The sequence below is a fragment of the Myxine glutinosa genome, chromosome 1, assembly GCF_964187855.1.
Source record: "Myxine glutinosa chromosome 1, kmMyxGlut1.1, whole genome shotgun sequence".
Lineage (NCBI taxonomy): Eukaryota > Metazoa > Chordata > Myxini > Myxiniformes > Myxinidae > Myxine > Myxine glutinosa.
In genome coordinates this window covers 209,201,307-209,273,395 of record NC_136261.1, presented here as the reverse complement: position 1 = coordinate 209,273,395, position 72,089 = coordinate 209,201,307, and the positions used below count along the sequence as shown (strand labels likewise).

Genomic DNA, 72,089 nt, shown 5'->3' with positions numbered 1-72,089 from the left:
CGCAACCGACAGAGATGGTGCCAGCAGCATCAGCCGTGGACCTTGGCGCAGTGGAACGAGGTCGCTTTCAGCGATGAGTCAAGGTTCTGTGTGGACAGTCCTGATGGGCGTGAGCGTGTCTGGAGAAGAACTAGCGAGCGATATGCCGATTGTTGCGTGCTTCAAGCCAACAGGTGGGGTGGCCCAAGTGTGATGGTGTGGGCCGCCATATCAGGCCGGTACAGGACGCCACTGGTGGTTGTGGATGGGAATCTCAACACCCAGCGGTATGTGGATAACATCCTGCGACCTCATCTGCTGCCATTCCTGCTAGACCACCCAGAACTGAGAACCCTTCAGCATGACAACGCTCGTCCCCATGCTGCTCGCTTTACCACTGCATTTCTCCAAGGCGAGAACATCAACACCATGCAGTGGCCTGCGTTCTCCCCTGACCTGAATCCCATAGAGCACCTGTGGGATGAGCTTGGGAGACGCGTAGTTGGCAGGGCCAGGACATGGGCGGAGCTGCTTCAGACATTGAGGACTGAGTGGGACAGAATCCAGCAGCAATCCATCCAAAGACTGGTAGGCAGTATACGCCGACGATGCACTGCCTGTATCCAAAACAATGGTGGCCACACACGCTATTGAAAGGGGACTGACATTGCACCCTGTGCTGTTCTGTACTGTAGAACAAACTGATGAGATGGTGTATCTTGGTCAAAAACTTGACATGTCATCAATAAAATGCCAATGTTTCAATTATCAATTGTTGGTTTGTTTTATTTTGAACTGTTACAATTTTATTACATTTCAAACAAGTGATGTTTCTTTTGCGTTTTCGGTCTTTTTGAAGTTGGTCAAAATGGTCAAATTTTTTGGTCAAAATGCCCATTTTGCACTGGCCTTTTTAAAGCCAATATCAAGACATCACGTGCAGCTCATTAAAATCATCCCGTACCCCTTGGCTAATCACTGACAGTCAAAACGGCTGTTCAACAGCTGTGCTATGAAGTGACCATTGAAGGTTCAAGTGACCATCCATGACCGTTTTGTCTGACAGTGAGGACACTATTGTCCACAAATAAGTTCACACATTTACTACACGCAGTGTTATTGTTGATATTTAAAGGTTTCAAAGGTGGTAAGTTTCTTTTGCGTTTCAGTATATATATATATATATATATATATATATATATATATATATATATATATATATATATATATATATATATATATATATATATATATATATATATATACATATATATATATATATATATATATATATATATACATATATATATACATATATATATATATATATATTGTTGCGAATATGGAATTTGGCCTCCATATCCGCTTGTAAATATTCCCCTATTTTCTCCAATACTCCCCAACTTTCCCCAATCCCCCATTCCCTAGTCCCATTGCATGTAAATAACAATCAGTAGAGCCGACCTTCCCCTTATTCCCCCATTAAATGTCGTGCCCAGGTCCACCGCACCACACGTAGACAACTTTCGGACATCTTCCTAGTTATTCTTATTCTATGTCAGTTAAGGCCTCGTCTCCATTAATTATGACTCTTCGTTGCACCAGAATGTGATTATATGGCATCAGTAGTGAGTTTAGGACCTTTCCCATACCTCCTTCCATCTTCTTCCCCAACAATTACAACAACAACAGAGGAGATGGCGGCGGAGCGGGGGAGGATGCGTCCTCACACCGGCTCGATTAGCTCCAGACCATGCGCTCCACGGGGTTACCACGAAGGGGCTCCTTGTCAGCTCCTCGTCAAGGGCGGAGCCTGGTAAACCCCCCGCACGCACCCAATGAGAAGCAACGTGCCGATTCCACGAGGCGGAGCTAACGAGCCGAGGGCGTGTCACTCCCCGCCGGATATACGCGGCCACGCGCCGGATGTGACGAGAGATGCGCCCCCAGCTTGAGCAGACAAGACGCCATCCGAGCGCTGCGACCTCCCCGCATCTTTGGACCGGACCGGACCGTACTGGACCCTGCTTTGAGCCAAGAGTGCACCTTGAGCCATCGATACCCGCTGTCCTTTTCATCAACCCCCGTGTGAGTCAGCCTTGTCCCGTTTGTCTGTCGTCTGTCCGGGGTTAATATAAGAGTGTGTCTAAGTGCCTGTCTTTCTGTGATTATAACTCTAGCCCCTGTAATCTAACCTTCCGCCTTAATATAACCTCCTCCGGAGGTCTTGAGAACTGAACCCCTGGTGTCGTATTGTGTTATTGTAATCCAGCCGGGTGTCTTCTTTTTCTTATTGAGCCAGCATCGCGCGACTTCGTCAACGTCGAGTATAGTCGGGTAATTTGTGCGGACACGACGGCCATTCCGCTCGGCCCACTTTAACATCAAAGTCGTGTCTGTAACAATTGGTGTCGAGGAGTTGGATTCGAACCTGGGACTAAATTTGTTAGGCCCAAATTTTGGAACACCAATTGTACTATTAGAGTAACAATTGGTGTCGGGAGTGAGATTCGAGGCCCGACCAAATTTTGGAAAAAAAAAAACGTATAGAGGAAAAAAAAAATTTGGTCAAAATTTGGAGCGGCCGAAATTCGTTTTGTTTTACAAAACCCGAATTTTGAAAGTCGCGCTATGGCGGATCAAGACGGCTGGGGTCCGGTTAGGGAGAGTGAAGCAGGGTCGGTCCAGGACCAAATTGAGGGACATGAGGGACATGAGGAGAGCGAAACAGCGGGGGTAGCAGACGCGCGAAATGGCGCCTCGCACATAGCTACGGCGGCCGCACCCGCTGCACAAGTGGGAGGGATGGCCCAGATGCAGGTCCTCATGGAGCAATTTATGGCGCAAATGCAGGCGTCCCTCAAACTGCAGAGTAACCAATTGGGGAACCGGATGGATGCTCAGGGTGAGCGATTGGAGGGCCAAATGAGGGTTAATAGTGGGCGATTAGAGGGCCAAATGAGGGGTACCGGTGAGAAGTTAGACAATAATTTTGAGGAGTTAGACAAGAAAATTGGGAAGTTAGACAATAATTTTGAGGAGTTAGACAAGAAAATTGGGAAGTTAGACAATAATTTTGAGGGGTTAGACAACGGGATAAAAGAGGTGAAACATGGGTTAACGGGGGTAGAAAACAGAATGGCCACTCAAGAGAATCAAATAGAGGGAGTGAAAAATGGGTTAGAGGGGTTAGAAAACAGTATGGAAGGCAAATTGAGGGACATGAGGGACCAAGCGGAAAGGGAAGTTAAACAAATGGAGCAGCAGATAGAGGGGGTCAGAATGGGGGTAGAAACCAAACTGGATGCTCACAGGGAGGAAATGGAGCAGATGAGGGTGGCATCTGGGCAGGAGATGCAAGTGATGGGAGAGGAGATCAGAAGAGGAGTGAGTGAGGAGGTCGGAGGAGTGCGCGAGGAGGTGAGGCACTGTAAGGAGCACATGGAGAAGGAGGTGAGAAAGGGGACTGTAAAGTTACAAGGGGGCATAGAGGACCTGACGCAGGAGGTGGAGCAGCTGACGGTGGGACAAACGGAGTTAGTGGAGCAGGTTCAAAGGAACACTGCGGTATTAGGAGGTTTAAAAGCGACACAAAACGACATAAAAAACGACTTGATAGCGACGAAGAGGGAATGTCAGATGGTACGAGAGGGACTGACAGCGAGGTTGGACGAGGTGGTAGAGGTAATGGAGACGAAGGACCGGCAGGTGAGGACGCACCTGGAAACGGTCAAGGTAGCCTTAGAGGATGAGCTTGAGGATACGTACCGGGGAATAAAAGAGGTGAAGCAGAAATTAGAAGAAGTGGAAGAAGGGATGAGCGAAATTAAGAAGCGACGGAGAGGGGATAAGAAAGAGATAAAAGAGGAGATAAAAGAATTGGTCCAAAGTCTGTGTTTGGATCGTGATGATGTGCTCATTAACCGGATGAGGGATTCGCAGGTGATGGAGGAGAAGCGAAGAGGAAGAGGACCCGGTGTAAGTGGTGACCAATATGGTCGTGCGTATGATGCGCCAGGGGATTTAAGGAGCTTGGGGGTCGAGATGGACCCGGGTGTTCGTGAGAGGCCGTTGGTGAAGTGTGCGACAGGTCTGGTGTGCGAAAGAGGAGGTGTGCGAGAAAGTCCGACTCTGGGGTGTGTGAGGAAAAAGTGCGTGCCAAGGAGTAGTGAGGGTGCTGGCGAGAGTGAGTCGGTCGTAGCGCGTGTGCGAGGGAGCACATGGAAGCGCGGTGTGGTAAGTGTTACAGAGGGTGTGACGGGAGAGTGTGCGCAGGAGTGTGCGCGAGAAAGGTGTGTGACGGACAGGTGCATGAGGAAGGAGTGCGCTGTCAGAAGTAAGGAAGAGTGTCCACCTGTGGTGAGTGTTACAGAGGGTGTAACGGGAGAGTGTGCGCGAGAAAGGGGTGTGACCGACAGGTGCATGAGGAAAGAGTGCGCTGTCAGAAGTAAGGAAGAGTGTCCACCTGTGGTGAGTGTTACAGAGGGTGTAACGGGAGAGTGTGCGCGAGAAAGGGGTGTGACCGACAGGTGCATGAGGAAAGAGTGCGCTGTCAGAAGTAAGGAAGAGTGTCCACCTGTGGTGAGTGTTACAGAGGGTGTAACGGGAGAGTGTGCGCGAGAAAGGTGTGTGACGGACAGGTGCATGGGGAAAGAGTGCGCTGTCAAGAGTAAGGGTGAGTGCGCTGTCAGGAATGGAGGTGAAAGTAGTGAGAGTGACATGGAGCGTGAGTTAGTTGTGACAGGTGAGCGAGGATGTACACCTGGGATGGAAGGATGCACACCTGGAATGGTAGAGCGTGAGTGGGAATGCACGCTGGAGTTGGTGGTGAGGCACGTGGATGGGTGTGCGAATGAGGGCACACCTGTGATTGTCACAGAGGAGGTGACAGAGGAGGGGGCGCGAAGAGGTGTGTTGGTGTGGTGTGCTACCAACGGATGTGTGCCAAAGTGTTCGGTGGTCAGGTGTGTGACCAAGGCTGTGAGTGGAATGGGTGTGCCTGGGTGTGTAAGGAACGGTACAAGGAGCATGGAAACGGCTGGAGGTGTGAGCAAGGAACGGGCTGCGGGGTGTAAGCAAGCAGGTGAAGCATCGACGGTGACCGGGTTAAAGGTTAGGTCGACTTTTAGCCGAAGCGGGCCCTCGGTGCGTGCCGGGTTTCGCGTGCCGCGAGAACCAGCGGGGATCCGAGCCACGGCGGGTTCGAAAGGACCGCCGTGCGCGATCCGTGCCGGGCCTCGCTTTGAACGGCCGCGTCCAGGCTCCACTAGGCGGAGCTGGCAGCCCGATAGGAAGGGTCGTTATGGCGACCACGTTTTGTTGAGACGTGCCGGCAGGTCGAGATCGGGACATTGGATGGCTCCACGCCGAGGTGATGCGTGGGATCTCGGCCCGGGTAAGCCCCCGTCCCTGCCCCGAATGCCGGACGCATCCACCCGCTGGCACAAAACAACCAGCATCCATTGCTTGGCTTTACGAAGCCGGGCTTTGGACAGGGATTGGCGCACCGAGAGGTAGTAGTGAGTAGACTGGGTGATGAGGTTAGTGTTTTGGACCCAAAATTAGAGAAAAACAAAATTTGATGATTGGCAAGGGATTGGCAGTAGTGATTGGCAGATGATGGGTAGTGATTGGCAAATTTTTGATTTGTTGAAATTTGATGTGCAAAATTGGTAGTGAGAGACCCCCGATGTGGTGGGATGGCAAATCCACCATCCCTCACAAGGGGGGGCAAAGGAGCACTAGATTATGGGGTGTATGGCAGTGAAAACTAGCCCGGGTGGGTTAGGTTATTAGTAGGGATCTAGAAGAGATTGACATTAGGTAACGTTAAGTTTAGTTAGTGACTGATACCTGTAGTGGGGACGCAGGTAGATTAGTATGGATGATAATGACGAGGGAGCGCAATAGTTTAAAGGGACGACTGGGAAGCGCAAGTTTCAGAAGGGAGTAGTTAGCTGAGATGATGCCGTGTGTGTGAGGATTGAACAGGTGTCCAGGTGAACAGGTGAACAGGTCCACAGGTGTGTGGAGCAGTGTATGAGTAGTGAGTGTTGTGGATCAGCGCGAATGCGCTTGGGGAGAGAAGGGTGCAGGTGGCACCAGGTGTGAGAGCACAGGTGTGCAGGTACAGGTGTGTGGAGAGAGTTGGAGTAAGTGGTACGGAGTGGTGTGCATGGTGCGAAGGTGTGGATGGGGGAAGAGTGGACCCCCATCACGGATACCCGGGGCGGGTAGTGTAAGTGTTAGGTAGAGGGTGCAGGTAAATTGTGGTTGGATATTGGCATCTGTGGTGCGGTTGCAGAATGGTGTTGTGAATGGGTGCATTAGTGTTGTGGAAATGGCTGGGCGTGTAGCCTGTTAGTGTGTGTAGTTGGTTGAGCACTCCACCACTGTGAGGATGTCGGCCAGGTGAGGCCGCAGGTGGGCTCTGGGAGCCGGTAGAGTTGTGGATGGGGCCCGAGGATCCGGAGGACGGACCCGGGTAGCCCAGTGCCAGAGAGGGCACCGAGTGGGGAGAGTGCCAGAGGGCCTTCCCCAGGTAGTTAGGTTAGGGTAAGGAGCAGGTAAGCTCGGAGGCAACTGCAGTGGTGGAGGTGTGCAGGTGGGTAGACCCACTGGGAGAGGTACACGTCGCAGCCCAGAAATTGTACGAGGGCACCGGGAGATGAATCGGGGGAGTGAGACCCCAAATTGAAGAGCACCACAGTTTGGCCAATGGGAATTGGTTTTTAGAACCCATAGTGTAAGAGGGCCAATGGTTTGGCCGGAGAAAGCCCCCGGGTAGTGTAAAGTTGTTAAAGTCATTTAGGAGATAGTTAGGATTGATGAACCTGTCGCACCATACGCAGCCACTTACCTGTGGTGATGATGATGACTCCACACCTGTGTTTTCTTTGTTTGTTGCAGGAAATGAGATTGCTGTGGATTTGTGAGACGCATCACGACGTGGATGAGACATTGGGGTGATTCCATCTCTCCCTCCCTAGGAGGGACTGATGATGAATTGGTAATGGCAAATTTTGATGTGCAGTTGGAGATGGCAAATTTTGATGAGAGTTGAAAATGGCAAATTTGATTGGTTAGGAGGGAGAGAAGACGAATTTGGTTTATGGGAGGAACGGGGAAGACAGTAGGGATGTTTGTCGATTTGTAAAGTAGATGTTTATGGGTAGTGTTGTGTTTTGTGGATACAGTAAGGGGTAAGGGAGGGGCCATGTAGGTTACCTGGTGGGGGGGGGGGCGTACGATAGGAACGTACCTGTCTCACCTGGTTCCCATGTGCCCCCAGTGTGCATCATCTTGTATTGCGTGCACTTTTGCGCCCTTACCACCTTACTCACTTGTCTGCTTCTTTTGTCTCCCACCTCCGAGGATCTGGCTTTGGGGTAGAGAGAGAGGAGAGAGAGGTGCTGGCTGCGCAGTTGTGGGCCTGCACTTTCGCTGTTTGCTGCCGGGATCGATACACCATATGGACCGCAATGTTTGTGGCCACCCACAATGGACCGCAGTTCGTTTGCGGCCAAGCACCACCCGGGGATGGACCTATGGGTCAACGGGGCACCTATGCCATACAGGTGAACCACTAATAGTTAACACCACCAAGTGCACCACAAGAAGAGCAAGAGACACCTGCAGGGTTAGGGGTTGTCGAATTTATTTTTATTCCAATGAACAATGGTGACTGCACCGATTGGTGGTGGGGTGGTGCTGTTGATGCTCGGGAAGGGTGCTCTGCACGTTATTAAAGGCCGTCGGCCACAGAGCACTCGTGGGTTGGTGTATCGATGTTGGCAAGCGCGCTCTCTCTATGCATGACATCTGCATGTGTTCCTCCAAAGACAGGTCCTGGATCGTAGTGTAAATAGCAGCGTAGTCTTGTAAATAATGCTCCCTACCGGCTGTATGTTTAGTTTGCGAATTCTTTCCGGATTCGGTTATCCTGTGGGTGTGTTTCTGTGAGGAGAAGGGTGCAACGTCGCAGGGGGACATATTTACTCATTTGTGAATATCTGTAAAACTGTCGCACTCAGGGTAGAGTTAATAGTAGAGGGAACTACATTGCGTGCCACACTAAAGTAGGTAAAAATTTATCGGGTCGGGACGCCCCGAGGGTAGAGAAGGGTGCAATGTTGCGAATATGGAATTTGGCCTCCATATCCGCTTGTAAATATTCCCCTATTTTCTCCAATACTCCCCAACTTTCCCCAATCCCCCATTCCCTAGTCCCATTGCATGTAAATAACAATCAGTAGAGCCGACCTTCCCCTTATTCCCCCATTAAATGTCGTGCCCAGGTCCACCGCACCACACGTAGACAACTTTCGGACATCTTCCTAGTTATTCTTATTCTATGTCAGTTAAGGCCTCGTCTCCATTAATTATGACTCTTCGTTGCACCAGAATGTGATTATATGGCATCAGTAGTGAGTTTAGGACCTTTCCCATACCTCCTCCCATCTTCTTCCCCAAACAACAACAATAACAACAACTACAACAACAATTACAACTACAACTACGACTACAACAACAGAGGGGCGGGGAGTGTGCGTCCTCACACCGGCTCGGTTACCCGCCATGACCATACGCTCCACGGCGTTACCCCGAAGGGGCTGGCTGTCAGCTCCTCGTCAGGGGCGGAGCCAGTAACCCCCCCACGCACCCAATGAGAAGCAACGTGCCGATTCCACGAGGCGGAGCTAACGAGCCGAGGGCGTGTCACTCCCCGCCGGATATACGCGGCCCCGCGCCGGATGTGACGTCAGATGCGCCCCCAGCCTGGAGAGAGAAGTCGCCACCCCTCGAGCGCTGCAATACCTCCACCGCATCTCTTAAACTGGACCGTACGTGATCCTGCCCTGAGCCCAGGTGCACCTGGAGCGATCGCTACCCGCTTTCGTTGCAATCAAACCCCGTGTGAGTGAGCCTTGTCCCGTTTATTTGTCGTCTGTTGGGGTTAATATAAGTGTGTTTAAGTGCCCACCTTCCTATGTTTCCCTCTTGTCCCTGTAATCTAAACCTTCCGCATTATTGTAATAACAACCTTTGAGAACCGTATCCCTGGTGTCGTGTCGTATTAATTCCAGCCGTGTGTCTTCTTTTTCCTTCATTGGTCTAGCATAGCGCGATTCGTCAACGTTCGGGCACAATCGGGTAACTTGTGCAGACGTGGTCATACCATAAAACCGCTCGGTAAATAACATCCAAGCCACGTCTGTAACAATATGTTGGCGGACCAAAGTACTTATGAACGGTTAACCGCAGATCCAACGAAGAAGGAGGAACGAAGGTTAAACTCAATGCTTGCCAGATTAAAAGCGACTGGGAGATTATCAGCTGCGGCATACAAACGTCTGTACAGCAGTAAGGGCGTGGCTCCCAGGGCCTACGGGCTACCGAAAGTGCACAAAGAGGGATTTCCGCTGCGGTTAATCGTTTCCTGTATTAATGGTCCATCATATGCGCTATCCAAGTTTTTGGCAAACATTTTGAAGCATTTGGTGGGGACGACAGAGCGAACCGTACACAATAGCACACACAGCATTTGCTGAAAGAGTGAAGCAGCTCACCATCGAGGCACACGAGACCATGGTTTCGTTTGATGTTGTGTCTTTATTTACCAACGTGCCCATAGCCCTGGCGATTGAGGTGGCAGACCGGCGTTTGATGGAGGATGATCGATGGAAAGAGACTGCGGGAGCTTTAAGCCCGATGGACGTCTGTGACATGCTTTCTACCTGCCTCTCTTCCACCTACTTTGTATTTAATGAGGTATATTACAAGCAGGTTTATGGCACAGCCATGGGTTCCCCGGTATCGGCTGTGATTGCCAACATGGTGATGGAGGATTTGGAGGAACGCACCATTCCAGCCCTGTTAGTGCAACCACGTGTTTGGTTCCGGCACGTGGATGACACATTTGTCATCTGTCATTCTGATGAGGTGGGCATCATCCATGAGACCATAAATAAAACTTTTTCCTCCATTAATTTCACCAATGAAGACGAGAAAAATGGAGCCCTTCCTTTTCACTTTTCTTTGCTGGTGGAAGTCGATGAATTTTGAATGAACCTATGCAAGGTCACTAAATTTGATGCACATCAATACATCTGGACAAATTTACCACAGCTTTTACAACATTACTATCCTGCAGCAAACGACATGAATAATATGCCCATAAGCACATAGTGGAAATCGACTTGCTGACCATCAAGAGCCTGTATATCGCACTTATTATGACAATGTGCAGGAGTGTATCCATATGGTCGGCGTGCCGTCGCACCTGCTCCGTGCCAACATTAAGTGGGTCTGCGACATAATGTGGTTTACATATTGCTCGTTTCCAATTTTGTTGTTGTTGCTGCATAAAGATGTTTGTTTTGCCAGTCATGAATAAGAAAAATATCACACCGGCATCAACGCTTCCATCAAATTAAAGTTAGGCTATTTTTTTTTTTTTCACGATGGATGTTTTAGAAGGATTTCAAAGATTTTTCTGGCCAAAGAAGGTAAGAAATTAGTACATGTGGAGGAGGCCAAGAGAAAGATATTGTGGCAAGGGCAAAAAACAAAGATGGTGATGGGTAAGACATATTAGAAAGCAAGAGGGACATTTGACTAAAGAAGCCATGTTTTGGACACCAATGGGGGAAAGGAGGAGGAAGAGACCAAGAAAAACTTCGAGGGGGATTACTGAAAATGAACTTTGTTTAGAAAGGGGAATTGCCCTTAAGCTTAAAGGGACACGATCATGAACTTTTTTTGAAGATATATGCTTTAGAGCAGGGGCGGGCAACCTTTTCAGAGTGAGGGCCAGATGAGACTTTTGGAAGGAGATCGCGGGCCGGAGTGAAAAACGAAATCTCAGAATTACTATATTTTGTTTACATGAATAGATTGTACAAAAATTGCATTGAACACTACAAATCAATGAGACTGCTGGTGCTGTTTGCCATGAAGAAGTATTTCCATGTCTGGCTCGATGGTTGAGGTAGACAACAGAAGAATGTCATTGAGGTGGCGGTCCGAGAGTTGGGAGCGAAGGTGAGACTTCGTGTACTTCATTTTCGAGAAGAGCTGTTCAGAGCAGTAGGTGCTGCCGAACATGGCCACAATGCGTTGGACATGGGCAATGTATTTTTGAAAATTGTTAGAAGGGAGAACGGTGTCGCGGAAGAAGGACAATGGAGAAGAGGTGCGGAACTTCGCCTTCATTTCATCGTTGCACTGCAGCTGCAGCACTGCAGCACTGAAGAAAGTGAAAATTGAAATAGGTTTAGAGAACTCTGCGTCGCTTACCTCTTTGTTGCAAGTTATTTGTCCCAGACACCAACGTTTGTCGCAAGCTGACTGAATCGGAAGGACGTCCGTATCACATGCCGGCTGATTTGAAAAGACCGCCTATCAGCAAGCAGGCGGTGTCTAGGCAAGACAGTTCCCCGTGCGCATGTCTTCCGGAAGAGGACGGTGCTGAAGACAAAATGTCCCTTTCTTGAATTCAGACCGGCTAAATATAAACTCTTACATTTACAAATGATATGAGTTTTACTGGGAGGTCCGCGGGCCGGATTGCAATAATAAAGCCTAGCAGGGTGGCGGGCCGGACGCTAAGCCTTCGCGGGCCGGATGTGGCCCGCGGGCCGGGGGTTGCCCGCCCCTGCTTTAGAGGATGCTATTCCTGACCCATTAGCACAAAACAAAAAAATGTCAAAATTTTTTTCGGGTGACACCGTCACAATTTCGGTCTTCGAGGCCGGCCGATAGGCACGGTGTGACCGGAAGGGACGAGGTTCTCCTGACCACGTGGCCCTTGACTTGGTTTGTCCGCACAATGTGGGCGCTTTCAGGATGAACTTTAGCCGGGGAGCGTTTGGGCGCCCCGGTCTGATACTGCCGCCCACGCGCATAACAACTTGTGAGTGCACGTGGGTCCCGGCGGTCCCACTGGCCTAGCGCTACCATGTTTAGACAGCGACCTCCGTCCCCGGGCACCACGTCTGACTCTCTTATTCAGGGAGCATGGCGACGTGGGCACGGTAGGACACCCGCGGAGCCCCGGCGGACCGGGGACGCGCGAGCCTACGCGTTAGCGTGCTACGGCGGAATCAACGGCTTCGGCCACGGCCGAGCCGATACTCGGCCCGGTCGCCCGGAAATGAACTGGTTCGACGCCCGCGCTAGAGAGGTCGCGGGCGACTGAGATGTATTAACAAATTAGTTAATTAATTTGAGACGTCCGATTTCTAGTGTTTGGAAATTTGGAAGAGCTTGACCCTAGCCTTTCCCTTGCGAGGGCAAGGAGGAACTTAACACTTGACACTTAAGCTTAGTTTGAAGTACACCCTGCCAGCTCTCCCGGTGGGACGGCAGGGCAACCAGAAGGGACGAGGTTCTCCTGACCACGTGGCCCTCGATCTGGGAAGCGAGAGGCGTTCCATTAGTGGACGCGCCCCTCACGCCCGACTTTTGGGCGGCCCCGGCAGGCCGTTTGTTTTGACGTTCCGTGACAGGCCCCGCACCCCCACCTCCGGGCCGACCGGGTGACCGGAATGAATCCCGGTGTCCCGATCCGAACCTTCAGAGCGGGCCAGCTGGGGAGTGCCAAGCACCCCGTACCTGCACTTTCCGTCCCTGCGGTCCCAAATACCGGAACCACCCGAATACCACTTTATTTGACAAAATGAGGTGCGGCCTACAGCCTTAGAAAACCAACCCTAAATAAGTCAATACCTCCAACGATACAGGCGCGCATTCGTGCCGCGTGACGTGGTGACGTCATCGCGCTTTCACCTTAAAAGACTTATTTGATATAAGTTAATATCTTGATATAATCCTTAGAAAACCAACCCTATAGAAGTCAAATGGTCCAATAAAGGGTGATGGGAGGGTGATGGGAGGGTGATGGGAGGGTGATGGCAAGGTGATGGCAGGGTGATGGGGGAGGGTGATGGGGGAGGGTGATGGGGCCTCCCTATAGAAGTCAGTACCTCCAACGACACACCCAGGCTCCGCTGGCACCTTTCACCGTGCCCGAACGACGTTTCGACCACGTCAACGTGGATCTGGTGGGCCCCCTCCCCCCGTCACGGGGGTTCACACACCTGCTCACCATGGTGGACAGGACCACCAGGTGGCCGGAGGCCGTTCCCCTCGTCTCCATCACCACCGCCGACATGGCGCAGGCTTTCATCGCCACCTGGGTCGCCCGCTTCGGCGCACCGGCGGACATCTCGTCAGACCGCGGACCACAGTTCACCTCCGAGCTGTGGGGCGCAGTCGCCCGCAACCTGGGGGTCAAGCTCCACCGTACTACCACCCCCAAGCAAACGGGTTGTGCGAGCGATTCCTCCGCTCCATGAAGGCCGCGCTCATGGCCGGCCTTCAAGACAGCGGTTGGGCCGACCGGCTGCCGTGGGTCCTTTTGGGCCTCCGAACGGCCCTCAAGGAGGACCTCCAGGCATCCACCGCCGAGCTTGTCTACGGCCAGGCGCTACGCGTCCCGGGCGAATTCGTGCCCGACGCTACCAGTCCCTGGTCCGCAGCTCACCAGCGCTCGGACCTCCAGGAGGCCGCCCGACGGTTTGCCCCCGTGCCAACATCCCACCACGGTGACCCCCAGTCCTACATCCCCCCAGCACTTCGCACAGCGGAGTATGTTTTTGTGTGTCACGACGCACATCGGGGGCCACTCCGGCCGCCGTACGACGGGCCCTTCCGGGTCCTGCGACGGGACGACAAGTCGTTCGTCATCGACATCGGCGGCAGGTCGGACCGGATTGCGGTGGACCGCCTCAAGCCGACGCACGTGGACGTCGACCAACCACCACGGGTGGCCCTTCCGCCGCGGCGAGGCCGCCCCCCGTCCACGGTGCCCCCCACTCGACGGCCCACCACCACACTGGACCCCCCCCCCCCCACGACCCGCCAGGGGTCGCTTCGGCCGGGTCATCAGGACCCCCCTCAAATTGACCCTGCCGGTGCAAGTCGATTCTGGGGGGACGTGTGTAGCAGCTACCGCTGGGTTTTCACAATCGCCTTGCACCTATCAAGGACGTGGAGCGATCACCATGCCGGGCTCGTCCAGGACGCCCGGGCAGGCCCGCGCTCAACTTGCCAGGCCTCGGTCGGGACGCCCGAGCATGCCCGGGCAGGCTCGCCCTCAACTTGCCAGGCCGCAGCCAGGACGCTCGGCCACGCCCCCTCTCGCATTTCCTGGGCAAACGCTCCGGGATAATGTGTGTATATATATTGCTGCCCGATAAACGGGCTTTTCAGAGTACCTGAGTGTTTTGTTTGAATGAAGCAACTCGGACGAATTCCAGCTTTTGTCGCGTCCATTCTTCCGATCGACGTGGGAGCCCGAGCTCCTTCAATAGCCTATTTTACTCCAGGAGATCCCAGGATTACCCACCCAAAATATTGTTGCGATCGGTTCAGCCATTTATGCGGTACCTTCGAACGGACGGACAGATGGACGGACAGACAGACGGACGTCACTTCGTCCGTCTCATGCAGGAGCACGGGCTCCTTCAATATTAATATTATGCTGTGCGAGTCGTGTTTGTGCAAAAGTCAAACGCTGTATATGTCTTGGCTCCGGTCCTAATAGTAATACTATTGCATATGGTCCAATGAAGCACGAAAATAAAAATGGTACTTTTGTAAAGTCGTTCCCCCAGAAATTATTGCTAAGCTGCCTAACTAGATCAATCACATGGGGGTTAAATGCATGTTACAAGTGAGCTCCAATCGGTGGAGGCGTCGTGGTACACCGGGCTAAGGCGGGCCACGATGACGTATCAACGATGAGACTCGAGAGCTGCAAACTGCAAAGGTTCGAATCCTCGAGCCTGGGCCCCCGCAAGTGTTGCGCTGCGGAAAATGAGCCCCAAGCTAAAGACGTCTAGACAGACGCCCGGTCCACCCGGGCCTCCACCCCCCTGAATCTAAACCAATTAATCAATAACTAATCACTGAAAAGCTAATTAATGCATTTGAAATCGTCCACCGTTCGTTGTCGTGACGTCACATTCAACCGATCGTAAATCTAAATGTTGTCTTTTTTTTAAAGGATATTTATATAAAACTTTTCGGTTTATAATTATATATATAAAATCGATGGACATGACGCGGGGTAACATCATGAAAGAATAAAAGAAAATATAACTTCCCTTTCCAGGAACTTGACGCCAAGAAGAAGAAGAAGAAGAAGCAGACGAAGACGACGACGACGATTACGAGGAAGAAGAAGAATATAAAGCAACACCCTCCGGCTCCTCGGGCACACTGTAACTGTAAGTGGGTCGAAGCTCACAGTCACATAAATGTACAATTGCACAATAGAGTATCTGCTTTCTTACCACGATTCGTATAGTATACACTGAATTGCAAAAAAGATGTCGAACATGTCACGTTTGTGGGCAAACGAAAGTCGGTCATTTCGGGAAATGTGTTGCATCGCCTCGTCAATGTCATACTCATAGTCAGGCAGATAGGTGTAACAATTGTGGGTTTATACGTACAAGCATGAAATTTGGCACAGTCATAGATAATAGTCTAATGAATAATTCCAGATATGGATCCACCGCGAAAACGTCCTATGGTAGCCGTGGCGGCCATTTTACAAAATGGCCGCTTTTAGTCTAGTGGCTAGATACGGGTCTCGTGCACCCCCCAAAATATACTTCTCATTGGTGTCTATAGATAGGAAAAAATGTGTAGAAAATGATTTGCTATGTTAAATAGTTGAAAAAATGTCCCACGTATCATTTTTATGCAAATTAGTGCAAATTAGCAAATTAAATAAAGTGCAAATGAAATAAAGTTTTTATTTATTTATTGCAACTTGTTATCGTATCTTATCTTTTTTTTCAGTTGGTGTTTCGAACAGCGAAATGTCTAAGAGTTATCAGCTAGTGGATCCACTGCAACCTGGACAATCAAAGGCGCAGGTACAGACGGATTGGAACAAGTGCGTTTTGTGCCAAAAAATCACACGAGAAAGTTTGCAATGCCCAGCAGAATCAAAACGGCACGATGTTGGAGTTGGTTATTCTACCATTGCCTTCAACATCAGACGTTTCAATGAACTTCACGAATTACCGATGCCACTAGAATTAGGACGCCTTGATGACGGGAATGGCAGGCTGATACACGAATGATGATACATCTCGCGGATGCAGTCCGTGATGGATTTCAGAAAATTCTTCTGTGTACGGTGGATACAGATATAGTGGTATTGGCTGTGGCAGCAACAACCAAACTCAAATTCCAGGAGCTTTGGGTGGCCTTTGGGACAGGCCAGCACTTCAGGTATATTCCAGCACATGAAATTGCAGCATTCCTCGGACCAGATAAGTCACAGGCCCTCCCGATGTTCCATGCATACACAGGGTGTGACACAGTCTCGTCATTTAATACACGGGGCAAGAATACAGCCTGGGATAACTGGAAAGTATTTGACGAATTGACGCCAGCGTTAGTTCATCTCTCCACGGGGACAGCAGACATCTCTGATGACGTTGTGGCAGTGCTCGAGCGGTTCACCATTCTTCTCTACGATCGCACCAGCAATCTCGTCAACATAGACGAAGCTCGACAGGCACTCTTCACGAAGAAAGGACGAGCCATGCAAGCTATTCCCCCTACCAGAGGAGCCCTGGTACAACAAATCAAGAGGGCTGTGTACACGGGTGGCCACTGCTGGGGAAACATGCTCACGGTTGTTATGGATCTGCCCTCACCTGGGGATTGGGGATGGATCGATCCCCACAACTGGAAACCCCTGTGGTCCATGCTTCCTGAAGCCAGCATTTCATCAAGGGAGCTGATTTGTTGTAAATGCAAAAAGGGTTGCAAGGGACGATGCAAGTGCAAACAAGCTAGTTTGAAATGTACCGCTTTGTGCCAGTGTGGTGGAGAAAATTGTGACGTATAAACAAGATCAAACTGGAACTATCTAGTAATATAAGTTACCGTTACAGTGCTTGGTGGGTTAATTGACATTGCTGGCAACACAAATGCAAATTGTGGTCATTTGGAGAATACAATTATGGCATATATGTGTATCTAGAGTCATTTCATTAGAACATAAAGAAGCATTTGTGTCGTCCGGTAAAAAATAATCGCGGTAAAAACGGCCATTTTGTAAAATGGCCGCCATGGCTACCATAGGACGTTTTCGCGGTGGGTCCATATCTGGAATTATTCATTAGATTATTATCTATGACTGTGCCAAATTTCATGCTTGTACGTCTAAACCCACAATTCTTATGATGGATACACCTATCTGCCTGACTATCAATGACAATGACAATATTGACAATGTCAATGTCAGTTCGGCTGTGATTTGCCAAATACCAAATAGGACCTTTCTTTTGTTTATTTTTCCTTTTTCTTAAAGTCTACAGAACACCGACGCCCTTTTGCTGTTAATGTTATGAGGCCACGTGATGTTCATTGTTGGTGGTGTGCAGGTGTGGTGTTGCAAAAAAAAGGCAAATACCTGCACATCAAGGTCGAGGTAAGGCCTTGATGTGTACTGTCCCAGGCTTCAGGACTTGCTTATGTAAATTAGGACATGGAATTTGGTATAGGAGGCGGGTGAGAGTGATTGCATGGCCGGTGGGGTGGGGGTGGTGGGGGGGGGAGGGAGGGAGGGATCGAATGTGTGCCACAGAGTCTAGTGTGTGGCATTTGTTTATGTGCCGAGGTTTTGTGTTTTCATGTGGTCGTGAGGTTGGAAATTGAGAATGAGTGATTAATGTGTTTAGAAAAGTGGTTTTAAAATGTGAACGGGGATTTCACATAATGGCAGGCCATGGCAGCAACGTTTGGAAACATTTTTGTGACTTCTTCTCTGGAAATATGTGGTTGAGAATTCAATGGCAGTGGGGAGGAAATGTTTTTGTGGATTTTGTGGGTGGGGAGGGCGTGCGTGTCCGCAGGTATGGATCAAGCTCTGGAGGAGCGATGACCGCGGTCCCCTCTGCGGTAATTACCCCTGGCAGCCAGTGGTGTCTGGAAATTGGAGCTCGTCGGTGGTGGGGGTCTGTTTGGGCGCCCTGGGGTATGGGACTTCCGGCGACCAGTGAGGCTGTATGGAAGCCTGAAGCGACAGAACCTGGTGTGTGGAGACCCCCTCCGGCGGGACGACAGCATAAGGAGCTGTTTGGCTGTCACGAGGCCAAGAGGTGTACGGGGGGGGGGGGGGGGGGGAGGTGGGGGGGGGGAAGTCGTAAGTCGGGCGACTTGTTTGTAGGACTGCCGGCACCACAGCCTGAAGCGCCCCCACCATCTTGCTTGTATGGTACCTCCCCGCTACCTAGTAAAAACGCACACACATGTGTATGACATCTATGCCATGATCCTGCAGTGGGGTGAAATACGTTCTTCCTATCCTGCAGGGGGGTGGGGGGGCTGGGGGAGGGGAAGGGGAGCCTGTGTTATGTTTGTGGGGGTAGTGATATGTAGAGTCAGGTAGCTTTGTGTAGATATCATGCTCCGATTGTTGTGTAGAAGAACCATTTAGATCAGGGGCGGGCAACCTTTTCAGAGTGAGGGCCAGATGAGACTTTTGGAAGGAGATCGTGGGCCGGAGTGAAAAACGAAATCTCAGAATTACTATATTTTGTTTACATGAATAGATTGTACAAAAATTGCATTGAACACTCTACAAATCAATGAGACTGCTGGTGCTGTTTGCCATGAAGAAGTATTTCCATGTCTGGCTCGATGGTTGAGGTAGACAACAGAAGAATGACATTGAGGTGGCGGTCCGAGAGTTGGGAGCGAAGGTGAGACTTCGTGTACTTCATTTTCGAGAAGAGCTGTTCACAGCAGTAGGTGCTGCCGAACATGGCCACAATGCGTTGGACATGGGCAATGTATTTTTGAAAATTGTTAGAAGGGAGAACGGTGTCGCGGAAGAAGGACAATGGAGAAGAGGTGCGGAACTTCGCCTTCATTTCATCGTTGCACTGCAGCTCCACCAACTCCATCTGTAAGGAGGCAGGGGCGTCTTCCACGGGGAAGTCAAAGGGAGCAGTGAAAAGCTTGAAATCCGCAGCCAGCACCCTGACTCCTGCAAAACGGGAAGCAAATTCCTCACGTAGAGAGTTGACGACACTAACGCAAGTGCCCAGGTCCACATCGTCAGGGGCACATGCAGCAAGGCGAGGAAAATGCACAAACTGACCAGAAGCCAATTGAGCCTCCCACAAGCGCAGTTTAACCTCGAAGGCAGTGATGTGCGCGTACATGTCTGTCACGAGAATGTCTTTGCCTTGCAGCTTTATGTTGAGGGTGTTCAGGTGCGCCGTGATGTCCGTGAGCAGGGCCAGGCGAGCTAGCCACCGCGGATCAGAGAATTGATCAGCGTGGGGAAGGTTCTTCTGACGTAGAAAGGTGGCAATCTCCTGCTGTAGGTCGCACACCCGAGACAGCATGGCCCCACGACTCAGCCAGCGTACCTCACAGAAGTAGAGCAGGTCGTTGTAGTGCACGTTCACCTCGTCCATCAGTGCCTGGAACTGACGATGGTTAAGGCTGCGGGAGAGGATGGAGTTGACGACCTTCACCACGACAGACATGACACCAACGAGGTTGGCAGACTTAGCGCACAGGGACTCTTGGTGGATGATGCAGTGCATCTTGTTAATGGGCTGAGTGTATCCGGCGGCTGCACAGTGACGCACTAGCAGCGAAGCGGCGCCCTTCTTCTCACCAACCATCGCCGGGGCACCGTCGGTCGTCACACACACAAGACGGGAGAGGTCCAGGGAGTGCTGATCAACACACAGAAGCACGGCGTCGCAGATGTCTTTCCCAGTGGTGGTGTCGCGCAGCGGGACAAGCTGGAGGAATTCCTCACACACTTGAAAGTCAGCGGTGACGCCACGGATGAAAACGGACAGCTGGGCCGTGTCCTTTGTGTCGGTGCTCTCATCCAGAGCGAGGGAAAAGGCGACGAAATTTGAGCTGCGTGTTTTGAGTGAGTCGTGCACGTTTTCCGACATATCCTCGATGCGGCGACGAACGGTGCGGGACGAAAGGCTCACGTTCTCAAAGGCGGAACGCTGCTCTGGACAGACGGAGTCCACTACAGCGAGGAGGCATTCCTTGATGAAGTCCCCATCCGCGAATGGCTTCATTCGGCGAGCAAGGATGCGGGAGACTTCATAACTGGCGCGCGTCACCTTTTCGGCCTCAGTATTCTGCTTGCGGAAGAGTGAAGTTTGTTTCTCCAAGTTGCCTGATAGTCTAACCATGGCGTCCTTCCTTTCGGTGGCAGACACCGACGCGAAGTTTGACGAGCGGTGCTCTGTCTCCCAGTGGCGGCGCACGTTGTACTCTTTTAGGACAGCCAAAGTCTTCAAGCATATGAGGCACTGGGCCTGTCCAAAGCGCTCGATGAAGAAGTACTTCTCCCACTCAGGGTTGAAGATCCGACGCTCGAGGTCCACTTTCCTCTTCTTAACACGCTGGGTCGCAGACATGATGAGCTGAAAAGGAAGAAAATTAGGTATATCAGCAATGAATAAATGATGTAACAGCAAGCAATCTGGGGCACAAAAAATCTCGGGAGACGAATTGTACAGATGAATGTATTTATTTTGCGCGCACGTGGCCAACGCTGAATATGACACAGTTTCACCGTAAAACTGAAATACAGGAAATGAATCAGTCTGCATACTTTTTTTTTTAAAGAGTTCGTTTTCCTTTTAAACAAAAGTTCGTCAATTTCGTTTTCCTTTTAAACAAAAGTTCGTCAATTTCTTTTTTCTTTTACAAACAGAAAGTTCGTTATATATTTTTTTTCTTTACAAATAGAAAGTTCGTTATATTTTTATTTTTACAAATAAAAAGGGAGAATAAAATTATTTAAACGCAGCAAATGAAAGATAATAACATGTTCTAACAAACAAAACAAAGCAAATTGAAAGAAAGTGAAAATTGAAATAGGTTTAGAGAACTCTGTGTCGCTTACCTCTTTGTTGCAAGTTATTTGTCCCAGACACCAACGTTTGTCGCAAGCTGACTGAATCGGAAGGACGTCCGTATCACATGCCGGCTGATTTGAAAAGACCGCCTATCAGCAAGCAGGCGGTGTCTAGGCAAGACAGTTCCCCGTGCGCATGTCTTCCGGAAGAGGACGGTGCTGAAGACAAAATGTCCCTTTCTTGAATTCAGACCGGCTAAATATAAACTCTTACATTTACAAATGATATGAGTTTTACTGGGAGGTCCGCGGGCCGGATTGCAATAATAAAGCCTAGCAGGGTGGCGGGCCGGACGCTAAGCCTTCGCGGGCCGGATGTGGCCCGCGGGCCGGGGGTGGCCCGCCCCTGATTTAGATGTACAATAAGTAGAGGACCTGTGTAAACAGTGTTCGGATTAAGTTGTTATATTTGTCCCTGCCACGAGGAGGCGGGGCATGTTAACGAGCCTCAGGCATAAGGGTAGATTATCCCTGTTCGTCTTACCCTATGTGATTTATCCGTTGTCCCTTTTGGCACCACACCATAGACACTAGTTAGAATCCCACATTTAAATGCCCATTAATTAAACCAAATAAACAATAAAACCCAACCGGAAGTCAGGCATGGCAAGCACACACAGTTAAGCAGGCCGAAGACACGCCCCTGAGACTCGTGATTGGCTGGGGCGGAGCAAGAAGCGACTCGCTATTGGGTGGGAGTTGACCAATGGGAAGGATTGAGTAAGGAAGGACTCACGATTGGCCAAGGGCGGGGCAAGAAGCTTCCCGCGGATTGGTGGAAGGAAGGCCGAGAAGTAAGGAGTGCGCCGATTGGTGAAGACCACCGCTGATGTCAGAGGCAGACTGCATGCTGATAGGTGGATAACTGGACATGGTCGTGTTGGACTGCGCTGAGTGGAAGAGAAGCGCCGGTGACGTCCCTAGACGGCCGATAAAAGCACTCAAGCACTGACATTTTCTCTCTTCTTCTTGCCCTCCGCCCTTGCTCGCTTGCCCTCATCTATTGCCTTTGCTTTCGCCTTCCTCTCTCTTGTTCCTTTGTCCTTCCTTGCGCTCTCGTGCTTGGACCGACCATGTCGAGTACGCCACCGGGAAACCAGGAGAGGTAATGGGAACTGCAGTTCTCTGAGCGTACGACGTGTGGACGGGCGCGGCTTGCTGCAGCATGACGAGGCCTGATGCGAGCGCTGCGGCGCGAACGGGCGCAACAAGGCCTAGTTCCCGCCAACGCGCGCGTTTCGCGCGGTCACCCCGGCCGGACCCATTCACAGACCCTGTTGAGACACTGACGAAGCCCTCGAGCTATTCAGAGCTAAGTGCACACAAACACATGGTTATTTTTTTTATGTATCTTCCCTTCGTCTGTGTTATCAGTCTGGTATGGGAGCGCTCCATGTGGGAACAATATTTTTTTATCATCGCGCTCTTCTTGTCCTGACCTCCATTGTAATAAATCTTCTCATTATTTTCTCTGTATATTTCTAAATCTGTGTTTGTGTGAGTTATTTTCTTTGCAGGCTTTGGAACTGCCGGCGATCGTGAAGGTAAACTCTTCAACCTACTCCCCTCCTCTTTCTTTCTCCGTGCATATACATAAAATCTGCTATTTGAACTGAACGCCTTTGGAGTTAAAGCTGGCTTTCGCTGTGTGTGATTTCCCCGGGATTAACCGAGGGGAGTCACTCGACAATGTATATATATATTTAATTTTAATTTAGATTCAAAATAAAAGTTCATTTTTACTTCTGCTCCATGAACCAGCTTTGCTGATCGGTGCAAGACTTATACCATATTACATAGGGGGAAAGAGTTAGACATTAATCATGTGCAGACTGAAGGAATCACGAGACTTAAAACTAAAGAATAGATTATATCATGAAATAATCACTGACGGTTCCTGATCAAAAATGAATGATAAAATAATTATGTAAAAAATCAAGCAACCCCACTCCACACGTCATATCCCATCTATAATCTTTTTCCCTCTTCCTTTCCTCCCTGTGCGGAGAGTTTGCGATTGTCTCTGTGAACCAGTCTTTTTTCCTTAAACAGATAATACTGTTATGTCGGGGGGAGAAAAGGAATATCTCGAGCCAGGTAGATCTGTATGGGTAACATGCTTCGACTGTCGCGATAGGGAATCTACCCCGTAATAAGTTATATGTTAGTCCGGTTTGTCGGGATAAGCTGTATTGGTGTCCCAGCTACGAGGGAGCAGGGCGTGCTAAATTGTGCAGGGATTATGGATGACCATTGGATGAGATTCCTTTGTTCGTCGTCGTCCCCTGTCACCAAACCTTTGTCCCTTATGGCAATGCATACTCATATAAACACTTATATAGGCCCTTAGTGCAACAGTAATTAAATTCCCTTCCCTTACAAAGACTGTGGAAGACAAGCAGGCAAGGGCCACGTACAACACCGGCATGGGCGTCAGACATCGAGCAAGGCTGGGAGGCCACGCACAGGAGGACTGTTGATTGGCCAGGGGGAGGGGCGAGCAACACCACAGTGCGGGAGGCACTCGGCCAATGACAGGGCACCAGCGAAAGAGAACATTGGAGAAGATTTGAGAGGTCGGGAAGCTACGAAGCTCCGGTTGGTGGCGCACCAAGGCTGACGTCACATGCGAGGCTACAAAAGAACAGGCAAAGTTATAAAAGGACGCGCTGGCTGACATTGGCTCACTTGGCGCTGCACGGTCTCTCTTTGCTCTTTGTCTTTTTGTCTCTCTTCGCGCTGGACCTCGTGTTGGAGATCGGCCCCTTCGGGTTGGAGATTGGCTTTGTGTGGGGATCGCTGGCCCTGCGTTGGACGCGTGGTGCTTTTGATTCCGCGTGGTGCTTTTGGTTCCTGGTGGTGCATTGATACTGGAGCGAGGGACCTCGTGGCGTGCCGCAGAGCGAGTCGCATCGAGGCCTGGCGTAGCGCATGAGCGAGGCGGACTGAGGGGGCCGCGTTGGACGACGGACGCACCACTACTGACAGATAGGGCCGCACCCCACATTTCACAAATACATAACGAACGTTTTATTTTCCTTAATTCATTTTCCCTTGTCTCGTATCCGAAATCAGTGTGTGGGGACGTCCCGATTTGGACATTTATTACCGGCGCGTATTTTCCTGTCCCGCTATCTTTGTAAATAAATCCTTGTATTATTTTCTGTATATACCTGAATGCAGTTTTCCGTGTGGTTTATTTAATTTGCAGCGGCATTGGAGACGCCCCGAGAACAGGTAAGACTGCAGGGGTCTTGCGCCGCCACTCCACCCTGCGCAATTTTGTATAGCTTTCTGTCTTTGAGTCCACCATTGAGTTTTCGCCTCGAGAGCTAAGGCCTTCGCAATCGGCTTCCGTGACCGCCTGATTTTCATCAGAGGCGGCCGCATGACAATACTAATGATATTAATTTGAGATCCCTTCCCACAGGTGAAATGGGGTAATTAACCAAATACCAAGTATGTCCGTGGGTGCATGTATATATATATATAATTATATATATTATATTCAAAGTCAAGCCTCATGGAAGGACAAATAATGGGTGTGGGGAGGAATGAGGGGTTGCATGGAATTTGACACGATATAGAAGCAAGCTCTCAGAAAGGAAAAACTGGAACTTTGTAAGGAGTTTGGCTTCGGCTATTGATTATATTTTGGGATGAAATGATGTATTTGATGTACAATAGACCCACTCCCTATAGTGGGGTGGCTAAAGTCCAAATTTAAGTGATATCGTGACACACTGGCCCAAAGGACCAAATTTGGCACAGTTCTACTTTAGGACCATACAAAACTTTTGAGAGGGGGCTGCCCGATTTTCGAGCCCCAGGTCAAGGTCAGGTCAGGGTCAAATGTCAAATTATGTGTCTGTCATGTTTTTGCAATATCCAGCTTATAGATAACCTAAAAAACTTGGTCTTAGTCACATAACCAACATATTTAGTCAATGAATCCATTACTATTATGGGAAGTTCCACCAGGTGACGGCCATATAGGCTCAAAGCCACAACTCGAGAGAAACGAGGGAAAGGATTACGTAGAAAGGTATCCCGCAATACGAAGTTACCAAGTAACTTCGCTGGCTTTCTACAGGGTCCTACCAACAAGGAGGAGCTTTTCGCACTGCTGACGGAGGACGTAGTCAAACGCGACTATCCGCTTACCAAACAGGTTTACATTACATCTGGTCCACGAGTCCAATCGAATCAGGCTAACATCACAATGGGAGAGAGTGATCACGAAGAAACAGACAGTAGAATATGTCTTCATGTAAACGATGCCCTAAGGGAAGGGGCGACTACTGTTCTCATCAGAACCGTAGACACAGACGTGATTGTGATTCTGGTGGGAGTGTTTCATGATCTTGTGCAGCACCATCCAGGTATGCAACTATGGGTTGGCTTTGGTACTGGTCAACACTTCCGCTATTACCATGTCAACTCAATCTGCCAGGAACTTGGGGAAGACAAAGCTCGTGCTCTGACGTTTTTCCATGCATTCTCTGGCTCTGATGTAACATCCCAATTCAGTGGTAAAGGCAAAAAGTCAGCTTGGAAGGCATGGAAAGCTTACCCGACAGCCACAGAAGGATTCACCATTACGTCCCTGACTGCGTTTGTTCCACATGTGATTACATCTCCAGCATTCAATGTGATCGAGCGGTTTACCTGTATCATGTACGACAACACAACCCCACATGTCAATGTGAATGACCTTCGACAGGAGCTATTCCCAAGGAGAGTGAAGATGATGGAGAAGCTTCCTCCAACTCAGAACGCACTGCTCCAGCATGTAAATCGATGCCTGTACCAAGCCAGCATTTGGAGAGAGAGTCTGAAGCCCATCCTAGCTGCACCAAATCCAGATGGCTTTGGGTGGACCAAAGCAGATACCGGGTGGCGTCCAACCTGGACAACCCTGTCAGCTGCTGCTCTTAGTTGTAGAGAACTACTCAAGTGCGGATGTAAGGCGACACCCACTTGTTCAAAGAATTGCATGTGCAGGAACGCAGGACTGCCATGCACAGGACTGTGTCTCTGTCGCGGAAATTGTGAAGCATAAGTCATGCAGGCCGCGACCTCCTCTGTACTGGCCAATCCAGTATCCTCCCTCAGCGTATCGATGTACGTCAAAAACACCGATGCAAAAATGACCAACACATAATTTGACCTTTGACCTTCACCTGACCTTGAAATACAATATGGCAGCACCTGAGGATATTTTCCATAATACAAATGGATTCCTTGTCCTTAAAAATGATTATTTAGAGTTTAGACACTGAGATAATGTTTCTATGACAGCTATGAGCTGGATATGGCAAAAACATGACAAACACATAATTTGACCTTTGACCTTGACCTGACCTTGACCTGGGCCTCGAAAATCGGGCAGCCCCCTCTCAAAAGTTTTGTATGGTCCTAAAGTATAACTGTGCCAAATTTAGTGCTTTGGGCCAGCGTGTCACGATCATTTCCATAAGCCACTCCACTACTATGGGAGCGACAGGCAAGGTCATGTTATTATCCTCTCTGGGGTATATAGATTACAGTAGATCTATAGGCTCTGGTCCATTGGTCTGTGGTGGACGTGATAAGCATAGAATTCCTCAAGGATGTCGGGATTCCTCCAAATTTTTCAGTTTTGTGTTAAACAGCAGCAGCGACGGTTTAAAAAGGTTATCATACATGTGTGTGGTTTATAATATTTTTTACTTCTGCTAGGCTTTACCTACGATAGGCCAAGATAATCTCTTTATACACGTTAACATAACAGTTGGCCAAAGAAGAAAAACTCCTTATGGAGAGGGGATATTATGAGTCCCCTACCAGTTTCACCAGAAGGGGTTATAGGTTTGCTCTCCATCTGTCTGTCTGTCCATCCCAGCTGTGGTTTTGCAGACCTGCCACCCTTCCATATTGAACTGAAACATATTGAACATATTCAACTTTAACATATTCAACTGAAACTTGGTGCATGGCTTTATTTTGACAAGTTACAGAACAAGTTTGGTTTTGGCACGTTTCCCCAATTTTCCACAGTTATGTACTTTATGGACATAGAGAACATCACATATTATACATGGGTCAGTTTTCGTTTTCAGCTGCCCTGACTCCACCCCACTGCTTTACACCCATTGGCTGGACAGCTGGTCTGACTCCACCCCAATTAAAATCATGTGCCACCATTCCATGAAGCAGCACAGATTGGCAGGCCTTAGGCTTTAGGCCTGGGTGACAGTCCATGGCCCAGTGTAATTGGAATGATTCCAGGTATTTAACCACGATGTATTTATATATTCTCATAAGCTGTATGCATGTTTGTGCTTCAGGTATGCGTATGTCCATCAGGTTATTTTTTATTATTGCCAGCACAGAAAGCGGCATTATACACTGGCCAAATTAAGGCATGATTACTCGGTAGGGGACATGTATTGCAAAGCATTTCTCCCTTTTGTTAGTATTAATATTGGTTTGCAACAACATTAATATTGTGTTCTTATAATGAGTTCTTATCATTATACACACAGAAATTACCTTTGTTATGAGAAGCGGCCTTGGAAAAATGCCAAAATTTGGCAACTTAACACGGATTTCGCCGAAGGTGGGAAATCCTCTTTGAGAGGAGGGAGGGGAAATGAAGTCACTACAACCTCCATCGTGCGACCTTTAGTTCTCCTGTCAAGTTTGGTTGCGATTGGATAAGTAACGATCGAATGTATCGCAGTCTTAGACACCAAATTGAGTATTTTGGTATGATTCGTTGGCAATGTTCCACATCCACAGGCAGAACATCCCCATCCAGGGCACCCTTATCATGGAACATTCCGCACAGCATTCCTACCAGACAACCCTGAGGGAGGCCATGTCCTGGGGTTGCTTCAGAGGGCTTTTAAACAGCGGCTCGTTTTCACCATTGGTACTTCCCGTACAACCGGCATGGACGACGTCGTCACTTGGAATGACATCTATCTATAATTCCAGCAATCTCTGTGTGTGTGTGTGTGTGACTGTGTGTGTGTGTGTGTGTATGTGTGTATGTCTGTGTGTTTGTCTGTGACCGCTGTTTCTCGACAACTACCGGTCCGATATACTTGAAACTTGCCAGGTATATTGCTGGGGACCCGAGGATGTGCCTTTTCAAGGTTTCATATGTTACCGTTAAGTAGTTACCGAGCTATGTCCAAAAAACGATTCAACCAATCAGAGAGCAGCGAGCTATCACGTGTGCCGAACGTGGCGAACAGACTCTGCCTCGGACGGCACATTTGAGAGCGTATTCATTTATTTCACGTTGGAAAACTATGTTGCCGTTAAACTATGTTTTAAAACTAATTAAAACTAATTTGCGATTCATCGTAACTGCGATTTGCGACCTTCCGGACAGTGAAGACTTCACTTCCAGCAGCCAATCACAGAACGCTTTGTTGCGTAGGCGTGGCCGATGTGAGCGAGCGGAGCCGAGCGCGTGCGCCATTACGGTTCGTAATTCGATTTCTTCCGGAGAAAATAATAATTTCTCGATTTCTTATGCGCATTATTTCTCCCAATTCAGTCAGAGCGAAGGGCGGAAGCGAAGAGCGTTGTTTTTTTTGTTTACGGGCGTACGGGCGTACGGGCGGGGTAGAGCGTACGGGTAGCGTTTTTTTTTTTTTGGCAAGGAACGGGCACCCACGTACGGGCAATGCCCTAGTTCATCACAAAACCAGCATTCACGGTGGACCAATGCTGTAAGATTCCAAATCAGCATCTTTGGAATGCATTGTCGAGTTTTATTTTTTTAACGATGCCTAAATATATGACCTGTATTAGATAGATTATAGCTGGTAGTGAGGCACGGTAGCTCCAGAGATTATACACACAGAAATAAATTTGGAGATATGCATGCCAGTCCTTGTGGGGGAACAAAGTGAGAATTGAATATTTCCTGCAGAGCGACAGGGTGATGTTGTAGAATGATGTTACTTTAAGACTTGTACGCTTGAAGTTTCTTAATGAAGGCAGCGCATGGTGGAGAGTGTGGGCCACCAAGTTTGATTGGTTCTTACGATTATCAGACACTGAAGAAAGTTTAGTGTCACAGGATGATATCTCACTCCCGGAAAACAGCTCTTGACATTTTTCTTTGAAGGATGTGATAATAATCTGGGTGAGTTTACTTTCTATTGCTGGGCCTTTCTTTGGATTACATAAAATAGTTTGCATCTCGCCACAAGACTACCTGTACTCTTACAGCTGGTATAGATGTTGATTGTGGACACCCTCCCAACAAAGTACCAAAACTTACTGTTTCACTTGTTCAGAAATGATAAAAGGTGACATCTTATTACTGATGTCAGTGAAATAGATTGCAGATGTCATACTGGTATTTCAGACACCACTACCTGCACTTTTGAAGATGATTGCTAGCAATTCTACGATCTCTAGTGTAGAAGGGTGGGGAAGGAGGTAGGCATTCTTATGTACAGTACACCTTTGTGGTGTGATTAAACCGATTGACAGAATTGCTTGTATTGCATATAATTCATTCTGTATTTAACTTACAATGTGAATTGGCTCTGTTTTGCAGTTACGGATATCCAGATCCAGATTACCTGAAGCGTGTGCAAGAGGAATTGAGAGCAAAGGGAATTTTTAAAGCTGCTGATGTTGCATTGCGATTGCAGGAAGATAAGTGGTTTGAAGGGCGGTAAATAACTACAAAGGATAAATTAGCACAACATTCCAAAAATACTTTCTTGATTCTAAAAAAAGATGCTTTCTTTATTATTATTTTTTACCCAAAATTAATTTAGTCACTTGTATTTTATTTATGGAGGGAAATAAATAAATAAATAAATAACAACAATCATGTGTAGCACTTGTTACCTTCACCATCTGATGTACGGACATTATGTTTTCACCCCTGTCTGTCTCTTTGTGTGCAGGATATCTCAAAAAGTTGTAGATGGATTCGGATGAAATATGGTGGGCCGGTTGGGTGGGTGATGAGGACAAAATGATTAGATTTTGGTGAAGATCCGAATGTGGATCCAGATACATAAATTTTAAAAGTGATTCAGCTTTAGGGCTAAAAACGATATTTTATATATAAATATATATATATATATATATATATATATATATATATATATATATGTATATATATATGTATATATATATGTATATATATATGTATATATATATATGTATATATATATATATATATATATGTATATATATATGTATATATATATGTATATATATATGTATATATATATGTATATATATATGTATATATATATATATATATATGTATATATATATGTATATATATATGTATATATATATATATATATATATATATATATATATATGTATATATATATGTATATATATATGTATATATATATGTATATATATATGTATATATATATGTATATATATATATATATGTATATATATATGTATATATATATGTATATATATATATATATGTATATATATATGTATATATATATGTATATATATATATATATATGTATATATATATATATATATATGTATATATATATATGTATATATATATATATATATATATATATATATATGTATATATATATATGTATATATATATATGTATATATATATATGTATATATATATATGTATATATATATATGTATATATATATATGTATATATATATATATATATATATATATGTATATATATATATATATATATTGTTACGGACACGACTTAGATGTTATGATGGGCCGAGCGGAATGGCCGCCGTGTTCGCACAAGTTACCCGATTATACTCGAACGTTGGCCGAGTCGCGCTACGCTAGATCAATTGAGGAAAGGACACAGCGGCTGGGTTAAAATGACACGACACCAGGGGTACGGTTCTCAAGACCTCCGGAGGAGGTTATAATATTGCGGAAGGTTAGATTACAAGGATGAGAGAGACAGCATAGAAAGATAGGCACTTAGACACACTTATCTTATTCCCGACAGACCACAGATAAACGGGACAAAACTGACTCACACGGGGATTGATGGCAAGGAGGGGCAGGTATTCGATGGCTCAAGGTGCACCTTGGCTCAGGGGCAAATCGACCCGGTCCGGTCCAAAGATGCGGGGAGGTCGCTCAGCGCTCGGAGGTCGCGACTTGTCTTTCCAAGCTGGGGGCGCATCTGACGTCACGTCCGGTCAGTCGCTGCGTATATCCGGCGGGGAGTGACACGCCCTCGGCTCGTTAGCTCCGCCCCAGATGGAATCGGCCCGCCGCTTCTTATTGGCTGCGGGGGGTTACCGGGCTCCGCCCTTGACGAGGAGCTGACAGCCAGCCCCTTCGTGGTAACCCCGTAACCTGGAGCACATGGGCCATGGCGGCTAACCGAGCCGGAGTGAGGACGCCCACTCCCCGCACCGCGGCCGCGCCGCCCCCGCTGTGGTTGTAGTTGTTGTTGTTCCTTGAGATGATGGGTGGATGCGGAGATGATGTTGGGGGGAGGTATTGGGAGGTCCTAAACTCACTACTGGTGCCATACAATCACATTCTGGTGCAACGAAGAGTCAGAATTAATGGAAACGAGTCCTTAACTGACATAGACTAAGAATAACTAGCAAGATGTCCGAAAGTTGTCTACGTGGGATGCGGTGGACCTGGGCACGACATTTAATGGGGGAAGAAGGGGAAGGTCGGTTCTACAGAGTGTTGTTTACAGACAATGGGACTAGGGAATGGGGGATTGGGGATAGTTGGGGAGTATTGGGGAAATAGGGGAATATTTACAAGCGGATATGGAGGCCAAATCCCATATCCGCAACATTGCACCCTTCTCTACCCTCGGGGCGTCCCGACCCGATAAATTTTTACCTATTTTAGTGTGGCACTCAGATGTAGTTCCCTCTACTATTAACTCTACCCTGAGTGCGACAGTTTTACAGATATTCACAAATGAGTAAATATGTCCCCCTGCGACGTTGCACCCTTCTCCTCACAGAAACACACCCACAGGATAACCGAATCGCGGAAAGAATTCGCCAACTAAACATACAGCCGGTAGGGAGCATTATTTACACAAGACTACGCTGTTATTTACACTACGATCCAGGACCTGTTTTTGGAGGAACACATGCAGATGTTATGCATAGAGAGAGCACGCATGCCAGCATCGATACACCAACCCACGAGTGCTCTGTGGCCTTAAGGCCTTTAATAATGTGCAGAGCACCCCTTCCAAGCACCAAAAGCACCACCCCATCACACAGTCAGCACCATCCGGTGCACCAATAAAGTGTCTATAAATCATGGTGTGGTGTCGCAGCCGGCCGATGTTCTGCCGCTGGTCTTGCCTTCGTGTGGTGCACTTGGTGTTCTGGCTTCTTTAAAAATAAAGAAAGGCGCCAACCGCGTCCATTTCTTTATTGTGGCCGTCAGGGGGCCAACTATTAGTGGTTCACCTGTATGGCATAGGTGCCACGTTGACCCAGAGGTCCATCAATGGGTGGTGCTTGGCCGCAAAAGAACTGCGGTCCATTGTGGGTGGCCACCAAAATTGCGGTCCATATGGTGTATCGATCCAGGCAGCAAGCAGCGAAAGTGCAGGCCCACAACTGCGGAGCCAGCACCTCTCTCTCCTCTCTCTCTGCCCCAAAGCCAGATCCTCGGAGGTGGGAGACAAAAGAAGCAGACAAGTGAGTAAGGCGGTAAGGGCGCAAAAGTGCACACAATGTAAGGTAATGCACACTGGGGGCACATGGGAACCAGGTGAGACAGGTACGTTCCTACCGTACGCCCCCCCCCCACCAGGTAACCTACATGGCCCCTCCCTTACCCCTTACTGTATCCACAAAACACAACACTACCCATAAACATCTACTTTACACATCAACAACGTCCCTACTGTCTTCCCCGTTCCTCCCATAAACCAAATTCGTCTTCTCTCCCTCCTAACCAATCAAATTTGCCATTTTCAACTCTCATCAAAATTTGCCATCTCCAACTCAACATCATAATTTGCCATCACCAATTCATCATCAGTCCCTCCTAAGGAGGGAGAGATGGAATCACCCCAATGTCTCATCCACGTCGTGATGCGTCTCACAAATCCAACAGCAATCCTTACTTCCTGCAACACAAAACAAAGAAAACACAGGTGTGGAGTCATCATCATCACCACAGGTAAGTGGCTGCGTATGGTGCGACAGGTTCATCAATCCTAACTATTTCCTAAATGACTTTAACAACTTTACATTACCCGGGGTCTTTCTCCTGCCAAACCATTGGCCCTCTTACACTATGGGTTCTAAAAACCAATTCCCATTGACCAAACTGTGGTGCCCCTCAATTTGGGGTCTCACTCCCCCGATTCATCTCTCGGTGCCCTCGCACAATTTCTGGGCTGCGACGTGTAGCTCTCCTAGCCGGTCTACCCACCTGCACACCTCCACCACTGCAGTTGCCTCCGAGCTTACCTGCTCCTTACCCTAACCTAACTACCTGGGGAAGGCCCTCTGGCGCTCTCCCCACTCGGTGCCCTCTCTGGCACTGGGCTACCCGGGTCCGTCCTCTGGATCCTCGGGCCCCACTGACACTAACGGCTCCCAGAGCCCACCTGCGGCCTCACCTGGCCGACATCCTCACAGTGGTGGAGTGCCCAACCAACTACACACACTAACAGGCTACACGCCCAGCCATTTCCACAACACTAATGCACCCATCCGCAATACCATTCTGCAACCGCACCACAAATGCCAATATCCAACCACAATTTACCTATACCCTCTACCTAACACTTACACTACCCGCCCCGGGTACTCGTGAAAGGGGTCCACTCTTCCCCCATCCACACCTTCACACCATGCACACCACCCCGTACCACTTACTCCAACTCTCTCCACACCACTCATTCTCTGCTCCATATATTCCACACACCTGGTGCCACCTGCACCCTTCTCTCCCCAAGCGCTTCCGCGCTGATCCACAACACTCACTACTCATCCACTGCTCCACACACCTGTCCAGTTGCACACCTGTGCAATCACACCTGTTCAATCCTCACACAGCATCATCTCATCTAACTACTCCCCTCTGAAACTTGCGCTTCCCAGTCGTCCCTTTAAACTATTGCGCTCCCTCGTCATTATCATCCACACTAATCTACCTGCGTCCCCACTACAGGTATCAGTCACTAACTAAACTTAACGTCACCTAATGTCATCTTCGCTAGATCCCTACCAATATCCTAACCCACCCGGGCTAGTTTTCACTGCCATACACCCCATAAGCTATTGCTCCTTTGCCCCCACCATGGGAAGGGTGACAGGGATGCCACCCTTACCCACCGGGCCCATCGCTCATCAATCCCCCAGTCCTCTGGCACTAATAAGCCCCCCTTATTCAGAGGTACTGGGTCCCGCCTCGGCATCTAAAGCCGAGGCAATCCACGGGGGCGCCTGCTCGCCGGTGTAAGGTCTTATCCGGTCGGCGTGGACGATCCGAGGGAGGGCTCGTGGCCCCATTTTGATCTTAATGACCACGTCACAGATTTGCGACAGGACGACTCCTGGGCCTTGCCAGGGGGAGGTGAGCTTTGGGCACCTTCCCTTCCGCCTCCGGGGATTAAAGAACCAAATCTTCATCCCCGGAGCGTGTTGACTCCCCTGGCTCCGGTCGTCGTACCTGCGCTTCATCTTTTCCCCCGCCAGATGGAGTTGGCGGCGGGCGAAGGCATGGACTAGCTCCATGCCTTCCTCTAGGTGACGTGCGTACCCCTCCCTCGGCGGGTTAACCACTGTGTCTGGCACGGGACCGCATAGCAAGTCGGCGGGAGCCCGTAACTCCCGCCCATACATAAGCAACGCTGGACTGCATGCGGTGGCCCCGTGCTGGCTGGTTCGGTAGGCCATAAGCAAATAAGGGAGATGTTCGTCCCAGTCATCCTGACGGGTGGCGGTGAACAGTGCCAGTTGTTGGATTAGAGTTCGGTTAAATCTTTCCACCATCCCGTCAGATTGAGGTCTTAAAGGCGTTGTTCTGGTTTTCCGAATTGACAGGAGACTGCACACATCTTTTAGCAATTTGCTCTCAAAATTTCGTCCCTGGTCGGTGTGCAACTCCTGTGGAATCCCATGCCGGCACACAAATCCTTCCACGAAGGCCTGCGCTACCACCCCTGCTTCTTGGTTGGGGAGGGCGTAGGCCTCCGGCCACTTGGTGAAGTAGTCCATCACAACGAGGATGTACTTATTACCTAGGCGGGTGCGGGGTAGTGGGCCTAGGATATCCATGGCCACCCGCTCTAGGGGGGCCCCCCACCTGGTGTAATTGAAGGGGGGCTCTCATCCTCCGTGCTGGTCCCTTTTTGGCAGTACAGGCGTCGCATCTCCGACACCAGTCCTGTATGTCGCGCCCCATATTCACCCAATAAAACCTCCGGCGTACCCACGATATTGTCTTTGTCCTGCCCAAATGGCCGCCGGAGCGGGTACCATGCACCTGTTGCAATATGACGTTCTTGAATTTGTCAGGGACTATCACCAGCCAGGAAGTTCTATCAGAGGGAACCTCCACCCACTTGCGATACAAGATGTTATCCTTCAATTCCAGGGTCTGCCACTGAGCCCAATATGCCTTTGTTTGTGCCCCGAGGGGGGTGACCTCTTCCCCCTTTGGTCTTTGCCCCAATTTGACCCAATTGAACACTGGCCCCAGGACAGGATCCTCCTGCTGGGCCGTGCTCCATGCCAAAGTTCCGAATTCCTCATCTGCGGTTAGTGGCAAAATTGGCCCTCTCACCCGGGTTGCCCGGACAACGAGGGTCGGGTCCGAATCGCCCAATTGTTCCCTCTCCTCGTGTCTCGCACAAAATTTGCAGTTTTCCCCCAGACAAGGACGCCGAGAGAGTGCGTCCGCATTACCATGGGCCTTCCCGACCCTATGGGCCACATCAAAATCGTACTGCTGAAACTTTTCCAACCACCTTGCAATTTGGCCCTCTGGTTCCTTGAACCGAAGGAGCCATTGCAAGGAGGAATGGTCAGTTCTCACCAAAAATTTCCGCCCGTACAAGTACGGGTGGAAATGGTTCATGGCAGCCAGCATAGCCAATAACTCTTTGCGAGTGACGCAATAATTTCTCTCGGGCCTACTTAAGGCCCGACTATAATAACCAATCACTCTCTCCACGCCCTCCTGTGTCTGAGACAAAACTGCGCCCAATCCTTCCTGGCTCGCATCCGTGTCCAGGGTAAATGCCCCGTTGCTAGTGGGGTACGCTAGAAGGGGTGCGGATGTCAGACACCCCTTCAATTTTTGGAAGGCCTCGTGGCACTCCCGTGTCCAATTAAATCGCGTCCCCTTCTCCGTAAGCCGGTGGAGGGGACGGGCCAACTCCGCAAATTTCGCCACAAAGCGCCGGTAGTAGGAGCAGAGTCCCAAAAATCCCCGCACCACTTTGATGGTACGTGGTGCGGGCCACTCCTCTACCGCTTTAATTTTGTCTGGGTCCGTTTTTACCCCCTCGCGGCCGATCACGTGACCTAGATAGGCCACCTCTCTTGCAAACAAAGTGCACTTACTCGGGTTCAGCTTCAACCCTGCCTGTCTGAGGCACCCGAACACCTGGTCCAAATTAGCTACTGCCTGGGGGAACGTTTGGGCATGTACCAGGACGTCATCCAGGTACACCAGGCATGATTGCCATGGCATGCCGCCCAGTACATGCTCCATCAATCTTTCAAAGGTGGCGGGGGCGTTACACAAACCAAACGGCATCACAGTAAACTGATACAGTCCCTTACCTGTGGAAAATGCCGTTTTCTCCTTCCCTGCCCTATCCATCTCCACCTGCCAATACCCACTCTTGAGGTCCAAAGTTGAAAACCAATTTGAGCCCGCAACGGCATCGAGGGTGTCATCAATCCTTGGCAGGGGATATGAGTCCTTGAGTGTCACGTTGTTTAGCTGGCGATAGTCCACGCAGAACCGCGTGGTCCCATCCTTCTTTTTGACCAGCACAACAGGTGACATCCAAGGACTTCCCGAGGGCTCGATCACGCCTGCGTCGAGCATTTTTTCAACCTGCTCGTCAGCTTCCGCCCTCTTGCTCCAAGGGAGCCGTCGGGCGGCCTGACGAATAGGCCGGGCCTCACCGGTGTGGATCTGATGTTTCACCAGGCCCGTACGTCCAATATCCTCGGTGGACAGGGAGAAGAGGTCCAAATGGGACCCAACCAGTTTGTGTAAGGCCTCCCTCTGGGTACCTCCCAACTCTACGCTACTACGATTTACCATCTCGCAAATGGGATCGGGCCAATTCCTACTTCTTATTGAAGGCTCCCCCCGGGGTCGGCTCGGCTGGACGTTCTCGCCCCTCACTGTCGCGACTTCCTCAACTGGGGTGCAGCCAGCTACCCTCGTGCCCCTTACTATAGTGCGTGGTTCTGTACTCATATTTATTACTCGGACGGCCACTACCGGTCCGTCCGTTTTTACAAGAGTGCGGCCCACGATTAAACCCGGTATGGACTGCGCTGCCACCGGTTCGACCAGGCCGCAGGACTCCTGCCATGTTGGGCGAGCTGCCCACCGGGCCGGCACTATCACCTCGGCCCTTGGGGGGATGGTCACGGCCTCGGAAGCCTCCAGCTCCGCTCTCTCGGCCGTGCTCACTCCCCCTAACGGCAGCTCTTCTACTCCCACCTGCAGGATCCCCCGGCACAAGTCGATTTTACAACCGCTGGCAGTCAACAAATCCAACCCTATTAAACATGGGTCGCACACCTCCGCTACCCAAACATCTATCTCCCTCCTTACCGACCCTAACTTGAGGGTCACAGAACCACGCCCTATGATCGGGGCCGTTACCCCGGTAGCAAGTTGCAAACTATAATTTTGCAGGCGCTGGATCTTATCCCAGCCACCTGCGCTCGAATCAAGGACCACAGGGCTGATGATCGTGGCGCTAGCTCCTGTGTCCACTACGGCGTCTACCCCCACGCCGGCAATTTTGCATCTGATTGTCAGGCTACCGGTTCCAATTTGGCCACAATAAATGACCTGTCGCGTCAATGAGGGCTCTCCTCCATCCTCTTCTGCCGAACACCGCCCTATGTGCCCGACACCTTCTAGTTTCCCGGGGTCTGGCGGGGGGGTGTCTGGGGTCGGCTAACCCGCTCCCCCCTGGGCAGAGTTGAGGACCTCAACCGCCGGGGATCATCCCGGCGCGCGGCTCGAGAGTGCCGCGCCAGGTGACCCAGACGGTTGCAGGTATAGCACCTCACCTGATAAGGTGCTTGCCTCCGGAATTCCAAATTTCCCCCCCTGTAGGTCCGAATTGGATTACCCGCTCGTGGTCCACCGCGGGCCACCTCCGGGGCCGCCTGCCATGGTCCAGGTCCCGCCAGGCGCTGGTCCACCAGCCTCCGGACCATGCCCGCCAGGTCAGGACCCACGTCGGGGGCGGGCCCCCTAAGGGGTCCGCCCTCCATCGGGGGTCCCACCTGGCGGACCGCCATTGCGAGACGCTCGCCCCCCCGGGCCAGGGGCCTCGCTGCTTCCCAACGGGCCGCAGCGTCAGCCGCCTGGCTCAGAGTCTGGTGGCGCCACATGGCGAGCTGTTGCCGGAGCTCAATATCCGGGAGGGCCTGCATAAAATGGTCCAGCGTCAGGCTTTCCCGGGAATCCGCTGCCATGCTAGCATGTGTGATCCCCACTGCGCGGCGAATGTCGTGGGCAAGCTCCCCGATGGCTTCCTGGGGCTTGCGCTTTCGCAGCGCGAGCTGAGCTTTAACAAGCTCGCTCTGCTGTTCAATGCCGAATCGATTAATTAGGGCGTCGCGGAGGGCTTGCAGGGTGAGAGCACCCGATGGTAATGCCGTCAGCACCTCCGCCGCCGCGCCGCGCAATGCGGCCACCAGGTGTACTCCACCTTCGTCCTCGCCCCAACCGTTGCCCTTACACACACAGTCGAACTGCGCCAGGTACGCGCGTAGATCACTCTTGCCGTCATACGGCGCGAGTGGGACCTTGTGGGACCACCTCGTATGCGAGTCGTTGCCCGCCTGCCGGACCCCGTGCGTCGCCCCTTGCGGGGTCAGCGCGGGGCCGAACCGGCCGGGCCCCCACAGTACATTACCCCCAAGGGGCTCTCGTGCCTCCCCGGTCCCTCCAACAACTACCCCTGTTGGTGTCGATGCATGGGTCACACCTCCGCAACCCGCTACCCATTCCATACCACCACAACCTTGCTCACCCACACCTCGCACCTCTCGTTCCATACCCTCCGGACCAGCCATACACCTCACTCTTGGCCTCTCACGAACATCCGGGTCTATCTCGACCCCCAAGCTTATTAAATCACCTGGCGCATCATACGCACGACCATATTGGTCACCACTTACACCGGGTCCTCTTTCTCTTCGCTTCTCCTCCATCACCTGCGAATCCCTCATCCGGTTAATGAGCACATCATCACGATCCGAACACAGACTTTCGTCCAATTCTTTTACTTCCTCCTTTATCTCTTTCTTATCCTCTCTCCGTCGCTTTTTAATTTCGCTCACCCCTTCTTCCACTTCTTCTAATTTCTGCTTCACCTCCTTCATCTCCTCGTGCGCCCCTTTAAGTTCTTCCTCTAACTCCACTTTATTTTTTTCGATGTGCTCCCGCACCTCCCGCTCTTTAACCTCCATCACCTCTACCACCTTGTCCATTTTCCTCGTCAGGTCCTCATGTACCGTCTTACACTCTTTTTTAATTACCCCTACGTCCTTTTTCATCTCCTTCTGTGTCGATTTTAAACCCTCTATTACCGCTGTGTTCTTCTTTACCTGGTCCCCCAACTCCTTTTGTCCCACTGTCAGTTGTTCTACTCCCAGCGTCAACTCCTCTATACCCCCTTGCAATTTTACAGTCCCCTTTCTCACCTCCTTCTCCATGCGCTCCTTACAGTGCCTCACCTCCTCGCGCACTCCTCCGACCTCCTCACTCACACCTCTTCTGATCTGCTCTCCCATCACTTGCATCTCCTGCCCAGATGCCACCCTCATCTGCTCCATTTCCTCCCTGTGAGCATCCAGTTTGGTTTCTACCCCCATTCTGACCCCCTCTATCTGCTGCCCCATTTGTTTAACTTCCCTTTCCGCTTGGTCCCTCATGTCCCTCAATTTGCCTTCCATCCTGTTTTCTAACCCCTCTAACCCCTTTTGCATCCCTTCCATTTGATTCTCTTGAGCGGTCATTCTGTTTTCTACCCCCATTAACCCATTTTTCACCTCTTTTATTCCGTTGTCTAACCCCTCACCGGTACCCCTCGCTTCGTCCCTCATTGCCCCCATTTGGCCCTCCAATCGCTCACCCTGAGCATCCATCCGGTTCCCCATTACCCCCATTTGGTTTCCCATTACCCCCATTTGGCCCTCCAATCGCTCACTCAATCGCTCAATTTGGCGCCCCATACTCATCTGTACAGCTGCCTGTAGCTGCGCAATGAGGGCCTGCATGTCAATCGGCTGCATGTTAAAGCCCGTTGATACAGCGGGCTCGGCTACCGCGCGCTCTTGCGAGGCGCCATTTTGCGCGCCCGCAACGTCGGGCGCAACGACGCTATTTTGTGCGTCTGCTACCCTCACTGCTTCGCTCTCCTCTTGTCCCTCATTTTGGTCCTGGATCGACCCTGCCTCACTCTCCTCTACCGGACCCCAGCCGACTTGGTCTGCCATAGCGCGACTTTCAAAATTCGGGTTTTTATATTTTGTAAAACACAATCAAATTTCGCCGTTATAATTTCGAGCGCGTAAAACGCGCTCCGGATCGAATCTCACTCCTCGACACCAATTGTTACCCTAATGGTACAATTGGTGTTCCAAAATTTGGGCTAAATGAATTTAGTCCCAGGTCCGAATCCGACACTCCTGACACCAATTGTTACGGACACGACTTAGATGTTATGATGGGCCGAGCGGAATGGCCGCCGTGTTCGCACAAGTTACCCGATTATACTCGAACGTTGGCCGAGTCGCGCTACGCTAGATCAATTGAGGAAAGGACACAGCGGCTGGGTTAAAATGACACGACACCAGGGGTACGGTTCTCAAGACCTCCGGAGGAGGTTATAATATTGCGGAAGGTTAGATTACAAGGATGAGAGAGACAGCATAGAAAGATAGGCACTTAGACACACTTATCTTATTCCCGACAGACCACAGATAAACGGGACAAAACTGACTCACACAGGGATTGATGGCAAGGAGGGGCAGGTATTCGATGGCTCAAGGTGCACCTTGGCTCAGGGGCAAATCGACCCGGTCCGGTCCAAAGATGCGGGGAGGTCGCTCAGCGCTCGGAGGTCGCGACTTGTCTTTCCAAGCTGGGGGCGCATCTGACGTCACGTCCGGTCAGTCGCTGCGTATATCCGGCGGGGAGTGACACGCCCTCGGCTCGTTAGCTCCGCCCCAGATGGAATCGGCCCGCCGCTTCTTATTGGCTGCGGGGGGTTACCGGGCTCCGCCCTTGACGAGGAGCTGACAGCCAGCCCCTTCGTGGTAACCCCGTAACCTGGAGCACATGGGCCATGGCGGCTAACCGAGCCGGAGTGAGGACGCCCACTCCCCGCACCGCGGCCGCGCCGCCCCCGCTGTGGTTGAGGTTGTTGTTGTTCCTTGAGATGATGGGAGGATGCGGAGATGAGGTTGGGGGGAGGTATTGGGAGGTCCTAAACTCACTACTGGTGCCATACAATCACATTCTGGTGCAACGAAGAGTCAGAATTAATGGATTTAATTCATTTAATTTTAATTTAATTTAATTTAATTCATTTAATTCATTTAATTCAGAATTAATTTAATTAATTAATGGCTACACAAAGAAAACAAAAGCAGAACAACCAGCCCCTTGGATTGAAACAAGACAAATGAAGAAAGTTGTCTATGCACAGAACAAAAAGGGCTGGGACGGGTAAACTAGTCTTCTTTGAGACAACAGTGCCTCTACCCCCATTTTTGGAAGACTGCCAACCAAGGCTAACGAGCTCAACCCACCCGGGTTTGGGATCAGAGTTGTCCTTCTTCTAGGCAGATTGCCGGCCAAGGCTAACGAGTTCCACCTACCCGGAGCAAGCTTGGTTTTAAGATGCCAAACACCCGCCTTTCACACCTCCACATTTAGTTAAAACAGGGGTCGGCACGAGAAGCCATGCGGTAGGAGTTTGATCAGGAGAGGCTATTTGAGACGCAGACAATATGGGATATTTTATGGATGAGGAGTTGCTCAGTTCTCCACCACCATATTCAGTGAAATATCTTTCATTAATAATCAATTATTATTTTCTTAATAACTGAAATATCGTTCCGACCTGCTGTCTGAAGGTATGATCGCACACACATCACTCCACAAACACACACTTTGATCGCAGAGGATATAAATGATACCAGGACAGACATGCACACCCACCTGAACATATACATACTTCATAACAAGCCAGATCAACCACCTACACAACAACATAGCAATCCACAAAACCTCATATGTAACCACACTCCCACCAGAACAAATCTATGACTGTTGAGGAAACGCTGATCATTTGTGGCCACTTTGGTAAAATATCTTTCATTAATTCTCAATTTTTGTTTTCCTGTGTCCATCACACAGAAGGTTGTGTCTGTGGAGCCCCAAGACATTCCCTGGTCTTTGTGTAAAACCATCCGTAACATCCTTCTACCCTCTTTTCTGAAGGTATGATCGCACACACATCACTCCAGAAACACACACATGATAATCCTGGAGGACGTAAATGATACCAAGGCAGACATGCACGAGCAACAAAGTGTGTCCACACTTTCAACAGACAAGAGCAACCACATATGTGACCACACTTCCACCTGCATAAATCTATGACTGTTGAGGAAATGAAACGCTTTCAGGCTCTCCAATTCAAAGGAATCGGAGGGGTCCGTTTGAACCATTACTTCTTGACTGCACCACCAATGGCCACTTGGGTTCATTGCACGCTTCCTAAAAGTTTTCAGTGTGCGCATTTGTGACCTGTGGACGTCACGGCGTTATGATGTAACGCACTCAAACTTGGCATTCTATAAATCTCATGGTGGTTCAACAGTCAATTCATCTCCTGCGCTTTGCGTGTTGTGAGGACTCAATCTCCATCCCAAGTTTGGGTGTTGTGAGGACGTTATTTAGGCTAAGAACATATTTATATATCTCACAGGATGAGTTGTTCATTGATGAAGTAAATTTACATCCTGCCAGTCCTCACATGTGGATTATTCCAAAAGAATACCACTCGTCCAATCCTACCCAGAACACCGGGAATCTCAAACCAAACGATTATTGACAAAATGCTCCTCTGAGTGCCTCCTTACCCTAAACATTTATCACCATTTCAGTGAAATATCTTTCATGAATCAATTCTTGTTCTCTTGTGTCCATCACACAGGAAACTGTTCCATCTGTTCCTCAGAAGAATAAAGGAGTTTTCAGCTATTTGTACAATGACATTTATAACATCGTTCCGACCTCCTTTCTGAAGGTATGATCACACACACATCACTCCAGAAACACACACACTTTAATCCCAGAGGATAAAAATGATACCAGGGCAGACACCCACAGCCACCTGAACATGTACACACTTCATACCAGGCTAGGACAACCACATACGCATCAACATAGCAATCCACAAAACCTCATATGCAACCACACTCCCACCAGAACAAATCTATGACTGTTGAGGAAACAAACACTTTCCAGGGTCTCCAGTTTAAAGGAATCGGAGGGGTCCGTTTGATCTGTCACTTCTTGACTGCACCAACAACGGCCACATTTGGCCTGTACAGTGGTCGTTGCACGCTTTCTGGAAGTTTTCATTGTGTGCTTTTGTGACCTGTGGATGTCATTGTGATATGACGTAATACACTCAAACTTGGCACCCTATGTCATGGTGGTTCAACAGTCAATTCATCTCCTGCGGTAGAACCTTCGAGCAGCTCAAGATCTGACATCCCGCGTTTGGTAGTTGTGAGGACGTTTTTAGGCTAAGAACAGGATTATTACCCTGCGCTCGTGAAGCAAAATGCGGGGTTAAGCATTCATACGCGTACGTGTGTCGTGTGCCGTGTGCTGTACGTGTGTGTGTGCCGTTTTCCATACGTGTGTGTGCCGTGTGCCGTATGTGTGTGCCGTATGTGTGTGCCGTACGTGTGCCGTATGTGTGTGTGCCGTACGTGTCTGCATTAAAAAAAATTCATTTTCTCGGCAACTGTTCCGATTGACACGAAATTTTATCACAGAAGCTCCCCCGCCTGTATAATTTTTTTATTCATGATTATGACGTCATAGGTCACGTGGTACGGACGCCATCTTCGAAAAAGGTTACACTTCGAAATCTCCCAAACCGCTCAATGGAAAAAATTTAAACATGGCTCATTGTCAAGTACTCACCATGGGGAATAAGATATGTTGATGGTGATGTCATCGGTGCCTTAATTATGACGTCGTAATTCGACAAGTACAACGCTTGATCTGATCAAGATGAATAAAACAAAAATTCCTCTGCAACTGTTAGTCCGATGGACACGAAATTTTCAGAATATGTGCGGCGGCTCCTGTAGAATTTTTAAAATGATAATTGTAACGTCATAGGTCACGTGGTACAGACGCCATCTTGGGAAAAATCGAAAAAAGTTACACCTCTATCTCCGAAACCGCTCCATGGGAAAAATTGAAACATGGCTCATTGTCAAGCACTGCCCTTGGGGAATAAGATGTGTTAATGATGATGTCATCAGTGCCTTCGATATGATGTCATAATTCGACAAGTACAACACTTATCCAATCATTGTGAATTTTTTTTCTCAGCAACTGTTGGTCTGATGGGCACCAAATTTTCACCACAGCAGCACCTCCTCCTGTAGAATATTATAATGATAATCATGACATCATAGGTCATGTGGTACAGGCGCCATCTTGGAAAAACCGAAAAATGTTGCACCTCTATATCTCCAAAACCACTGCATGGAAAAAATGGAAACATGGCTCATTGTAAAGAACTCCATATGGGAAATAGGTGTTAACGATGACGTCATTGGTACCATAATTATGACATCATAATTCGACAGGGACAACGCTTAGTCTGATCAGTTTGAAATGTATTGAGCGTGATCTATGCAACAATTATATTGGAGAATATAAACTTATGATTTAATCGCTCACATGGTCTGGCAGCCCTATTGGATCTAACAAAAAAAAATGTTCAAAAACAGAAGAGTTGGCTCGCAACAAGTTGACTGCGCAGGGTAAGTATTCTATGAATACCATCTAGTTTATTTCAGAGGATGAGTTGTTAATTTGTGAAGTAAATTTATAATAAAGTGTCCCACAAAAGGATAAATTTCGCGAACTGTTGTGCCAGAAAGTAAGAGTTCATCAATGGAGATCTTGGTGAAATTCTTTTGATCCAAGACCCTACTCCTCCCTGAACCGAATTGTGATCAGCACTTGTACTCTTTTGGGTCGGACCTGCATTCTCAACCTGACAAATGCATCACAGAAGGGATGATGAGTTTACCTTTCCTGGTGTTGTTGATACATCCTGCAGTGCTCGCGTGTGGGTTATTCCAAAAGAATACCACTCGTCCAATCCTACCCAGAACACCGGGAATCTCAAACCAAACGATTATTGACAAAATGCTCCTCTGAGTGCCTCCTTACCCTAAACATTTATCACCATTTCAGTGAAATATCTTTCATGAATCAATTCTTGTTCTCTTGTGTCCATCACACAGGAAACTGTTCCATCTGTTCCTCAGAAGAATAAAGGAGTTTTCAGCTATTTGTACAATGGCATTTATAACATCGTTCCGACCTCCTTTCTGAAGGTATGATCGCACACACATCACTCCAGAAACACACACACTTTAATCCCAGAGGATAAAAATGATACCAGGGCAGACACCCACAGCCACCTGAACATGTACACACTTCATACCAGGCTAGGACAACCACATACGCATCAACATAGCAATCCAGAAAACCTCATATGCAACCACACTCCCACCAGAACAAATCTATGACTGTTGAGGAAACAAACACTTTCCAGGGTCTCCAGTTTAAAGGAATCGGAGGGGTCCGTTTGATCTGTTTCTTCTTGACTGCACCAACAACGGCCACATTTGGCCTGTACAGTGGTCGTTGCACGCTTTCTGGAAGTTTTCATTGTGCGCTTTTGTGACCTGTGGATGTCACGGTGATATGACGTAACACACTCAAACTTGGTGTGCTATGTCACGGTGTTTCAACAGACAATTCAACTCCTGCAGTAGAACCTTCGAGCAGCTCAAGGTCTGACTCAAGGTCCCCTTGACATTTGTACACAGTCTGACATCCCGCGTTTGGATGTTGTGAGGATGTTTTTCGGCAAAGAACAGATAGATTGTCATTTTCCCCAGATAGATTGTCAAATTTCAACTCGTTATTTTATCGTCCATGCGTTATTGTTTTGATTATAGTTACTTTTGGTTTGAATTTCCTGTAACTTGTAATTATTTAATCGTGTTCTGCTCCTCGTGTGTGGCCTTGTAGTTGTACCCCTGTCGGTGTTTGTTATCTTAATCGTGTTTTGCTTGGCTTTTAGTTTTTTTCCCTTCTACCCCGAACATAATACTCTGTCTCACGTTCTAAATCCCCACCTCCCCCCCCCCCCACCCCCAAAAACCAAACAAACAAACAAACAAAAAAAAACATTTATTTTCCTTTCTCCACTTGTACTGTTGACTCATCCTGTATTTTCTGTCCAGGTGTGCTGTTCGCCCCGCCCCCATTAACTCCTTGCCATCCACCGTTTGCCCTTCACGTGACTCGTGGTGGTCCCTCTCGGCTCTCCCCCCGTTGGTATTTTTGTGCACATAAGGTTGTTCACGGTTCTGTTTAAATATTATTTAAATATGTATAACCTTTCCCCTTCAGTGTTTTACTCAGTGGTATTTTACAACACGCTGTTTTTCTTCCTATTTAAAAGGCTTTTCTCAATTTCCTCTCCAACTCATTCCACCTCAAAAAAAAGAAATTCAATATCTTATACGTCTCCCTCACTACATGGTCTAAATTCACATTAATTCCATCCCTCCTCCATCATTCTGAACCGGATTGCTAACTTGAAAATCACAACAAACCCAATTTGTTTTCAATGTTCGTCTTTCATTAATCATCCACTTTCTAAACTCCCCTCTTGCCCCTCCCATCCAAATCCCTCCCCTTGCACCTACACTCCTAAACTCCCCCCTTGCCCCGCCACTCTTAAACTCCCCCCCTACCCCTCCACTCCTGAACTCCCCCCTTGCCCTTCCACTCCTGAACTCCCCCCTTGCCCTTCCCCTCCTAAACTCCCCCCTCACTCCTCCCCTTCAAAACTCCCCCCCAACCCCTCCCATTCAAATCTCCCCCCATACCATTCCTCTCCAATTCTCCCTCCTCCTCAAAGCTGCCTCCTCCCCACTTCGTCTCCCTTCTATCTCATACCTCCACCCCCCCAACCTTCTTCTTTCCTCTGCCCCCCCTCAAACAACACCTCACTGTGCCTCATCCCTTCACCTTCAAATCTTTCATCCTCCTCATCCTTCCCTTTCTTGGAACTCTTCTGCAATCGCTGACACACTAACAACTGCTCTCCCTACCTCCCCCTCTCATCCTTCATCTTACCCTACTCCTCCCCTCCCCTGTCCTGTACCCGATGCTCCCCCTCTCTCTTCATTAACGGTATGGACCTCAAACATCCGGGGCCTTCGCTCAAACCTGACTGATCTCTCCATACAGGTTGCTTCTGACAATCCAGACACAGAAAGTGTTTGGGTCTCAAGCTTTTGGGTCTCACCATCTGCCATGATCTTTCTTGGGAAAACCACATTTCCAAGCTGGCCTCCAAAGCCAGTCGCCGACTGGGCATCCTCCGTCGTGCGAAGTCCTTCCTAGGCACACCTGAGCTCCTCACCACACACAAGGCTTTCATCCGCAGCTCAATGGAATACTGTTCTCCCCTATGGGCCGGTGCTCCTGCCTCACACCTGGCTCGGCTTCACGCTGTTGAATCCAAAGCTTTCAGAATCATTGGAATCTCCCGCGATGAAGCTATCTCTGAGGGCCTTTCACTCACTCACCGCAGGCAGGTAGGTGGTCTTTCTGTCTTCTACCGACTCCTCTCCGGCCTTGCTCCCCCAGCTCTCTCTGTGCTCTGTCCCCCAAATATTCCTACAGGTCGCACAAGATCTGCCAGCCACCCTCTGATGGTTAAACTGCCGAAATCTCGGCTCTCTGCTCACCTTCACTCTTTCATTCCTCTTTTCTCCCGCCTCTGGAACAAACTCCCACACTCACTTCAATCACACTCCTCCCTCCAGGTCTTCAAAACAGCTGTTCACCACCATCTCTTATCTTCCCCCATCCAAAACCTTGATCTTTTCTACCCCCACTAATTCACCCCAGATCCACCTTGTTTGAAATTCCAACTTCTTTCCTGGAAGTCTTGGCAGGGTCCATATGTTTTATACCTCTCCCACCTCCCCCCCCCCCCTTCCCATGCCTTCCCCCCAAAGCCCTCTCCCTCCCACAGTTCTCTCGATGTCTCCATGTCTCTCAGTCCCTGCTCTCAAATGTTGTGTTTGTGTCCTTCCCCCTCTCTCCCCATCTTGTCTACCGCTCCCGATGTTACTTGTTTTGTGTGTCTGTTTGTCTTTCTGTGTGATTAATGTTCGCTCTTTCACGAGCCTCGATCTTGTATACAAAAAAAAAATAAAAAAAATAACTAATAATCTATCTATAATTCCAGTAATCTCTGTGTGTCTGTGTGTCTGTGTGTCTGTGTGTCTGTGTGTTTGTCTGTGACCGCTGTTTCTCGACAACTACCGGTCCGATATACTTGAAACTTGCCAGGTATATTGCTGGGGACCCGAGGATGTGCCTTTTCAAGGTTTTAAATTAATCGGAGAAGTACTTACCGAGCTATGTCCAAAAAACGCTTCAACCAATCAGAGAGCAGCGAGCTATCACGTGTGCCGAACGTGGCGATCAGACTCTATTTCACGTTGGCAAACTATGTTGCCGCTATGTTGGCGTTAAACTATGTTTTAAAACTAATGAAAACCATTTCATGTAAATAGAGGGGGGGGGGGGGATTGTCACTGTACTCGCAAGCCGTTCGCCGTTCGCTTTGGCGTTGCGAATGGACCAAAACATTTCATGGACCAAACCATTTCATGTAAAGCGTTCGCCGTTCGCTTTGGCGTTGCGAATGGACCAAAACATTTCATGAACCAAACCATTTCATGTAAAGCGTTCGCCGTTCGCTTTGGCGTTGCGAATGGACCAAAACATTTCATGGACCAAACCATTTCATGTAAATAGAGGGGGGGGGGATTGTCACCGTACTCGCACCCACGTACCCACGTACGGGCATTGCACCCACGTACAGGCATGCCCTAGTAATAATAATAATAATAATAACAGAATTATTTATTTCAAAGGATGAGTTGTTCATTTGTGAAGTAAATGTATCATGAAGTATTCCACGAAAGGATAAATTTCACGAACTGTTCTGCCAGAAAGTTGAAGTTCATCACTGGAGATCTTGGTGATCATCTTTCGATCCGAGACCCTACTCCTCCCTGAACCGGACTGTGATCAGCACTTGTACTCTTTTGGGTCGGACCTGCATTCTCAACCTGACAAATACATCACAGAAGGGATTATGAGTTTACCTTTCCTGGTGTTGTTGATACATCCTGCCAGTGCTCACGTGTGGACGATTCCAAAAGAATCCAACCACTCGTCCAATCCTACCAACAACACCAGGAATCTCATACCAAACGATTATCGATAAAATGTTCCTCTGAGTGACCCTTACCCTCAAATTTATCACCATTTCAGTGAAATATCTTTCACGAATCGTCACTTCTTCTTCTCTTGCATCCATCACACAGGAAGCTGTTCCATCTGTTCCTCAGAAGAATGAAGGAGTTTTCAGCTATTTGTACAAAGGAATTCAGAACATCGTTTCAACCTCCTTTCTGAAGGTATGATCGCACACGCACATCACTCCACAAACACACACACGATAATCCTGGAGGACATAAATGATACCACGACCAGTTGGTCATGCATGTCTGTCCATGATACCAGGGCAGACATGCACGACCAACAAAGGGGTCCACACTTTTCAACAGACGAGGGCAACCACATATGTAACCATGCTTCCACCCGCACAAATCTATGACTGTTGAGGAAACGAAACACTTTTCAGGCTCTCCAGTTTAAAGGAACCGGTGGGGTGCATTTGATCCGTTACTTCCTTGTTGCACCACCAATGGCCACTTAGATCCTGTGCGGTGGTCGTTGCATACTTGCTGAAAGTTTTCATTGTGCGCATTTGCGACCTGTGGATGTCACTGCGTTATGACGTAACACACCCAAACTTGGCGCCCGATCTCATGGTGGTGCAACAAACAATTAATCTCCTGCAGTAGAACCTTTGAGCAGCTCAATGTCTGACATTCCACGTATGGGTGTTATGAGGACGTTTTTAGGCTAAGAACAGGATTATTTATTTCAGAGGATGAGTTGTTCATTTGTGAAGTAAATTTAAAATAAAGTGTTCCAGGAAAGGATAAATTTAGCGAACTGATCTGCCAGAAAGTTAAAGTTCATCAATGGACATCTTGGTGATATTCTTTCGATCCAACACCCTACTCCTCCCTGAATCAGACTGTGATCAGCACTTGCACCCTTTTGCGTCACACCTGCATTCTCAACCTGACAAATGCATCACAGAAGGGATTATGAGTTCACCTTTCCTGGTGTAGTTGATACATCCTGCCAGTCCTCATGTGTGGATGATTCCACTTGAATACCACTCGTCCGATCCTACCCAGAACACCAGGAATCTCATACCAAACGGTTATTGATAAAATGCTCCTCTGAGTGCCCCCTCACCCTCAACAACATTTATCACCATTTCAGTAAAATATCTTTCATTAATTCTCATTTCTTCTTCTCTTGTGTCCATCACACAGGAAACTGTTCCATCTGTTCCTCAGAAGATTATAGGGGTTTTCAGGTATTTGTACAATGGAATTCATAACATCGTTCCAACCTCCTTTCTGAAGGTATGATCACACACACATCATTCCAGAAACATGCACACTTTAATGCCACAGGATATAATTTATACCAGGACAGACATGCACACCCACCTGAGCATGTAGACACTTCATAAAAGGCCAGGACAACCACATACGCAACAACATAGCAACTCGCAGAATCACATATGTACTGTTGTGGCCAAAAATAATTGGCACCCTTGCACTGCTTTCAAACAATGCACCATTTCTTTCAGAAAATTGTTGAAATTAAAAAAAAATTGGTTTCCACAAATGTATGTCTTTGGTTTGCAGTGGAACAAAACAAAAAAAAGCTGAAGATATTCGGAAATCTTAGCTTATTCCACACAAAAATCCTAAAATGGCCTGGACAATATTTTTGGCACGTTTTAGAAGTTGTTAGAAATAATTGGATTTCAAGCAGGTGATTCTCCTTTACTTTGGAATTGAACTCACCTTTGGTGAGTTGCAGGTGCCTGCAATGTAAGAATCACGCATTCAACCAGTTTGAATGGAGAAAAGAAAGAAAACCAGAGAATTGTCTGAGGAGGTCAGACACAATATTGTAGCCAAGCATGGACAATCTCAAGGCTACAAGTCCATCTCCAGAGACCTTGATGTTCCTGTGTCCACCGTACGCAATGTTATCAGGAAGTTTGAGGCCCATGGCACTGCAGCCAACCTCTCTGGACGTGGCCACAAGAGAAAACTTGATCGAAGATTACAGCGAACGATTGATCGAATTATGGAGAAAGCATCTCAATCAACTGCCAAACAGATTCAAGCTGACCTTCAGACACAGAGGATATAAATTTCAACACAGTGAGTCAATTAAATCACAACACAGTACGACAATTTCAACTCGCACCATCCGTAGCCAACTTAATGAAATGGGGTTCTATGGTCGAAGACCCTTGAGGACTTCACTGCTGAGAGAGAGACAGAAGAAAGCATGACTGGAGTTTGGCAAAACACACCTGAACAAGCCAAAATCCTTCTGGGTGAATGTCCTATGGACAGATGAGACCAAATAAGAGCTTTTTCGTAAAGCACGTCATCTCTATGTTTACAGAAAACAAAATGAAGCATTCAAATAAAGGAACACCTTCCCTACAGTCAAACATGGAGGAGGTTCAGTGATGTTTTGGGGTTGCTGTGCTGCCTCTGGCACTGGGTGACTTGAATGTGTGCATGGCATCATGAAATCAAGAGATTACCAAGGCATTTTGGAGCGCAATGTTCAACCCAGTGTCAGAAATCTGGGTCTCCGTCGAAGGTCATTGGTCTTCCAGCAGGACAATGACCCCAAACACACTTCAAAAAGCACCCTGGAATGGTTCAAGACAAAATGCTGGACTGTTCTGCAGTGGCCAGCAATGAGTCCAGATCTAAATCCCATTGAACACTTGTGGGGAGATCTGAAAACAGCAGTTGGGAGAAGGCACCTTTCAAATCTGGCAAAACAGGAGCAGTTTGCACAAGAAGAGTGGGCCAAACTACCAGTAGAGAGGTGTAGGAAGCTCATTCATGGATATAGGAAGTGCTTGACTGCAGTTATTTTGTCCAAAGGCTGTGCTACCAAATATTAAGTAGAGGGTGTCAATAATTTTATCAACAGCATTTCTTTTTATTTTATGATTTCAAAGGATATATTAAGTTCTGAATGAAAAACAATGGTTTTGTAAAATTAACAGTGAAATAGAGAATTGTGGAGGCCAAATACTTTTGTCCATTTGAACTTAGTTTTCGAGAAAATTGTGAGTTCTTTGAAAAAAAGTGCAAGGGTGCCAATATTTTTGGCTTCGGCTGTAACCTCACACCATCCAGAACCTATCCCTGACTGTTGAGGGATCACTGATCATTTGTGGCCACTTTGGTGAAATATCTTTCGTTAATTCTCAATTATTGTTTTCTTCTGTCCATCACACAGAAGGTTGTGTCTGTGGAGCCCCAAGACATTTCCAGGTCTTTGTGTGAAACAATCTGTAACATCGTTCCGTCCTCCTTTCTGAAGGTATGTTCGCATATATGTCACTCCAGAAACACACGTTTTAATGCCGGGGAATATAACTTATACCAGGGCAGACATGCTCGTCCAACAAAGTGTTTCCACGCTTTCCAAAAGACGAGGGCAGCCACATATGTAACCATGCTTCCACCCGCACAAATCTATAACTGTTGAGGAAATGAAACACTTTCAGGCTTTTCAGTTTAAAGGAATCGGAGGGGCCGTTTGATCCGTTACTTCTTGACTGCGCCACCAATGGCCACTTCGATCTTGTGCGGTGTTCATTGCACACTTCCTAAAAGTTTTCACTGTGCGCATTTGTTACCTGTGGACATCACGGCGTTTTGATGTAACACACTTAAATTTGGCATTCTATTTATCTCAAGGTGGTTCAATAGTCAATAATTAATCTCCTGCGATTTGGGTGTTGCGAGGACTCCATCTCCATCCCGAGTTTGGGTGTTGTGAAGACGTTACTTGGCTAAGAACATATTTATATATCTCAGAGGATGAGTTGTTCATTTATGAAGTAAATTTACAATAAAATGTTCAAATAAAGGTTACATTTAGTGATCCGATCTGCCAGGAACTTAATTTTCACGAATTGAGATTTTGGTGATGATTTTTCGATCCAAAACCCCACTCCCTGAACCAGACTTATCAGCACTTGTAGCCTTTTGGGTCGGACCTGCATTCTCAACCTGACAAATGCATCACAGAAGGGATTATGAATTTACCTTTCCTGGTGTTGTTGATACATCCTGTCAGTGCTCACGTGTGGATGATTCCAATAAGCATATCACTCGTCCAATCCGACCCAGAACACCACTAATCTCATACCAAACGAATATCGACAAAATGCTCCTCTGAGTGCCCCCTCACCCTCAACACTGATCACGATTTCAGTGAAATATCTTTGATTAATTCTCAATTCTTCTTCTCTTGTGTCCATCACACAGGAAACTGTTCCATCTGTTCCTCGGAAGATTATAGGGGTTTTCAAGTATTTGTACAATGGAATTCATAACATCGTTCCGACCTCCTTTCTGAAGGTATGGTCACACACATCATTCCAGAAACACACACACTTTAATCCCAGAGGATATAAATACCACCATGACATACATGCAGAGCCAACTGAACATGTACACACTTCATAACAGGCCAGGACAACCACATATGCAGTGACATAGCCACTCGCAAAACCACATCTGTAACCACACACACCATGCAGAATATATCCCTGACTGTTGAGAGATAACTGATCATCTGTGGCCACTTTGTTGAAATATTTCATTAATTCTCAATTATTGTTTTCTTCTGTCCATCACACATTTTTTCATGTCCCTTTTCATGTCTCTCAGAAGTCCGAAGTTAACATCCTTCCGACCTCCTTTCTGAAGGTATGATCGCAAACACATCACTCAAACACACGCTTTAATCCCAGAGGGGACCTGACTTAACACACTCAAACATGGCGTCCTAGCTCAAGAGGGTTGAACGCACGGTTAGTTTCCTGCAGTAGAACCACCAAGCAACTCATGGGCCGAAATTACATGTGTGGGTTTTGCGAGATTGTGTGATGTCTAGAACAGGTTTACTTATTTCAGTGGATGAGTTGTTCATTTCTGAAGTAAATTAAAATTAAAATGTTCCTCCAGAGGTTAAATTTAGCGATCTGATCTGCCCGAAATTTATGGAGATCTTGGTGATCATTATTAGATCCAAGACCAGACTTGTCACCGGGGTGGTCCCTCATCATCACTTGTACCATTTAGAGTCAAACCTGCATTCTCAACCTCTTATAACGAAACAGAAGTAAAGCAGCAGAGGTTGTGAGTGCAGAGGACAATGTAAAAGATACAGGTGATGTGATGAAGATGGCTAATGGACATCAAAAGGCAAATTCGGAAAAGTATCACCGCTCAAAAAGAGCTTGAGCGAATGTAGAAAAATAAATGTTTTCCCGGTGTTACCAGTGTTGCTTCGTTTGGGTTGAAGTCGTGTGAACGGAAATGGACAGTTTGTGTCAATCACTTTGACGAGTATGGGTTAGTTTGGGTTGAAATGACGATTACGAGTATTGGTTAGTTTGGGTTAAAATCACTTTGACAGGTGTTATTAATTATAATAACTAGAACTGCCACTTTGTAACTGTTGGCAGTGATGGTCCGGTGCAAAGACGTCCCACTTTGATCAGACACGTGACCAATGAAATCCTCTTTAAAAAAAAAAAAACTCGATTCAGAATTTGATTTAAAAAATGAAATTTAAAGGAATTCAAACAATACTCAGATTCAAAATAATTTTTAATAATGGCTGCCAGAAATGCAACCGCCGATGTTTAAATTACCAAACTGTATTCCAAAATACTCGTTACTAATGTGTGTGAAGTTTCACATCATTCTTTTAAGCCGTACTGGAGTGTGAAAATAATTATTATTCTTCATCATAAAGGTTTCTTCTTCTTCACATACAGTGGGGAGAACAAGTATTTGATACACTGCCGATTTTGCAGGTTTTCCCACTTACAAAGCACGTAAAGGTCTGTAATTTTTATCATAGGTACACTTCAACTGTGGAAGACGGAATCTAAAACAAAAATCCTGAAAATCACATTGTATGATTTTTAAGTAATTAATTTGCATTTTATTGCATGAAATAAGTATTTGATCACCTACCAACCAGTAAGAATTCCGGCTCTCACAGACCTGTTAGTTTTTTCTTTAAGAAGCCCTCCCATTCTCCACTCATTACCTGTATTAACTGCACCTGTTTGAACTCGTTATCTGCATAAAAGACGTCTCCAGACCGTCTCCGACCACAAAGACCGCAAAGACCGACCGCAAAGCCGTCTCCAGACCTGTCCACACTCAATCAGACTCCAACCTCTCCACAATGGGCAAGACCAGAGAGCTGTCTAAGGACATCAGGGACAAATTTGTAGACTTGCACAAGGCTGGGATGGGCTACAGGACAATAGGCAAGCAGCTTGGTGAGAAGGCAACAACTGTTGGCGCAATTATTAGAAAATGGAAGAAGTTCAAGATGACAGTCAATCTCCCTCGGTCTGGGGCTCCATGCAAGATCTCACCTCGTGGAGCCTCAATGATCATGAGAAAGGTGAGGGATCAGCCCAGAACTACACGGCAGGACCAGGTCAATGACCTGAAGAGAGCTGGGACCACAGTATCAAAGAAAACCATAAGTAACACACTACGCCGTCATGGATTAAAATCCTGCAGCGCACGCAAGGTCCCTCTGCTCAAGCCAGCGCATGATCAGGCCCGTCTGAAGTTTGCCAATGACCATCTGGATGATCCAGAGGAGGAATGGGAGAAGGTCATGTGGTCTGATGAGACCAAAATAGAGCTTTTTGGTTTAAACTCCACTCGCCGTGTTTGGAGGAAGAAGAAGGATGAGTACAACCCCAAGAACACCATCCCAACCATGAAGCATGGAGGTGGAAACATCATTCTTTGGGGATGCTTTTCTGCAAAGGGGACAGGACGACTGCACCGTATTGAGGGGAGGATGGATGGGGCCATGTATCGCGAGATCTTGGCCAACAATCTCCTTCCCTCAATAAGAGCATTGAAGATGGGGCGTGGCTGGGTCTTCCAGCATGACAACGACCCGAAACACACAGCCAGGGCAACTAAGGAGTGGCTCCGTACGAAGCATCTCAAGGTCCTGGAGTGGCCTAGCCAGTCTCCAGACCTGAACCCAATAGAAAATCTTTGGAGGGAGCTGAAAGTCTGTGTTGCGCAGCGACAGCCCCGAAACCTGAAGGATCTGGTGAAGATCTGTATGGAGGAGTGGGCCAAAATCCCTGCTGCAGTGTGTGCAAACCTGGTTAAGAACTACAGGAAACGTCTGATCTCTGTAATTGCAAACAAAGGTTTCCGTACCAAATATTAAGTTCTGTTTTTCTGATGTATCAAATACTTATTTCATGCAATAAAATGCAAATTAATTACTTAAAAATCATACAATGTGATTTTCAGGATTTTTGTTTTAGATTCCGTCTTCCACAGTTGAAGTGTACCTATGATAAAAATTACAGACCTTGACGTGCTTTGTAAGTGGGAAAACCTGCAAAATCGGCAGTGTATCAAATACTTGTGCTCCCCACTGTATATATAATATTCTGGCTGCCAGACCATGTGATCTATCACATTTAAATTTTGTAAAGTTTGACTTCAACAGCATAAGCCGTTTCATGGAAAGTTATTTATTTATTTTACTTTGATCCAATATGGCTGCCCAACCACATGGCCTTTGAGATAAAAAAAAATGTCCGCCGCCTAGCATTGGGAAGGAGTTCATGTGTGTGATGTTTTGTGTTGATCGGATAAGGTTCGTTTTTTTTATCCAATATGGCTGACAAACAATGTGACCTATGACTTGATCGTTTTCAACATATATTTCCCAAGGCTGTTAGATCATATGTGTGGCGTTTCACATCGATCTAGTGAGCCGTTTTGGAGAAAGTTTGTATTTTCAAGCCAATATGGCTGCCGAATCATGCGACCAATGACATCATCAATACGAGAACGGCACTCAGTGGAGGGCATACCTCCGCCTGGTTGGCCATATCAATCAATGGTGAAGAATCCCTTAAAAAATTCTGCAAGCTGGATCGGATCTGGATCTTCACCAAAATTGAATCGATTCTTCTTTGTCTCACACAAACAACCTGTTCAACAAGTTTCGTCCAAATCCATCCATAAACTTTTGAGATATCCTGCTATTCATCGTTTTTGGCCCTATCTCCCAATGGTGAAGAATCACTTGAAAAAAATAAATAATTATCATATCCGAATCCATATTCAGATCTTCACCAAAATCCAATTGAATCGATCTTGTCAGACACCCAACCAATCCACAAAGTTTCGTCCAAATCCGTCCATAACTTTTTGAGATATCCAACTAAGGAATTGTTTAGGGCCCTATCTCCCAAAGGTGAAGAATCACTTAAAAATTCTAATAGCCGGATCCAAATCCGGATCTTCACCAAAATCTAATCATTTCGTCCTTGTCACATACGCTACATCTCTGACATATTTCGTCCGAATCCGTCCACAACTTTTCGAGATATTTTGTTCACAGACAAAAGGACAGACAAACAGACAGGGGTGAAAACATAACCTCCATCCACCTTTGGTGGCGGGGGTAATAATTCTCCCATACAATTTTTGCCTAGATTACGCTCAATACATTTCAAACTGATTGGATTAAGCATTGTACTTATGACCGGATTAAGTGTTGTATATGAAGGCACCGATGTCATGATCAACATATATTTTACTCCTCATGGGGAGTTCTTGACGATGTGTCAATTTTCAATTTTTTTCATGGAGCGTTTTCAGAGATACAGAGGTGCAAAGTTTTTTTTTTTTTTTTTTTTCCAAAATGGCACCCGCACCTCGTGACCTATTATATCATTCTTATCATTTAAAAAAAATCTACTGCATTAGGTGCTCCTTTGGTGAAAATTCCATGGCAATCGCTCAAGCGGGTTGCAGAGAAAATGAATTTAAAAGAAAATAAACGTGCAAAAACGGGAGAATAAAAAATATTAATAAACTTAACAAAAACAATTAGGTTCCAGTGTTCTGTCATTGTGTTAATTGAAACTGTCATTCTGGTGTTTCACAGGCAGGTTGTTTCATCAATGTATGTGTCGTCCTTCGGATGTCGGTAAACCTGGTCATCCCGTTTGTCGGCATTAGTTAATGGACATTAAATATCCCATGGTGTCATTCGCGAAGAGTTGGCAACCTATCACTGGCACCATGAACAAATTACAAATTTCTTATACAACTATTGCTGGGAAGGTAATGGCAAACCACCCAGTATAACCTTTACAAAAAAACTGCTTACATTTTTATTTTTATATATATATATATATATATACACAAAGAATTAAGTTAAGCACCCCCTACACAAAGAATTAAGTTAAGCACCCCCTAATATATATTCTTTGTGTATATGTATACATTGGCATATATTCTAAGGTATGTGAGATCAAATAATGATTGGTATGACATTAGCAATTATCCATTGATGAAATGCAGATGAGTGCACTCATCTGTGACGCCCATCGCTCGTGCAGCACGTGTTATCATCCACGTGGTCGTGATTGACGCAAAGATCGCTAGAGGTCTTCTCAGAACAATGACTGTACGTTAGAAAACATAAACGTCATCCACACTGTCCGTGATGGACCTATAGCTCCATACTTAAATTGAGGTGAAAATATGCCTAAAATTCCCAAAAAATTTCACCTTAAATTATTCAGAATAAAATATTGAAAACGGCATGATTGTTATGTTTTTATGTGACCATAATATCACTTCTCCAGAAAATATAGCAATATCATGGGTATATTACACTGTTTTGACGACAACAAACTTGTAATGTGCGAGGTTGTAAAGAAACGGGGGGGGTGCTTAACTTAATTCTTTGTGTATATATATATATATATATATATATATATATATATATATACAGATATATATATAGATATATATATAGATATACACAGATATATATATAGATATATACAGATATATATATATATATAGATATATATAGATATATACAGATATATATAGATATATAGATATATAGATGTGTGTAAATGTGCATGTATTTGTATCATGTATAAGGGTAAGTGGGATCCATAGCTATAATGTATGAAGGATTTAATAATGCTTTGTCTAAATGCGTTGTGGGACTAAAACATTTTTCCTAAACTCAGTTTTCTGACTTTTTTTTTTAGATCGAACCTGACACCTGCCCATGGGAGCCCTCCATATGGAGCTCCCCAAAGTGCGCTCCAACACATTGGTTGACCCCAGCAACTGAGATCCCTGGAAATGAAACCACATGTCTGGATGATATGGATGTTCACCGTAAGTTGATTTTGATGCTGAATGTAAAATATGTTGAGAGAACAAGAAAATAGTAGTGATTCGTAAGTTGGGTGGACTGATTCATTGCATTACCTTTTGTAATAATTTCTTCATTGCAGATATAACAACAGGTTGAGAATTACTTGTATAACTGTGATTTTTGTGATTTTAAATGATATTTGGCCTCGTTTTATTTTCACACTGAAATGTTGGAATCATAATTGATTATGATTTATTGATTAGGAACGGCTGATCTGCGTTTGTTTTGCTTAATTTGATTTCAAAGTCATCCAAGTAAAATTTTCTCTTTCTTTTGCTCATTGCAAACCCAAACCCTTCAGAATGTCTGGACTTCATTTCAAGGGAAGATCAGGAAGAAGAGATGGTGGAGATGAACATCTACGAAATCATCTTTCAAGTTGTGTACAATTCTTTGGCAATTCGCTGGATTCTTTTCTGTTTTACAAAGTGGATAAAGAGGCTGAAAAAGATGTACACCAATAAAATGCACCACAAAAAGAGGAAGAGGCGATGCACTTGCAAGCTTGAAAGCAAAGGACCAACCCTATGGCCAAGTTCCTGGGGTAAGGTGCTGCAGGATATGTGGGCAAGAAGCTGACCCAATCATGGAGCGTTACCATGATGCTCCCCTACAACGAGCAATCCTACAACGACAACGACACCCACACCCTACAACAATGACATGATGCTCCCCTACAACGAGCTGACCCAGTCATGGTGCTTTACCTCAATCTTGAGAGGGGTTGGATGACGTGATGCTTCCCTACAACGAGCTGCACAGAAACTTGCGGCAATGTTCCAGGCAGCCATGGTAGCCAATCCGCAAATGTAATAATACAAATGTAACTAATACATACAAATGTAACTAATACATACAAATGTAACTAATACATACAAATGTGATGAATACATACAAATGTAACTAATACACACAAATGTAACAGTAATATATAAATATCATCGCAGTAATTTGTGTGGTTATTATGACATTAATACATACAAATGTAACAGTAATACATACAAATGTAACTGTAATACATACAAATGTCACAGTCATTAAATTTGGCCCACATACCAAGTATGACCCGGGGATTGTCCGAAGGGTATTTTAAGTGCTCCAATGGAACGGTTGATAAGGAACAGCTGGCTTCGCAAGTGACAAGTAATTCGGACTTGTGAAGATCAGGCATTCGAAGATGAGCACTTGGAGTTCACTCGTCCTGTCGTTGCTTTAATCATTGTAATCCTCCACAATCGTAATCCACAATCATTGAAATTGTAATCTATTGTAAATAACCCTGTATGTTTAAGGACTTTTAATAAACTGTAATCACTGTCCTTCAATAAACATTGTAAACAGTACCTGGTGTCATCGTTTTTTAATATTATTTAAGCATATTTTATGAAACTGTAACCATGTGCATTCATGGTCGCAGACATTTTTTTTAACTTTAAAAATTTTCCCCTATGCATCAGGAAATGCTGGGAACAAATCCCTCTCTTCCTCATTGAAACAATTCCCTGACATTTGCGGTGTCGACATTCGTGGGATTTTCCCCTATGAATCAGGAAATGCCGGGAACAAATCCCTCTCTTCCTCATTGAAACAATGCCCTGACATTTGCGGTGTCGACATTCGTGGGATTTTCCCCTATGAATCGGGAACCGCAGTTACCTATCCCTCGTTCCCCCCATTAAAACAATGCCCCGACATTTGCGGTGTCGACATTCATGGGATTTTCCGCGAATCAGGATCTGCAGAGAACCTGTGACCCACCCCCCTTTTCCCACTGAAACAATGCCCCCACATTTGTGAATTCGACATTTGCAGCATTTTCCAGGAACGTATCCACCACTAATGTCGGGGCCTGACTTTATATAAACTACAACGGCACTTGGAAGAGCACATACCTCTACCAGGCGGAACAGTTTATACTTTGTATGCCATTGACAGGCCGCATCTGGATCCCGATCTGAACCAAAATCCAATCACCTTTTTCTTGTCACCTAACCAACTCATCCAATAAGTTATCATAATCTGTCCATATATTTTTGAAAAATCATGCTGTATATCGTTTTTGGCCCCATCTCTCAATGGTGAATAATCAAATAAAAATGAAAAAGCTCTTGTGGCCGGATTCGGATCTTTATGGGAGATAGGGCCAAAAACGATACATAGCAGGATATCTCAAAAAGTTATGGACGGATTTGGACGAAACGTGGTTAACAGGTTGGGTGTGTGACAAAGACCGAAGGAGAAATCAAAAGGATCTGAATCAAATTCAAATTCAAATGGAGAATTCAAAGGATCTGAATTTAGATTCGGATACGAGAATTATTTAAAACTAGCCGAAACCCGTGGAACATCCACGGAAGGGAGGATGTGGTGTATGGATAGAGTGTACCACTATGGATGGCATAGGGGATTTGCTTGTCCGAGTAAGAGTTAGGAAGAAAGATGAGAATGAAGAGTGCGTATATGAACAACGTATTTATTGCAATCTACTTAAATGACAATGCTACGATATACTTTTGAAAAATGAATGGATTCATAATAGGAATCCGCATAGCACTGGCGCAGTGGTATGTGTCAATGGAAAGGAACAGCAGTAGAACCATAGACTTTAAAAAAATGAACGGATTAGTAAATCGACTGGAACAGATTTTTCGAGTATGGCTGTACGTGATAAACAAAGAGCGCGGTTGGAAGAAATTATGGTAAACCCACCTGATGAGGTTAGCGTACACCACGATCGATGACACCGGCACAAATGCATGCTCAGGATTGTCCACTCAGTGGACGGCTTGCTGTCGCCTTCGACTGTGCAATCAGCGGACGGCTTGCTTCGCCTTTACCCAGCAGACGCCAATAAGATGGCGTCGTATCGGCAGTTAATCGGATGCTTTTGGGCCCCAACGTCGGCTAATTCAGATTTTTCGAGTATGGCTGTACGTGATAAACAAAGAGCGCGGTTCGTAGATCGTAAATCCATTAGTGCCGTGGGCATCGGGTCACTGGGTGCGGCGTAAAAGGGATTACAAAGTCGAGTCCTTACGCTATTATTATATAGATTGTAAGTGATTCTTCACCATTGAGAGATCGGGTGAAAAGCGACAAACAACGTGATATTTGAAAAAGTTATGGACGAGTTATGACTAAACTTGGGATGAGTTGATTCGGTGACAAAAAAGCCGATTCGATTTTGGTTCAGGTCCGAATCCAAATCCGGCCTTTCAGTGGGATACAAAACGTACTTGGCGGAGGAATGCTCTCTACTGAGTGCCGTTCTAGTTATTACTTTTCTTGATGGTGCATCACAAACTTGGAAATGTCTTCTGAATTATCTTTGTGTCATGATCGTAGAATATCTAAGGAGAAATACTGCTCAACCACAAATGTCCAATTTGCCATTCCTGTGGATTCATTGGTTGTTTGTTTTTAATCTGCAGTTCATCTGATACAACCTGAAAGAAAACAATAATTACCTTGCATTATCATGGAATTATTCCACCCTGAAATCTGTCCCATATTTTTTTTACCACACCCTGTATAAGGAAAAGGTCATCAACTGCATCATGCACGTATTACTTGATTGGACCAATACCCTTGATGACCACAAGTACTAAAACGAAGAATAGACAAAAGAGTAGGGACACAAATCTAAAAAGACTACTACATGTCATGCCGCAAAGAGGTTTTAAAAAGGGAAACGTATGACCAGGTGTATATATGGATGAGGTGGCATTGGGATAAAAAGGACACATTTGTATCACCAGCAGCAGCTTCATAGACTGGATTATCTACACAGGATATATGGACCACTGTACAAAATGGGGGTTCAATACAATGATCACGTGATGCAAATGGCGTTCAGTGCTTGATGTGATCTTTAACACAACTGAATCCTTCCATCATTTGCTAACAGTCAGCATTTAAAAAAGGGCAGAGCCTGGACAAGCATAAAAAAACCATTGCGCAGCCTTGATGAAGGAATATTGTTTTGTATACAAAGTCAAGGCTCATAGAAAAGATAATGCACTGAACAGACCAGGACGTAACCGGACGAAAGTACAGTAGAGAGAGGGGGAAAGCGGGGGACGACACCAACTGCGGAGTTGAAGGACAAGATAGAGGGAGACTTGGACAAACAATCGGTGTGGGAAGGAATGGGGGACAGGAAAGGATGCATGGGGTGGACAAGATGAACACAGAAGGAAACTCTCAGGAAGGAATGGATCCATGGGTGGACAAAATGAATACAGAAACTGTAAGTTTGTAAGAAAGAAGGCTTGGGGGTGAGGGGAGAGGATAGAGGAGTTAATGAGGATAGAAAAGATCATGGTTTTGGATTGGGGATGATCAGACATTGGTGAACAGCTGTTTTGAAGACCTGGAGGGAGGAGTGGGATAGAAAAAAGTTTGGGAGTTTGTTCCAGAGACGGGAGAAAAGAGGAATGAAAGAGTGAAGGTGAGCAGAGAGCCTAGATTTTGGTCGTTTCAACAGAAGAGGGTTGCTGGTAGATCTTGTGTGTCCTGCAGGAATATTTGGGGGACAGAGCACAGAGAGAGCTGGGGGAGCAAAGCCAGAGAGGAGCAAGGTCGGTAGAAGACAGTGAGAACGCCAATTTAGGTGAGAAATGATCCTGGATTTAGGGAGTTTCACCAGAAAGGGGTTGATGGTGGACCGTGTGTGCCCTGCAGAAACCTGAGGGGGAAGGACAAAGCACAGAAAGAGCAGAGGGTGCAAGACCAGAAAGAAGATGGTAGAAGACAGAGAGACCACAGATCTGTCTGTGAAGGTGAAACGCTCATCTCTTCGACTCAGCTTCATCGTGTGAGATTCCATTGATCTTGAAGGTATTAGTTTCCACTGTGTCAAGCTGAACAAAGTGTGAGGCAAGGGACCAGCCCATAGCGAAGAGCAGTACTCCATCAAGCTGTGGATGAAGGCCTTGTTGGTGGATAGGAATTCAGGTGTACCAAAGAAGGACTTTGTACGACGGAGGATGCCCAGTCCGGCGACGAGCTTTAGAGGCCAACTTTTAAATGTGGTTTGCCTAAGAAAAATTGTGGCTGATAGTGAGAACAAAGGAGGTTGAATGACTGAACTTCCTCAAGAGGATTGTTAAGAAAGTAGATAGGAGGGTTTCACTCACGGTCCTTTTAGAGCGAGAGAATGAGAGTGGCATTTGTCTGGATTGAAAGACATATTCCATGTGTGATCAGCTTGTGAATTTGTCATGGCTGCTGCCTGCCTATTTGAAGGATGTGGAGTGGCAGATGGTGGAGTTATCGACAAATAGATAAAAGGGATTTTCCATAAAGTGAGAGAGATCATTAATGAAGATTTGTAATAAGACTGTGCCCAGAACACTCCCCTGGGGCACTCCAGCCTTGACAGGGAGAGAAGATGAAAGGATTCTGTTGAGAGCTACATATTGGTTATGAGTAGAGGAAGTCAGTGCACTGCCTGCACTGATGCACCATATGGACCACACGTTCTGTGGTCTGGCACCACTTATGGACCACACGTTCTGTGGCCTGGCACCTCTGCTGGGACCGACCATTGTTGCCAGCGGTGTCTGGCTTGTGGACCACGGTTTAAAGTGGCATCTATGCCCAGCAGTGGACCACCTGAGTTGGCCCTGCTGGCCACAAATAAAAAAGCGAACGCGGTTTGTGCCCTTTTATTAAATAACATCAAGCAAGAAGTTCAAGCCAAGATACATCGGCCCAGCAGATAAGCACAAGACAAGGCATCATTCATAACTTTGAAATGTTTTGGTGCATTTTCATGATGGTGCTTTTTGGTGCATTTTTTTATTATGGTGCATATTGGTGCATATGGGTATGGTGTATCGGTGCAGTGCATTGCAATGGCATTTTCCTCTTTTCAAAAACATCTTCCCTTTTCCCACAAAAGAAAGGTCCTGGGTTACAGTGTAAATAATTCGTAGTGTAATGTAAATAATGCTCCCCACCGGCTCGATGTGTAGTTTGAAGACCAATCCGTAATTCGGTTAATTGTGGGCATGAGTCAGTTAGGTAGGACGCAACGCAGCAGGTGGGACATATCTAGTGTTAAAACTGTCGCACTCAGGGTGAGGTTAAAAGTAGAGGGTGATCACACGTAAGTGTCACATTAATTTAAAAGATAGCCCTTTTGTTTCAGCTCGGTACGAGCCTGGAAAAAGGGGGGGTGCCGTGTTGTGGTTTTAGAACCCACACTTTCTTGTAAATATCCCTTCATTAAAAGGTTAAAGGTTGCACCCCATATTTAGGCCACAAGCAACACGTAGGCCACCATAGGACTTCAATTATTTAATTAGTATGTGTTTAGATAAGGCCGTGTTTCCAATAGTTGAATCTGCGTTGTGCCAATTAAATAAGAGTAGGTCCCCAATCCATTCATTTTGCAACCTACCTCTCCAAGCGATGCCATTACGCGCCCTCCAGTCTGCCCTATGGCTCTCCCAATTTGATAGGCGCCTCTGCCAGCAGCGGCAGCCTTCGCTGCCCGTGCGCTCACTCAATGCTGCCATAAGACACGCGGTGAGGCCCGAGAAAGGGGGCACAACGCCAAGAAGAGGGTGTGGCCACATCATCCAGCCGTCAAAGGCGGAGCCGGTAAGCCCTCACCAGCCAACCAGGGCCGAAGGAACTTCGCCGACAGGCGTGGCTTTTGGGCTCGTTGAGCGTTTTGCTGGTCGAGATATATAAGCGAGCGCAAAGCCCTTTCAAGGACTGGTTGGAGGCGCGCACGTTGTAACAGGACTCTTTCTGGCGGAATGCGCTTGATTGCTTTGCGAAGCGACTTGACCGAGAGAGCGCACCTTTGGCTTACTTGATGAGATATACGGCGCGCTGAATAAGAGGACTTTGGAGAGGGGGCGTTTGGCACGAGAGTGCACATATTACGTACGCAGCGTGCCAGCTTCCCCCCGTTATATAAACTGTCCAGACGCGTTCCACTATACGCGGGCTGCCTGCCAGGTTTCGCCACTGGACCGAAGCCTGGACTGGAGCCGACCGGAGCCTGGACCGCATCGCCGGACCTTCCACCCAACCATCTACAATCCCCATGTGAGTGCGTATGTTTGTCCTGGGTACTAAGAATAAGACTGTTTTAAGACTGCCCTGTGTAACTGCTTCTTCCTCTTCCTATCCTGTACATTCTTTCGTTTCCTCTTCTCCTTCTTGTCTTCTTCTTGATCAACAAACCCAAGAAACAACTTCTTCCTCTTCTCCATGTGCAGGAGAAGTACATGGAGAAGAGGAAGAAGTTGTTTCTTGGGTTTGTTGATTTGGAGAAAGCATTCGACAGGGTTCCACGCAAAGTATTGACATGGACATTCAGGAAGTTAGGAGTGGAGGAATGGTTGATCAGAGTAGTGATGGCAATGTATAAAAGAGCACGCACAGCTGTAAGGACGAAGGACAGGAACAGTGGTGAGTTTGAGGTGAAGATGGGAGTGTATCAGGGGTCGGTACTAGGTCCACTACTATTTGTAGCTGTGATGGAGGTGCTGGCTCAGAACGTAAAGGAGGGTTTACCGTGGGAGTTGTTGTATGCTGATGATCTGGTGTTGATTGCGGAAAGTATGGATGGACTGAAGGAAAAGATGAACAAGTGGAAGGAATGTATGGAGACAAAAGGTCTGAAGGTGAATATAGGAAAGACGAAGGTGATGGCAAGTGGTAAAGCATGTGGTGAGGTGGAAAGAACTGGGAAGTGGCAATGTGCTGTGTGCAGGAAGGGTGTCGGAGTGAACTCCATTCAATGTACAATGTGCGCTGAGTGGGGTCATCAAAAATGTAGTGGTCTGAGAGGGTCATTCACCAGTGTGGCAGCTACATTCAAATGTAAGGTGTGCACAGAGGGAGCTGCAGATGGAGGAAATGTTGAGTTGGATCTTGGAGACGGCGTGAAGCTGGAAGGTGTGAAAACATTTTACCACCTCGGAGATATGCTGAATGTAGAAGGTGGAACAGACTCGGCAACGGTTGCAAGAGTGAGATGTGCATGGAAGAAGTTTTGGGAACTGAGTGGCGTGCTGATGAGGAGGGGAGTGTCGTTGAAGCTGAACAGAAAGGTGTATGCTGCATGTGTGAGAAGTGTTATGATTTATGGGAGCGAGACATGGGTCATGAACGTAGAGCAGCAACGAAGGCTGGAAAGGGTGGAAATGCGAATGGTTCGGTGGATGTGCGGAGTATCTTTGAGAGAGAGGAAGACAAATGATGAATTGTGAAAGATGATGGGAATAGAGCCTGTGATTTATGCTGTGAAGAGGAACAGGTTGAGATGGTTTGGTCATGTGTTGAGGAAGGATGAAAATGACTGGTTGAGAAGAGTGATGGAAATGAATGTAGAAGGAAGTAGAGGACGGGGAAGTCCGAGAAAGACTTGGCTGAAGATGGTGGAAGAAGAAATGCGGGCAAGGGGGTTAACAAGGAGAGATGCAGAAAATAGGGCAAAATGGAGAAGATTGTCATGGGGACCGCAAGGCTAACCCCCGCTCTAGCAGGGAAAATGGCCTTAAAATGCATGTTGTTGTGTGTGTTGTTGTTCTCCTTCTTGTACATTGTGAATAAATTGCCCTGTTCTTTCTTGGTTTCCTCTTATCCGATCGCATCCGTCTTTTCTATCATTGGGTAAACGTGGCACGATAGGAACCGCTTATAATCGGGTTTAGTCCCATTGTTAACGGCTCGGATCACGGATTGCTATCCGCTCGGCATTTTCCATCATATCCATGGTTCGAGTGGGAGTTATTTCCCTGCTTCGCGGTCTGTGTTCGTAATTAGGTATTTGGGACTAAATTGACCAATAACCCTACCTAATACCGACCGGAAGGAGCGTATAACATCCAGGACTCGGGTCGGCCAGATAGAAAGACAAGGGGATTAACCCCCCCTTGTTAAGGGGAGAGCCGACGTCTGAGATCCGTAACAATACACTCGATTCGTGCTGGACTATTCAACGTGCCTGGGTCAACTTTACAGCCTGGCCTTGCCAGCACAGACATTGGGCAAGGTATGAACAGTCAGTGTTAGCGCTGGTGTCAGTCTTTCGACATTTTGGCGTGTTGATGTCGTTATTCAAAAAAGCTTCACGTCCGGTCGGCTTCAAGATGTCGGCCTCAAAGAAAAAGTGTCGTCAGTATTCCGGTGAATACATCAAGTATGGATTCATTCCATCTCCGACGTACAAACAGTTACCGATGTGTTTGTTGTGTGGTATCAAGCTGTCCAATGAAGCAATGAAACCATCTCGACTGAGCGAGCACCTGAGTAAAAAGCACAGTGATAAGGCTCGCGCAGAGGTCAGCTATTTCCAATCGCTGAAAGAGAAATTTGAGAAGCGATCCACGGTAAAGACGATGTTCGAAGCCAGCCAAAAGCTCGTGGATAAAGGACTGGAAGATAAACCCGTTTCCATGCCCTCTTCTCAACAGTGGTCGAGTTTCTGTCGGAAATTGATACGAAGCTATCGGAGAAAGTGAATGCGATTGAGCATAATGTGGCTTACTGACATATTCAGGAGCCTGAATGATGTCAACAAACAACTCCAGGGTGACCATATGACGCTGATTAAAGCAAAGAAAGTGATTCGGCACGTTCTTAACCAATACTGTAGGCATATTTGTCATGAAAAAAAAATTCGTGTGTTTTTTTTGTTAAAAGCAAAAAGTCACTTGATTTTGTAAGAAGGTATCATAAGCTTTAAAAAAAATTTAGGGTGGCATTTTTTCTGAACATTCTAATGGCCTGAAATCCAAGATGGCCGCCACCGTAGCAAAACGCCCTAAATTTGACGCTAAAATTAACTTAATGTGGTTTAAATATTTTTGTTTTCAGCATGAACTGCTTGGAACTTGTATATAGAGGTGACTATAATAACAATAACTTCCACTTGACTACTAATCTTTTTATTTTGCACAATTTCAGACAGAGGCTGCCTTTTTTATTTCAACATGGCGGCCGGAAAATTGACGTTCGAATCCAGTCACCGGCAGCAGTTTGTTCGCTTTATAGTGTTAAGGTTCCACTTGTCCATTTTATGGTGTACTAACATATTCTTTTCTTCTTTTGCAGGTTGCAAGTACCCACAGCAACCATCACCCAGGATAACATAGCTTAGAGACCTTAGATTAACCAAAATGGCAGAGTCTTCATCTAACAAGAAGTCAAAAACGGTGGATTTTGAACTATGCTTTATTTGCCAGTTGAGCAGCAAGCAAACAGATTATACAAACTATGTGCTTCGTCCTTCTTTGCCTTCAGTAGAGAAAGTAATTACAACAACTGATGTTCGATGTTTATATGGGGAAACAGAATTCTCTACATTAAAGAATCGCATAAAAGGTTTGTCAAACTCAGTGCAGTATTTCACGAGCATGGAAACCCATTTGAATCCACTGATGAGGATGAGATCGACAACCTTCTCACCAAAGCAGTTATGAATGAAACTGCTACCAACGACATCCTTCGGCGTGATGAGATTGGGCAACAGATGTTTGAAGGTTTCGTCACTGAACGCCTAACGGAAGGAAAACTTTCTGTGTGGGACAAAATGACCAAAACGAAACTGGGTACCTTCAAAAGTGCCAATGCAATGGCAGAAATCCGAATGGGAGACAAGGTGGTCAAAATCAAAGAAGAGCGAGGACTGTTGCAACGGTTCATTGTTATTTCAAGAAGTCGACCAGAGCTGAATCTCAAGGAATGCATCGGAACTTATGAGTTTGGTGTGGTGCCTCGATCACTATTTGCTTCAGATGGATCCCTCCTGCTGGCATACGATAAGGCATCAATACTTCATCATCTTGAGAAGCTGGACAGTAACACACAACATGTTCAAGCTGACAGAAATGAGGCAATCCAAGCAATCCAAGTACCCTTGCAGGTGGCAGACACAGCAGTGGAACATACAAATGTTGACCCAACAGATGAATCGTCAGCACACCGAGTGATCATTATTGATGGGATGGCTGTGGTAAATTCAGTTATCAAAACGTAACAAATGAAAACGTGCCAAGACTTTGCAGATGCCTTTCTCCAGATAATCTGTAACATGGCAGCACAATATGATGAGGTCAGATTGGTGTTCGACCGGTACATCAAAACATCGCTCAAGGAACAGATGAGGACAAAGAGGACCAAGGGAAAGTCAACATATTACCACGTGAAGGACAACACTTTAATCCAACATATTTCCCTGAAGGACTTCTTATCAGATATCCGCGCCAAAGGACAACTGACCGACTATTTGGCTGACAAAGTTGTATGTCACAGCAAGAGCTCCAACAACAGACTGAAACAACTTATGGTGACCTCAGGAACACAAACCAAGGGCAATGTTGATATCCCAGACTCGCTCCTCACTCACAGCCAAGAAGAGGCAGACACTTTGCTTGTACTGCATGCTCTAACTGTTCTAAATGAAGCAGAACTTGTTGTCAGTTCCCCAGACACAGACGTCTTTTTGTTGCTTGTCTACATGTATCCAAACTTACCAACGTCTACAACCTTCCTTACGGGAAAGGGCAGGCTGAAGAGGAACATTTCTGTGCGGAGCATATACAACAACTTAGGACCAAAGCGCGCTTCTGCACTGTTAGGTTTTCATGCTCTGACAGGTTCCGATATGTCTGGTATATTTGCTGGCAGAACCAAAGACTCGTGCTTCAAGGCATTTATGTCTTGTGATGATGAGATCCTGGATGCACTAGCAATGCTCGGGAATGATGACATTGATCTGCCCGCTGATGTATGCTCTCAGTTGGAACGCTTTGTCTGTATTTTGTATCGATCCAAAATCTACACAAAAGTGAATGAGCTCCGTTGGTTCCTCTACTCAAATCGTGCAGCCGAAGGAGAAAACCTACCACCAACTTCTGGTTCACTGGACTTACACATTCGTCGGGCACATTACATATCCATGATTTGGAGAAAAGCTTGTGAAACTCACCCGTGCCTCCCAGCACCACCTGCATTTGGTTGGACATTT

At 47.0% G+C, this 72,089-nt stretch overlaps 1 protein-coding gene across 1 annotated transcript; it reads left to right on the top strand.

Moving 5' to 3' along the window:
- Positions 1–22,050: 22,050 nt before the first annotated feature.
- LOC144890992 (uncharacterized) lies at positions 22,051–61,437 on the top strand. Its single transcript, XM_078772888.1, has 8 exons — positions 22,051–22,082; positions 22,352–22,355; positions 22,495–22,521; positions 42,617–42,700; positions 54,094–54,186; positions 54,499–54,537; positions 59,922–60,054; positions 60,396–61,437. Exons 1-8 carry the CDS (start codon positions 22,051–22,053, stop codon positions 60,671–60,673), a joined length of 690 nt encoding a protein of 229 aa, XP_078629014.1. The 3' UTR covers positions 60,674–61,437.
- The last annotated feature ends 10,652 nt before the right edge of the window (positions 61,438–72,089 follow it).

What these genes read in the sequence shown, in the direction of transcription:
- LOC144890992 (XM_078772888.1), top strand. Translation starts at nt 22,051, where the DNA reads ATGTCGAGTACGCCACCGGGAAACCAGGAGAG. An exon ending in TTCCGACCTCCTTTCTGAAG is followed by an intron (nt 54,187 to 54,498) that starts GTATGGTCACAC and finishes CATGTCTCTCAG; the next exon opens with AAGTCCGAAGTTAACATCCT. An exon ending in GGATGATATGGATGTTCACC is followed by an intron (nt 60,055 to 60,395) that starts GTAAGTTGATTT and finishes CAAACCCTTCAG; the next exon opens with AATGTCTGGACTTCATTTCA.